Source organism: Lolium rigidum, chromosome 4, assembly GCF_022539505.1.
Source record: "Lolium rigidum isolate FL_2022 chromosome 4, APGP_CSIRO_Lrig_0.1, whole genome shotgun sequence".
Taxonomy (NCBI): domain Eukaryota; kingdom Viridiplantae; phylum Streptophyta; class Magnoliopsida; order Poales; family Poaceae; genus Lolium; species Lolium rigidum.
In genome coordinates this window covers 274,715,851-274,786,912 of record NC_061511.1, presented here as the reverse complement: position 1 = coordinate 274,786,912, position 71,062 = coordinate 274,715,851, and the positions used below count along the sequence as shown (strand labels likewise).

The 71,062-nt window shown below is 45.2% G+C and overlaps 5 protein-coding genes and 1 pseudogene across 6 annotated transcripts in view; 2 read left to right on the top strand and 4 right to left on the bottom strand.

Moving 5' to 3' along the window:
• Positions 1–1,310, bottom strand: part of LOC124707786 (50S ribosomal protein L1, chloroplastic-like) — a 5,172-nt gene extending 3,862 nt beyond the window's left edge. The window contains exons 1-3 of the mRNA XM_047239480.1: positions 957–1,310; positions 690–869; positions 526–580 (exon numbers count right to left, since the gene is read on the bottom strand). Coding sequence (XP_047095436.1) covers positions 526–580; positions 690–869; positions 957–1,295 — 574 coding nt within the window. The 5' untranslated portion in view covers positions 1,296–1,310. The remainder of the gene's footprint in view (positions 1–525; positions 581–689; positions 870–956) is intronic.
• A 4,931-nt stretch (positions 1,311–6,241) lies between these two features.
• Positions 6,242–13,520, bottom strand: LOC124707784 (putative NAD kinase 3). Of its 2 annotated transcripts, none has more exons than XM_047239477.1 (11): positions 13,389–13,520; positions 12,132–12,303; positions 11,876–12,004; positions 11,405–11,592; positions 10,530–10,643; positions 10,304–10,398; positions 10,014–10,120; positions 9,280–9,353; positions 8,378–8,456; positions 7,712–8,019; positions 6,242–6,937 (listed from the first exon to the last, which is right to left on the bottom strand). In XM_047239477.1, the coding sequence occupies exons 1-11, from the start codon at positions 13,413–13,415 to the stop codon at positions 6,635–6,637; spliced, it is 1,596 nt and encodes a 531-aa protein (XP_047095433.1). In that variant the 5' UTR covers positions 13,416–13,520; the 3' UTR covers positions 6,242–6,634. The 2 variants fall into 2 exon arrangements, with proteins under 2 accessions (XP_047095433.1, XP_047095434.1); XM_047239478.1 differs by having other exon boundaries at positions 11,405–11,583.
• Positions 13,521–22,253: 8,733 nt separating this feature from the next.
• On the top strand, positions 22,254–23,362 carry LOC124650646 (late embryogenesis abundant protein 19-like). Its single transcript, XM_047190160.1, has 3 exons — positions 22,254–22,442; positions 22,525–22,845; positions 22,977–23,362. The coding sequence occupies exons 1-3, from the start codon at positions 22,383–22,385 to the stop codon at positions 23,079–23,081; spliced, it is 486 nt and encodes a 161-aa protein (XP_047046116.1). The 5' UTR covers positions 22,254–22,382; the 3' UTR covers positions 23,082–23,362.
• A 376-nt stretch (positions 23,363–23,738) lies between these two features.
• On the bottom strand, positions 23,739–42,023 carry LOC124648811 (annotated as a pseudogene).
• Positions 42,024–43,692: 1,669 nt separating this feature from the next.
• On the bottom strand, positions 43,693–49,325 carry LOC124648810 (putative disease resistance protein RGA4). Its single transcript, XM_047188510.1, has 2 exons — positions 47,365–49,325; positions 43,693–45,711 (listed from the first exon to the last, which is right to left on the bottom strand). The coding sequence occupies exons 1-2, from the start codon at positions 48,490–48,492 to the stop codon at positions 43,693–43,695; spliced, it is 3,147 nt and encodes a 1,048-aa protein (XP_047044466.1). The 5' UTR covers positions 48,493–49,325.
• Positions 49,326–52,798: 3,473 nt separating this feature from the next.
• On the top strand, positions 52,799–64,867 carry LOC124707783 (protein N-terminal glutamine amidohydrolase). The gene is made up of 6 exons (XM_047239476.1): positions 52,799–52,931; positions 57,017–57,122; positions 57,274–57,351; positions 57,963–58,096; positions 64,087–64,211; positions 64,447–64,867. The coding sequence occupies exons 1-6, from the start codon at positions 52,810–52,812 to the stop codon at positions 64,608–64,610; spliced, it is 729 nt and encodes a 242-aa protein (XP_047095432.1). The 5' UTR covers positions 52,799–52,809; the 3' UTR covers positions 64,611–64,867.
• The last annotated feature ends 6,195 nt before the right edge of the window (positions 64,868–71,062 follow it).

Sequence of the window (71,062 nt, the reverse complement as noted above, 5' to 3'; positions counted from 1 at the left end):
CCATGGACAACTTGAACAATAAAACCGAAGTGGTATGCCCAACTGACACCTTATGTATATGAACATAAATAGAAACAGCATGAGCATAATGTACTGATCAAGAGGCTTCTGCTGAGGTTCCAACTAGTAAGACGATTTTCGTCCAACCCATCATGAAGTGCATTACTCTTAATAATATTTGAATCATGAGTTTTGAATTTTCAACTCCAAAAGAAGAGCAAGTTAAACTAATTTTCATCCATTGAATCAGACGTGAACTAGAGATAAACGACTGTTCATGTGTTGTCCTTGAAACTAACACCCAGAGGGACTGGCTCTGGCAGTTAATTTTGACCATATCGACCACATTGTTGAGCAAAACATCCATATCTGCTTTAGGAAGAAGTAACATATTGAACAATCAAGTTGACGCAGTCTGACAGGCATTGCCCTTAACTCCGCAAATGCTAGCTCATAGAGTGTAATTTGAATGAATTCCACAATAATAACTATCTCCAAACACCACGCTGTTCGGTTTGCACTCACCTTGGGTGAGAACAGCAATCTTCACGGTCTGTCCCGTCCCCTTGGGCAAATTGACCTGCGCTCGCCAACACAAAATCCAAATTAAGCAACGGAAGAGAGAACAAACAAACAAACAAACAAACAAAAGGAGACAGATACGATAGGATAGAAGCAACGGTTATTACCGTGGCTCGGAGCTGCTGGTCGTTGTACTTTGGGTCGAGGTTCATCCGGAAATGCGCTTCTGCGGACTCGACGAAGCGGGTGTTTGCGACCTGCTTCATGAGCGAGAGCGCGGCGGGCACGTCGTACTCCTTCTTGCTCTCCCGCAGCTTCTGTATCTCCAGGTACCGCTTGGACCGCGTCTGCGCGCATTCGAGGCGAAGACTATCATCACGCTAGCCAAAGTATACGAAACAGAGAAAACGCGCGGGGGTGTTTGGGTGTCGTACGCGGTCGCGCTTGAGCGGGAGGGCGGCCTTGCCGGTGCGCGGGCGGGTGGGGGCGGTGAAAGCGGGGCCGCGGCCGCCGTAGCCGTCCTCGTAATCGTCGTTGACGTCGTCGAACTGGACGGGCGCCTCGTCGTCCTCGGCGGGCTCGTCGTCGAGCACGGCGGCGCCCTGCGGGTCGGCGACGGCGGCGGCGGCGGGGCGGCGGAAGGCGAGGAGGAGGCGCGGGTAGGCGCGCAGCGAGGGGACGGAGGTGGGGAAGAGCGCGCTGGAGGCGGCGGCCGGCCCCGCGGAGGAGGGCGGCGCGAGGAGGGAGGAGGCGCAGGCCGCGGCTGTGGCCATGGCGGGGGTGGTGGTGCGGTGCGGTGCGGGGGAGGGAGAGGAGATAAGAGGAGGGCGGGATGGATATAGCCGGAGTGCGGGAGCGTGGAGTGATATAACGGACCGGGTCGGGTGAGGTGGACGCGCGCGCACCGGATAGGGGTTTCGCTCGGACCGGATTGGGGGAAGACGGAGGGAAGGAGAACCTGATTTGGGTCGGCCGAGAGGAGTGCCGAGGCCGAGGCCGAGGGGCGCGAAGCACCGGAGACAGGTGTGCGGTGGCCGCGGCGAGGGGTCCGTGTGGGGACGAGACCGTGTGTGGCTGCGCTCCCTCCCCTGATGCCAAGTGGAGCTCGTGGTGGACTTGGACTGAAACAAGCTACGTACCCTCATTATGCACTCCTGGCACAGCGACACGAATGGTTTGTAGGATATTTGGTTTTTTTTTAACAAAAGTAAAAGGTTACTTCTGGTAGACCAAAACCTTTTTGCCTAGGACATGATCACGAACTACAGCATGTAGAACACCAGAGGTGGTGCATTATGGGGCATTGAAGATCCCATCAATGCCTGCGTGAGGCAGGCTTGGTGCAGCGGTGTCGATGATGATCCGGTGGTGGAAGACGATCTGGAGATCCTCCTGATCCCCTCTGGTCGCCACCTGCACTGCCCTGGGATAGCACGGTGAGGTTCCAGTCTTCCTATTGTTCCTGGTCTCTCCTGATCGATCGGTGGAGATGAGGAAATGTGGGGGAACAACTTTTGCAGATCGTGAACTCGTCGATCGATCATTTTCGTGCTCCCCACCCCTTTATATGGCGCAGTACAACGGGGAACCAAACCATCGAGTTGGTTTTCGTACGCCCGATCAGGACGCGTAGGAACAGGTCACGTACTGGAAAATCTCCTAGACGTTGGTCATGTGATGTGGGTCCTCCATTTTATCTTAACGGTATTAGCCTTTGACTATCTCCTGTTAACGTTAACTGAACATTTTAGTCATTTTCTGAACCTGACAGATTACCAACAACTTCGACGAGCTGAGAGCGAGACAACCGCGATGGTTCACCTTTTGAGGGTCTAAAACTTTTTTGTGATCTGTTTTTCTTCGTAGCTGTTGGTTTCCATTCATTTCAAGTGACGCTGATTAAGCATTCTCTTGTTACTTATATAGTACTTATCCCTTCATAAAAAATATTGAAGGTTTGTCTAAATTTGAATACATCTGTATACTAAAAAGTGTCTTGATATACAAGTTTAAATACATTTACGACTTTTTAATAGATACCGATAGTATGCTTGTAAGTTACTAGTATTATTTTAACATATGATCAAGGTTTCCTGGTCATGGACAACAATGTTATTAATAATGGAGTCATGTCATTGGATGAATGATGTGACGGACTCACGTCCATAGAATGTATTGCAATGTGATCCAGTCACAAAGTTTGGCATTACGATACTATAAGAAATGTTGTAAACTAATCCTTAAACGATGATGCCATATCTAATCACTGTCACTGGAAGAATACTTTGATGATATGAATCGCCACACCGTGAAAGGGTGGTCATAAAGGTATTGCTCAGGTATTTCAATGGGATGAGTTGAGGCATATTTGTCACAAACGAGATTTGTCCATCCGCGTGACGAATAGATATTCTAGGCCCACTCGGTGATATCACATTAATGAAGCTTGCAAAATGTGTGACTAGGTCACAAGAATGCCAGATCATGGGAACGAGTTGAATATGTTTGTTAGCTACAAGATTGAACTAGCTATAAAGGATACCAAACATCAAATCTTGGACAAACTAGGTATCATATGACAAAGGAAATAGGACTAGATGTTGAGGTTCAAGCGATAAGTTAATTCATGGAAAGCAAAGGGGTCGGCATGGTTTTCAAGAACCCCATGTTGATCATTGATCATAGAAGTGTCTTAATCATGTCTACGCATTCCCGAACGCCTACGGTGGCACGTTTAAGGGTATACGACGCTTAGGGATTATCCGGGATCGGTGGAGTAATTAATAAGAGAAGAACACGAGAATTGTTTCGGAGAGGTATCGGAATAAGTTCCGGGATTTGTGAATTGTTCAGAAACGCAATATTTGTGTTTTAGTATTTAATTGATGTAATTAAATATTAAAAATATGAAAATGAGAAAAAATAGGGATACCCCCAAATGGGCCACCTGAAAAGGCAGCCCAAGAAGGGGGCTGACCGAACCCCTAGGGAAGGGGTGGGCCGGTGGCCCATCGTGGGCCGGCCGCGCCAACCATCCTCTCCTCTACCCCTATATAAGGAGCACCCTCTCCTCCCTCGCATTCATCCCCTTGCTCTCTCTCCCACCCATCTCCCCCGTGTGTGTGTTTCCAAGTTTGGCACGTGCGTAGGTGAGATCTCTCCGCCATACGCACGTCGTCGTGCTTCTGGAATTCAGTCTAGATTTTCTTCTTCCGCTGCTATGCTGGCCCGTGACCCGAGGGACGTCTATACACCGTACATGTGTAGAGCCGCGGAGGCGATCAAGATTAAGTGCTTCATCGCTTGTACTTCTACTCGACCTTGAGGTCGACTTCGTATACCTTCATAAAAAATGTTCATTCAAAACGTAACGTTTTTTTGGTCTTCAATGGTATGAATATATCCCTCGGTTACCTTACATCTGCATAGAATAGATCTTGGCTATGTTATTGTGTCAGTAGGAAAAAAATTTATTTTCTGCCACGGAACCCAACAACTGTTATGAATAGTGCGAGTCAATAGTGTTACTTTATTATTTTTAAATTTATAATTATTCTTTTTTCTACTTTTTGACAACAAATTTAAAGTTCTCGGTAATAATTATTTGCAATAATTAGTCGGTAGAAACGTCATACACTATTTTACTTACCCGTCAGTAATTTTTTGTGGAGCATAATTCTTCAACGATAAGTTTTACTATTCGCAGTACTTTTTCATGAGGTGATAACTATATATATTTTTTCGAAAGCAATTTATCAGTAGAAATCTTGAGCTCAAAGGGTAATTCATTCGAACATTTCCCCGAAAGCAATTTCTTGGTAGAAATCTTGAGGTCAACAGCGTGCTTGTATGAACAATGCTACTTTTCTTTTGATTTTTTTCTACTTTCTAACTGTAACTTTTTAATTCATCGGTATAAACATTCAACATTAATTTAATTACCCCTCATTGGAGCATAATTCTTCAACGGTAAATCTAATTTGTCGCGTTAACTATTTCGCAGTAGTTTTTTGCGAGGTGGTGGCTACCTATATTTTTTTCCCGATAGCAATTTCTCGATAGAAAATCTTACGTCAACAGTAATTTGTTAGTGTTAATTATGAAATGGGCCGTTAACTATTTAATAGTAATTCTTTCATGGCCCATATTTGTGCAATGGTAAATTTCTAACTGCACCCAAGCGTGGTACTTTTACACAAATCTTGAGCATCAACCACTCTTCCGGACAGTAATTATTCACCGGTACATAATTAAACGGCAATTCAAAACAAAATCCAACATTTACCACCTCTTTTATTTGGCAAAAATAATGTTGTGTTATTCTACGATACCATCAAAGAAAATATACTTACTCCACTTTTTGTCGTTCTCTTCTGTACCAATTCCGGAAACAAAAATATTTCACCATCTGTCGTCTCTTTTAGTCGACAGAACTACTGCTTTCTTCTTTCCAAAAAAACTTTCTCCGTCGTACTTCACATCCTTTAACCGGTACACTTTGTCCTCGCTCTGGGCACTGCAACTACTGTGTAGTGCTACTGGTGTACTACCCGGAGGTGGCGTTTTGGCTCATAGGAGCAAATGCTTCCATTATATAAAATAATTAAAAAACAATTTTAAAATGTCAAAAAATTCTGACATAAATTTTTTGGTGTACATCGTGACATTCTTTGTTAGTGCACAAGTTTTCATGGAGAAATAATATTTTATGTGGCGTGTACAAAAAAGACAAAAAAATGTCCTGTACGTAGTCGTGTTATAGCATCAAAATTTGTCTTTTCTACATGAGCCATAATTTTTTTTAGTTTCTTTTGAAAACTTGTGCACGAACATAAAATGTGTAGATGTACATGAAATTTTTTACTTTAGAATTTTTTGACACTTCGAAATGTAGATTCACATAGTAAATGCTCCTATGAGCCAAAGTGAATATCCCGTACTACCCTCTCTTTTTTCCATCGCCATACTCATGTGGTGTTTTTTGTCCATATTACCATCTTTCTTCATTGCCTCACATGATTATCGCGTCCCTCTTTTCTCATTCCCTCCCATTTAACCACTGAAAATACAACTTCTAATATCAAATGTTATTTTTAAGATGTTTTAAACAAGTAATTTTACACTTTTATCCGTCCTATCTTTTCCCAATAGAGGAGTTTGACCCTTCAAGTTTCGTCTCTTGCCACAGTTGAGATTCCTGTTAAGGAAGAATATCTCGCTTGTGCTTTTTTTTTGTGAGGCAATTGTCCATTTTTTCCAGCGATACCTATGGATGCTGGGAAAAAAAGTATAAACCATGGCACTACATTATCACTTTTCCATTTCCTGATTAGTGCTTCCACACCAGGTACATTATCACTTTTCCATTTTCCGTTTCAAGGAGTAGTACTTTTAAAATACTATAACAAACAGTCTAATAGCTAAGGACACGGCATGCCGCCACGGCAAACTTCCTACTTTTTTTTTTGAAACGGAACGGCAAACTTCCTGCTACTATTCAGGTTTGGACAATGTCAGCACTGCGCGGCTGCGCCACCGCAAATCCCCAATCTCGGCGAGACAAGTAGATCACCAAATATGACAAGGTCTTATGAAAGTCTGGCGCCGAGAATACCGTTCCGATAAATCATAATTAGGTCTCTTCTTGCAAGACAAGCAGCAAAGGAAAAAGTCCACCCATTATTCAGATCAGAGTTTCAAAGTTGCAACTCATGCATAATTACATTGCCTCTACTCCAAGAGCTAATATATTACAAGCAGCAAAGGAAGAAGTCACTCATTATTCAGATCAGAGTTTCAAAGTTGCAACTCATGCATAATTACATTGCCTCTACTCCAGAGAACTAATATATTCACATTGGTTACCAACTGACCATGTTTGAATTTCACACCAGACTACAGGTAAATGTATCGTAAACCTTTTTTATGGGTAGGGTATAGAAAATGTAAGATCCATAAAGAACCAAAAAACTATCACGGGAGCATACATGATACATATATGTACTCCATCTTTGCTGGGCTGTGAGGAGATGCTTTGAAATATTACACATCTGCCATTTCATCAGCCCCTATCGTGTTCCGATGGCACAGACTGCTGCACAAACTTGATCAATCAGGCAGGGCCGTCCAGTGATTGGCTCTTCCTGAGGTTCCAGTGGAGACCCTCATGGATGCTTCGCAGGAAGTCAGTCGTTGAGTCCATCAGGCATGCTGTGGGAACGGGCCACGGAGAGACGCTGCAGATGAGGGCATCGCCTGGTCCAAGCTGAATTCTACCCTTGCCGTCGAAGGATGCCCATGCTTGCCCTCTGCTGTTCAATGGTACTTGCACGCGCAAAGTGACATATTCAGGCAGTATCAAAGGCCGGAATGACAATGAATGAGGGCAGATTGGTGTGAAAAGGATCCCTGGGACCTGCATATACCGGTGAAACATATCATCAAAGTTGCCATATGCACAACTTAAATGAGAAGCCGATAAAAAATAATCATTTCATACTCAAGAATGATGATAAACTGAAGGACATGAAACATGGAATGATAGCTAAGCAGGGAGCAAAAAAAAAAATCAATTGAGCTTAATTGCTGATACATAATTTTAGTAATCAAATTTCTGTGTTAATGTTATGTATGGAAGTACATAGCTCCACTAGCAAATAGATCAGCTCCCAATTATTGGATAAGATCTTCAATCTTTCGGTTAGGTTGTAGCATTTAAATTAGGAAGATATACTTAGTTTGGACCAACATATTGATTGTTACTTAGATTGGACTGTTAGGTATTTATACAAAGAGAACACTATATGGGGAACTAATCAAGCCAGAAATACAAGAAATTTTGTTTATCTTGCCACTGGGGTAAGAGCCCTTTCTCTATCTCTCGCTAAAATCCTAGTTCGTACCACAGGCTGATTCCTCTCAATTACATATTACCAGGTAACATGGCCTTTGTGATGATCTGAAGAGCTGATCAGGCAACAACATTATATGGAATGCATTTAGTCGAAACAGTGATCCCTATAAAAATGGACTTGTATAACTAGGACAGGGTTTTGGCTTCTTGAAACTGGGACCCACCTCTACTGATTTTAACACATAATATGGAACACAGTAACGGCCCAATATAAAAAATCATGCTGTGAGTGAAAACATTAATGCTAAATAAAATCTGGAAACCATATGTAGGAACCTGTGGATGAACCATGGATCCTCCAGCTGCCAGTGAATATGCTGTGCTTCCAGATGTCGTGGATATTATCAGCCCATCTCCTTGTACGCATGTAACAAAAGAGCTATCACAATAGCATTCTAAGTAGGTAAGGTAAGATGACATTCCACGATCAATTGTAACTTCATTTAGCACTATAATCGGTTCCTCAGTCACAATTTCATCCTTGGCCGCATCACGAATTACATGACACTGCAGACGGCTCCTTAGCGTGATGGTAAATGGTCTTTTCAGTACATTGTCCAAGCATTCACGATACTTTTCGCTTGCTTAGCTCAAGTTAAGGAGGAAATATAATTATGGGGCAAGCACAGAGCATAAAGCCCCACTGAGTAAAATATGTGCTGTATTACTAATGAATTAGATGCACTGGTAGTCTGGTACAAATATGTGTGCATCCCTGGTACCGCAGTTGTATGAAACTGTGACACATAGTGAAGTATGAACTAATCCTAATCTCTGAGGCTATGGCCGGTTGCAAACACAACCAAACATACCATGGATCTGCTATGCAAAGTTGACAAGGCAGAAGTGCAATATTCTAATGTTAATAATGTAATGACGTAAAACAGCCATACAATTTAACAACATGGTTAGCAATTGTTCAACACTGATGATTAAGGATACGGAAGGGCGTCATGAAGCCTAATGATCCAAGAGAGAATGCAACAACTGGAGGAACTGGTCCTCTGAACAGTGACGCAGCCTGTTTATAAAGGTTTTCATGTTAAATCATTCCCTGGCTTAAGAAACAAGCCAGAAATACTGAAAGAGAACAACGACAGTAAGTTATTTCAACATAATGTAGGGGCATTTAGGCTATGAATTTATCCAATAGTAGGTCATTTCCCACTTATACTAACAACCGTAATATGTAGACCGGAGAAGGTTATGAGATATACGTAGGATTAAAAGTTATGGAAAGAAAGCTGAGTTTACCTGTCCTAAAAACATATGACTGGAAGTAGGGCCTTAAATCTCAGCAACTATCCTGATGTTTCTACTAAAACTATGTTAGCTATGGTGCTCCATATGATGAAAAACGGCACAAGGGTCTGCTTGACGAAAGATAGGGTGACTGAGCTATATGTATATGTCTACTTTTTCCTAATAGAAGTGTCTGAGTAGTAAAAGAAATATTTAGTGAAGAACTCAACACTATTGTTTACATTAACAGGACATGGAAAAAGATACTATTACACAGTCGCAATTTTAGATCGACTCATCATTGGGATATCCTTACCATCTCTCCGCAGAAAAAAAAAGATATCCTTACCCTCTGAAGAAAAGAACAGGAGACACATCATTTCTTCTAAGTTCTGCAATGCTGTAGGCCAAGCTGCGTACTAACACGTATCTAGTAGGTGTCTACTCACATAGCTAGGCACACCTATGAGGCATTTAGTGGTATAAAAAGGTTAATGTATTTAATGAAAATGTTGAACTAACCAAGTGCTTAAGCTGTAAGCTAACCACACAATATCCATATTTAATAAATTGTCACAATATTTGTGCTGCATAGTGCATACCCATAAAACAGTTCCATCACCGCCGAGAGTTACAATGAGATCAACCTTTGTATGTAATGTCTTCATTTCCTGATCTACCAAATATTTCAGATTGGTCAAGCACTATAAGGGAATATGTCAGATCCGACTAATAATAGTAAATCAAGGATATCTTAAATCATAAGAAATTACAGAAGAACCTTACTGGATGTAATGCATCAATGGAAATGGAAATGCTTAATAGTATATGATCACTCAAGCATTATAGCCAACAATATAATAGATACTGAGACTCTAGAACACCTTGTTCTTGCGTTAAGGAAACAGGTTATCTTGCACAAAAGTAACATCAACAAACTTGTTTACTGATGGGAAAGAATTATTGCTTGAGATAACTAGATCTCATACCACAGTCACATGTTAAAGCAAGAGGCATCGGGTGCTTGAGTATTACAATGAGATGGTACAAGAATACTTCCAAAACAAATCATGCGAAGGAGCAGAAATTCAGATTATTACTTGCAAGTCCAGTTGCATGCTCTGTAACTCTGAGGCGCATAAGTGAAATGGACCAGTTTATAATCCGTTATGTGATTATTATGTCCATAGCAGTTTATTTAGATTTTAAAAATAACAAACATTCAGCCAATTAAAGTAGAGTAACATATCATTCTTATATCCTAATATTGCAAAATGTACAGTCTGAAGAAATGTGGAGAAATGCATATGAATATACACTAAAAAAAAATTCTTACCATTAGCCCATGTCTGAATAAAGTTGAAGTAAGAATCTTCAATCAGTAGTTCCTTGCTAACTCGTGGCTCTACGAAGATGTTCATGTTGTTATGTTCTTTAAGCCATCTGCAAAAAACATACACAACACTTAGCACACGTGAACAAAGATATTTAACAATAAAGTACCACACAGCATAACTAAACAGGAGAAACAAGTTCCAATGAAAATAATAGAGCCATATGCAATACAGGACACCATATAATTGATATTAGTGAAAATCTCTCAGGATAGGCAGCACGTAAACATACCGAACCATTTCGGAGCAGAGAGCATGCACAGCGTTGGAATTAGGTTTAGTCACAAAAAGAACTGTTTGTGGAGGGGATTCCCATTTTAGCAAAATCTGTAAGCCAGTATTTGTGGACATGAAAAAATATGCCGGAGCAATTAGATTATCTTGACAATAATTTCTGACAAGTCAAAACAAATAGGGTATTCTGTTCAAAATGAATCCAACTGAGCAGAAAGTGCTACCTGTTTATTGCTGCGTTCTGCTGTTGTTATATCCCCTTTTTCGAAGGACACAAAATCATGCTTGTGCTGACCGTTCTTATCTTCATTGCATCCCCATGAAAGTCTAAATGGTGCCTGCAAATATAAAGAAAACGATTCTTCATAAAAAACAAAAAGGTTGACTGACTGGACTGTAAGAAAACACATTCTTCCAACTGAACCAAAGCATGAAAGGCATGCCTCTTAATTGTGTATCACAAACAAAATTTCATAGATGACTCGCTTGTCAGGAAGCTTCTACTCCAATAGGTTTAGCAAATTGAAGATAAAGAAATCTAATTTTCAGGTTCAATGATGAAGAGTTAACATGCTTATCAGATTTTTTTTTGCTTAGATTGGATAGACAATAAACTGAGAAATAGAAGTGCAATCCAAGAAAAGATTGAAAATTGATTTAAGTCAAACAGTTTAAAATGGCAAAGTTCTTTCTAATATTAAAGCATCAGCTCACTAGGTCAGAGAAGGTGAATCTTGAAAATTACAATTGCACTACAGGCCCTTGTGTTTGTTTGTGCTAGTTGTGCAATGCTGTTCAATTAAAAAAAACAAGGAAATAAATATAGCAGAGTAGAAAGGCTAGTAAGACATTGTTTTGCAGCAAAAAATATCAGCAAATGGCAGAAACAAAGACCAAGATTTATTTAAGCTTATACATCTTTTTCGAAATTCTTTTTTATTGGCCTTCTTTAACTAATCTGGGTGACATCAACCCAACAAGTATTCAGAGGTAGTCCAGCAGCATTAGATGATGAACAACTGGATATAAGTTGATTTTAGCAGCAAACCACATGACATATGAAAATTTAACATTCTCATAACGTATTGCCCAAGGATACCTTTCTTCCAACAGTCTTATCATCCAATTTTTGGTTGGGTCCAGGTGATTGGTCCTGGAGAATTTGACGTGAACAGATCCCATGGTCTCCACAACAACCTGTCTGATCAGCCGAGGCAGTCTCCAGTGTCAGTTTGCTAGCCAAATGCTCTAGCTTGTCCTTGACACAGTTGCTGCAACCTGCACATGCTACAGTTTTAGAAGTATCATTTTTCCGTTAGAATCACGTGCATGTAAGATAAAATGATCAGTTTGTTAACTTGCTGGCCAACATTCCTAATGCATCTCCATTCTGCAATCATGTTATTTGTGTAATTTGGGTTTGTTTTGGTAAGTTCATTAACATCTACGCAAAATGAGTCAGCAGATGCTGATCAAACAATAATAAGGGAATTATGATAAAGAAGTGATTTATTAGTCTTATTTGATGACTACCATGAACAACTTGCAAAATATAAGCTCCAATTTGTACCTTTAATTACACTGTGATGCTTGTGCGCCTTGACTGCCTTCTCTAATTCATACTTGCGCTTCCACTCAGCTGCCTCTGCTTGAGCAGCAGCTTTTCCTTCCGCGACTTGTCGTAGTGCTTGTGCAATAGCTTCCAATTGCAAAGTATAAATTCATTAAAGACATATATGCAGTAAGTTCCACATATAAGTATTGAGTATTGACAGCAGGGTGAAAGATATCAAATGATGTCGCGTATGACGTATTTGTATTATTACTTCTCATAGCCTCTGCAAACTCAACAAGGTGCGCGTCAGTTGACTCAGTAGGAGTTTGAGGAAGAAATGCATAAGCTGCCTTCGCTGATTCCGCAGGACCAACTGTGGTGATGAAACCATTTTCAGCTTGATACGAGGCAGCCACACTAAGGTTTGTTCTCTCATCACAGGCCTGTAACAGAATAAACTACATTAAGATAACACGGAATCTGACAAGGAGAGCAAAGTTAACAAGCATTCCTTCAAGAAACAGACCACTAGGAGGAAGAGATAGTGCATCACAAATACTGTTCGTAGGCATTTTAAATTCTAGAATACGCCTTTAAGAAAATGCATGTTGTTTGATTGACCTTTAAGTCTTAGTTTGCATCATATCATGATATTTGCCAAAATCCTACTGTAATTACACATCGTAGGAAAAGCAGAAGGCCAAACCTTGAGGGCATATTTAGCTGTACAAGTAGCAATAATCGTGGAAGCTGGCAAGGCACCAAATTGCATTGCCTCTACGCAAGATATAATTTTCACGGTTTTCAATATAGAAACTCGCAATATTTTATTCCCAAAATCCTTTTCGTAGTGCATGAGTCACTATGTCAGTAAGAAGTCAACAGCCAATATGACTCCAGCGCATATTCTTCTCCCAGGCGAGGTGTCAAAGATGAGTATTTAATGTCATTTTTTGTCAACCAGCAGAAAAAAGTATACATAAAGTAATGGATGAATATTTTTGGAAAACAAGTGCAAGTTCATCGAGTGCAAGTGAGGCGCAATATGTGAACTCAAAGAGATGGTCACTAGAAATTAAGATCGTAAGAACATATTGCAAGTGTATAATTTGCATGCTTACTCTGTGATGAGTCAATGTTTTCAGACCTGATACACATGGATGGAATGGAATAGCTACTCCTAGTACTGGCATACTACTTGGAAAACAGGAACTGGTGGGACGAGATGGATTGAGTTGCGAAATTCAGGCATCAGCCTATTCATGGCCACACTGCAATGCCCAAATCGAACAGAAATTCGCACAAAAATCCCCCTCGCTCTGAGCCTCTTCCGCCATAGCCCAGAATGGTAAAACCACCACTGGCATCACGAGTGCATGGATCCCCCACATTATTCATACCGATCCAAAGCAACTGAACCCTCCGCCCAAATTCGGCCCTCGAAAATCCCCTAACTCTCGGGTCATCCAGCAGCCAGAAACCTACACCCAGAAAGTAAATTCAGAGGAAATCTCACGGGGGCATGTACCTTGAGTGCGGCCTCGTCGGCAGACATGGCTGCGCTATCCGACCCTTCCCGCCGTGGATTCCCCTCTCGTCCTTGTGTCGCCGTTGGGCTGGGGAGATGAGCTGTGGAGTTCCGCCTCCGTCTCTGTGTTGGGTTATTTATGGGTCGTGGGCGCTCCACGGCCCGAGCGTAGCGTTGTGAGCTGTGACGGCTGGAAAGGACGACGGCCTGACGGGTGGGGCGCGGTAGACAGTGGAAAGGCACCGACGGCAGGGATTACCTACTACAGAGGACAGCTGGTAGGTGCACACGGTGCCTGCTCCACGGGTCGGATGTACAGTACCTGCAATAGCATGTGCGGTAGACATCATCCTCCGCAAAGAGGGGATTGAACGATTTAAAACCGCCATTTCGAAGTTTCAAAAAATTCGGAGCAAAGATTGTACATGTAGGGGAAAATGTAATCTACCAACATGAAAATATCTCAACTTGATATAACCATAATATATAGCTCTAATATGTCACGTTTCATCGGATTAGACCCAGTACTTTTATTTATTTATTTGGAAATCTGTTTAACAACCTCCTAGATCTAGTTTAAAAATTAAATCACCAAATATTCCTCAGGCATGCTTTTAGCCATATCTAAATTTCCTTGTGCAGTAGATCCGTTTCTCAATCATCCCACAGTGGTTTCACGTCAAAATTCAGAAGAAAATCTGATGGACCTTCAGAGCGGTCACAACAGTTTCAAGCAGGCCCGAGGGAAGCCATTTGACATGGTGGCGTGTGCCAACGCTACCCACCCGGCCATTGTGCATAGAACCCATCACGGAGTTGCCAGCGATTTTATTGGGCTCCAAACTATGTCTGCGGATTATGGGAGGGTGGGGTGGTGACGTGGTGTGAGTCCAAAATCTGGCCGGCACCCAATAGGCTAGGGCCACCCGTGGAGATGCTTTAAAGACATGTTTGTTTCATAGAATTTTATAGGAATTTTAGAGAAATTTATTTCTTGGTAATTTTCCGTAAACTCTTTGTTTGATGTGTAAGATTTGAATTCATAGAGTTTTTCTATGGTCTACTTTGCAAGTAATTTCATCGTATATTTTTTATTATTCTATGATTTTTTTTCTTTCTTTTTATGACATACATAAATCCCTAATGAAAATACTACATTTTCATGTAGGACTCAACATATCATGCCGATTCAATTCCTCGGTATTGCATTTTAGAAATCACGTGAGACAAATGTGTCCTACTTCTAATATAGTTATATGGACGCATATGTTAATCCTATCGTAGACGCTGAATAGATAAATGAATATGCTTTGTTGGCGTATTATTCTGTACTTTTTTGTGTGTGTGTGATGGTGGAGCATTATAGATATTGTTTCTGATGGTGGCGGTTGTTTTGGCTCACAGGAGCATATGCCCTTGGATGAAAATAAAACAAAAAATAAATGTAAATATAAAACCTCAAAATTTTGTTGTACCTATTTTCATTACCATGGATATGCACAATAAAAAATATAATGTCCGGTGCTTAAAAACAACAAATTTGGCACTCAACTTGTGTTTTTAACACAAGTGGAAATATTTGTGTTTTCTCTAAAAAAAAATGCAAGCAACCAAGGGACACAAACATATAGATGTCTATTTTCCATATTTGTTTACATTCATAATATTTTTTTGAATGAAGTAGTATATGCTCTTGAGAGCCGAGATACATTGTTTGTTTATAATTCGTACATGGCATAAGATGGGCTCACATTTGGTTGGAAGTCCTACGTTTGTCTCCCTTTAGACGAGAATTAGATATTGTGGTTACCGTGTCTAATTTTTTTTTTTGAATGAAGTAGCATATGCTCTTGAGAGCTGAGATACATCGTTTGTTTATAATATCGTACATGGCATAAGATGGGCTCACCTTTGGTTGGAAGTCCTACGTTTGTCTCCCTTTAGACGAGAACTAGATATTGTGGTTACCGTGTCTAATATTGTTAGCAAGTTTTTTTTCTCTTCAATAAGAAACAATATGAAACACACAAAAGTATGACTAGGGACATCATACCAAGTCCATAGTTTCAACAGAAACGACAGAAGGGAATAAACAAAAGCTAGATGCATTCTTTCTCGGAGAATAGCTTTTCTCATAAACAAGCATCCAACAACATGAATTTAAGATGTAACATAACCATATCACACCCATGCCACTTTTTAGCATAATTTCAATTTTTAAATAAATGGAATGTTTTTCAAAACCATTTTGAAGATACTAGGGGGGGGGGGGGGGTATGACTTTCTTAGTCATAAATAGTGAAAATAACCTCCGATGGTTTTCATAGTTGGATTTTTAAGTATTATGCTAATTTATTTAACACTATAAAATCATTTTAGAAATTTAATAAAGTTCATAAGCATGTTTATAAAACAAAAATGATTTCAAAGCTGCATATGAGGTGGAAATCAATTTTCCCTAAGCGTACAAATATTTGATTTATTAGAATTTTTAATTATAAGGAAGCTTTGAGGGGATCTACACGTGTATGTGAGCGTTTAGCATTTGTACTATGTTTCTAAAAATAATAGTGAAAAGAAGAAACCACCTAACGAGTTGACCAATTGATGGTTTCCGACTTCGATTCTTGCCAGGATTCCTATCGGAGACGGAGAACTACGGCTTGGCCTCCCTCTTTAAACGAAGGTCACACCACTTGATCAGATCGCCAGCCTGTGGCACTTGGTCCGAGCAGAGTACCTGGATAATGGATTGCAGCTGCGCCGCCAAAAGGGTGCCGGCACTAGTGGAAAAGAGGCCTTTCGTCCCAAGCAAATGTCCCCGTTTTGAACCAAACCGGGACCAATGGGGGGTATTGGTCCCGGTTCATCATGAAAACCCTTTAGTCCCGGTTCGTTTGGACCCTTTAGTCCCGGTTGGTAATACAATCCGGGACTAAAGGGTGGTCTATCGTAATACGAAGGGGGACTAAAGAGTTTTTTGCCTCCCCATGCACCTCCACACACACCCCCCCCAGTGGATCGCCTTTTTTAACACTGTAAAATATAAAAGAAAATGATAGAAAATTCAAAAAAATAAAATCTTTTCAGATTCTTGTATGTTATGCAACCTACTATTAGGGAAAATTAACAAATTTGAGTTTTCATTTTTTTGCAAAAAAGGTTTGAAAAATGGTAAAACCGCATTAACTTTTGCATACGACGTCGAAAAAAAACGTGTAATATATCAAAATCATCGTGGGAAAAAGTTACATCCGAATTCACCGTGGCAAATTTTTAGATTCTCAAAATTCCAAATGAAAATATGAAAGCAGGAAGATTTTAGTTTTTGCCAGAAATTCGGAATTTTATATTTTTAAATTTTTCAAAATAATAATTACATCATGCATAAAGATTACTATTACTTAACCATAAAGTTAGCCAATTTTTAGATTTTCAAATTTTCAAGTTTGGCAAAAAAATATTAAAAAATAATAAATTAAAAAAACTATTATAATACAAATTAAAAACATTAAAATTGTAATACCATTACCACAACATGTTATTACGTCATTAGTTTTGTTTATTAAAATAATTATTTGGAATTCGAATAATAAATAAGTGTGACATCGACCAACATGTTAATAGGATTGATATGATACTAGTATCACAACATGCGCGCGTAGCACTTGGAAGCGAGATAAAGGAACTTGGAAGTTAAGCGTGGCAGTGTTGGAGTAGTGGGAGGATGGGTGACCGAGCGGGAAGTTGGACCACGGGTAAGTAATTTGACTATTGATTAAGCGTAGTTAGAGATTAAGTGTAGTTAGAAACTAAACTAGTTAAATAACTGAAATACTAGAAATTCTGAAAAATAGAAAAAAAAAGAGGAGCGAAAAATAATTGGACATAACCAAATAGATTAAAAAAAATAACGAAATAACCTTTAGTCCCGGTTCGTGTTATAAACCGGGACTAAAGGGTATTTTCCTCGACGCGCGCCAGCAGCCCACGTGGCGCAGCCTTTAGGCCCGGTGCAACTTTGAACCGGGACTAAAGGGGGACCCTTTAGTCCCGCCTTATTGGTCCCGGTTTGGAAACCGTGACTAAAGGCCCAAATGGACCGGGCCTATAGCCCCGTTTTCCACTAGTGCGGAGGAGGGGATCGATTCTGTTTGCAGCTGCCCCACCAAGCTGAAGCTAGCGATCGAGGCTGACCACGGCGTTGAGGCCCCGAAGAAGGAGACGAAGCGGCTGTCGCAAAGGAAGATCGACTGGATCCTTTTCCGGAGGAAGCGGCGGCCTTACTGTAGCCCCGACGAGTTCCCGATCCTGTGCAATCCCGGCCCCGATTATTCGCAGGCGGAGGCGGACGACTTCAGGGCGATGCTCCTCGGCTGGAACGAGTCGAGGGAGGCCGAGTGGAAGATCATGTCCGAAATGCAGCAATGGGTCCGCAGCGAGTACGCCGCCAAAGGCTTCGTCGAGGTGGACGAGGACCACTGTCTTTTCCATGGGCGTGACGATGATACAATGTCTGATGCCCAAGTAAACTATCCCGAAGAGGACGAAGACGCTGAAGAGGAGTATGCTGAACAATGCAATGCTGGAGAAGACTATGCGGAAGAGGACTATCCTGAAGAGGAAAATGCTGGAGAAGACTATGCTGAAGAAGACTATACTGAAGAGGACAATGCTGAAGAAGACTATGCTGAGGAACACGACACTATGATATGATGAGACCACAATTTGATTTTATTTTGTGAGAGTAATTTTGAGAAAACCTAGGCTTCGCTGTGGATGCAGAAAAAAAATTAAAAAAATTCTTTTTCTCTGCTTCACTCTCGTTTTCTGCTCACGAGGTTTCACAAAGCTACAGAAATTTCGCTATAGAAGCTTTTCTGTGAATCCTTATAACAGTAAAACCGGGGTTAGGCTTCTAGTACCCAAGAAACCTTGGATTACAATGTTGAAACGAAAACATAGTTTATTTTAGACATGCAGTTTGTAGTTTTCCATTTTAAATGTTACAAGGTTTGGAATAGTCCGGTGAATAAGATTTATATAAGGAAAGTTGTGTTTAGGGTTTCGGAAAAAGTTCAGATTTTACCGGTATTGTATCGGAAGGATCTAGAAGTTTTAGAGGGCCACCAGTGGAGCCCACTCTTCCGGGAGCCCAACATGGATCAAAGGGGGTGCAGCCAGGCCTAATTAGGCTAGGTGCACAAGCCCCCCCCCTCCCCGGCCCAGTCGGCCACCCAAGAAAACCCTAAAAAGTGAGGTGCAATGGGAGGGGTGGACTATTCCCCCCCCCCTCCCCTAGCAGTAGACCCTAGATTGCTTGGCGATCTACAAGGGTACCTAGATCTCATCTCACCATCTCGCTACTTCCATCTTGTAGATTAGATATTGGCTATTGTAGATTGGATCTCTCATGTCCAAGTTTTGGACCCCCCCCTTGCCACCTATAAAAGGAGGAGGGGTAGGGGCTAGCCGTACCCTTTCCCCAAACCCTAGCCGCCCCTTTCTTCCTCCGCCTCCTACCACCACTGCTCCGGCTTATGCGAAGCCAATTCCACCACCACCGCTGCAGCCGTGTTATGGATCCAATCTCATCTACCTCTCCACCTCCCTTTCTAGATCAAGAAAGAGGAGACATCATCAAGTTGTACATGTGCACATCTTGGAGGCGCCTTACGTTGCAGCGTAGATCGGATTGGATCGCGAAGAAAGTGCGACTACATCAACCGTGTTTTTACGATTCCGCTTAGCGATCTACAAGGGTACCTAGATCTCATCTCACCATCTCGCTACTTCCATCTTGTAGATTAGATATTGGCTCTTGTAGATTGGATCTCTCGTGTTCGTATCCCTATGATTTTTTTTTTGTTTTCTATGGTACGAATCCCATTATATATATATAGCCCACGAGATCCATCTATTTGCTCATGCCCAGTTCTTGCTCGTTAGATAGAGTGGACACTCTTTCTGTGTGGGCTGAATGACTGAAGCAGTAAATCTCCCAAAATTTCTCCTCATCGTGATTTTCCCATTCCTAAAAATCTTCAATGACTGAAGATGATAGGTTCATAGTCGAATCGGACTGTGCTGAAGCTATAACGCTAATCAAGGACAGTGCACCCATACTTCAACGTTTGCGTTTAGAAAAAAATGTTATTAGAGCTTTTCTTAGGGAGAGGTGTTAGGATTGAAAAGATTAGCCGCGAGGCTAATACAGTGAGCCATGAGTTAGCTAGAGTTGGTAGACTTCAAGGCCGCACTGAAATTTGGTTGTGTGCAACACCACAGGAGGTCGCTGAGGCGATTGTCCTCGATTGTAACTCTTGTGAATATATCTCTTTTTCCCGCCAAAAAAAAACTTTAATGTCTAGGTCAAGAAAGCAAGCCTTCCTAACCCAATCCGCGAGTGTATAGGAGACGCTTGAAATCGATTGTAGGGCCCCACAACAATAGACTCCCTTATAGTGCCATCCGCCGCTCCCTATGACCACCAAGCCCTGTCAGACGTCGAAACAAAAACTTCTTGAATCCCAAGCGAAAACCCAACCGCCCTGACTAAATCTTCTCCCTCTCCCATCAAGGACGGTTAAATTAAATTTTGGACCCGAGGCAAGTTAAATAAAACAATTTACTCTTAACTTTTATACCATAAACTTTTATACCCATATGTAACTGATTTTATTATACTACTGTTTTAATAGCTTCCTCATACACAATTAGCATAACTGATAAAAATAAAATATTACTAATATTAATTTATCATTTTTATTACAATGTACATTTAATATTACACTTAGTTATGCTAAGCAAATGTATTTTAAAACAAAAAATTATTTCTACTCTACATTGACAAAATTGTATGCACATTTTTATTTGCATCTACAATATTGTTTAGATATATTTAATAGTTTATTAGATATATCTATTGGATATGCCCAAATAAATATCTTAATAGGGAGATTTCTAGTGTACCATTATGTAAAAATATTTAAAAAAACTTTTGGAGTACAAATTGGACCCCCTTTTTTTACTATCTAATGGTTTTTTCGTGGTCAGATTTTTCTTCCAAGTTAGAGTGTGTTCAATAATAGTCCGACAATTCATGCATTAGATACTGAAAATTAATTATTAATCACTAAGTATCATCGATATATTATGAATACTCCAAATTTCTCGTACACACGGCTTGCTAGGCTTATCAAGATGCCTTTGGTATATACAACTTCATTTTCAGGTCAATTTTTCAAATAAATGTGCATACTATTAAAAATGAAAATTTAGTTTACCATAACTTTCGCTACAACTAGGAAGCTTCCATCAAAGAGCGTCTGAGATATAGCTAAACTTTCCATTGTCGATTATTTTGGTTTGCTCCGTTATGTGTGATGTAAGGTTTTTGGTGCCGACTTACTCCTACAAACAACAGATGTTTAATAGTCTATACGAGATAATAGTATAATAATGATGAGAATGCTTTATTTAGGACTTTGCCTCTTTAATTATTATTTTCTAGATTTAAATTGCTATTTTGGGCCAAAAGATCGAAAATATGCTGTGAATCCATTATCTATGTGCCCTGCTCGTCGAAGAATTGGTTCGCTATAGAGGTTAGTTTCGTTGGGAGATAGTGTCGACTTCGATGATCTTTCGCTCGAGCCTCGATCGATTGGAAAGAACCCTAGCAAGGTCTCGATGGGAATCAGCGGTGAGACCTTCATTTAAAGAGGGAGGCCAGGCCCTAGTTCTCCGTCTCCGCTAGGAACCCGGTAAGAATCGGAGTTTGGAAAACCGTTGTTCATCTATCTTTTTGTTATCGGAGTTTTTTTTTGCAGAAAAGACCCCTCACGACCCCTCGGGCCGCCATAGTCGCCAGAGAACTCCTCCATCGCATCTCCTCAGCCGCTGCTACCGCCGGCGCCGGTGGTGGCGACGGCCGAAGGCGGGGGGCGCCGGAGGCGCGCGGGGGCGGGTCTCCTCAGGGGCGGCGGTGGGAGAAAGATGGTCCGGCTGCGCTGGAGCTTGGCAGGGCAGCGGGGGTGCAGCGGAGCTTGGCGGGGAGTGGAGGAGCGCGATAGTGGAGCTTGGCAGGGTCAGCGGGCCGCGGCGGCAGTGGAGGATCGAGTTGTGGTGTTTGTGCACCGTTTTCTTGTTGGAGGCGTCGCTGGTGGAGAGTCTGGGTTTGAGGTGCTGTCTTGGTGGTGGTTGTTCTGTTGTTGCTAGGATTGGAGTTTCGTAGCGGGACTTTTTTTCTTAGTTTTCTTTTTATTTTTTGGCTGTGTGCATCAGTACTACTATTAGGGTTTTGTGTTGTTGCAGAGACTGAATGTATTTGGTATCTATTCGATATTAATATATTTCCCTTATGAAAAAAAAGATAGAAGCTGCTGCTTTTTATCTGCATTTTTGGCCTCTACCTTGTGCGCATGGGTTCCGAGTCAGCTTCATCTACATGGACATGCTTCGGGAAGGTACGGATGCGTGACAAGGGAGACTCAACCTCAGGTTGGGTGGTTAGGAGGGTGGTTGTACCCCCAGCCCACCAGAGTTCAAACCCCAGGTTTGACATCTGTGTGTCTCATAAAGGCGGAATATTCTTTCAGTGGGAGGCGACGTTCCCGTGGTGACTTCGTCAATTTCAAGATCCAATCCGCCGGCTCGGTCTTCCGGAGGTGCTCATAGGGGTAGGGTGTGCGTGTGTGCGTTCATAGGGGTGAGTGTATGCGCGTGTATGTGAGCGCCTGCGTTTGTACTGTGTTTCTCAAAAAAAATGCGTGACAAGGCGTGTCCATTACACGTATGTATGAGCTCCGGCGCGCGACGTGTCCCGAGGAGGGAACCATAGCATGGTAGCCGCAGCCTATAAATACTCAGCTCTTCCAAGCTCCTTCCAAGTAAGTAAGCAGCTGATCGATCGAAGTTACTAAGCATTAGCCAAATAGAAGTGATCTTCCTTATATTTCCCAAGGGGTTCTCAGCTCAGCACGTGAAATCAAGATGGCCTCCAACACGGACAAGGCAAGCTACCAGGCCGGCGAGGCCAAGGCTCACACCGAGGTGACCATCTCTCTCCATCCATCCTTTCCATGGCGTGCTTCGTACGTCTTATGTCCTGAAATGTTTCCATTGTTGATCGCAGGAGAAGGCTGGACAGGTGACCGGCGCAACCAAGGACAAGGCGTGCGAGGCCAAGGATCAGGCGGCGGACGCGGCGGGGCACGCGACGGGGAAGGGGCAGGACACGACGGAGGCCGCGAAGCAGAAAGCCGGCGAGGCGGGCAGCAAGACGTCCGAGACGGCGCAGGCTGCCAAGGACAAGGTCTCCGAGACCGCCGAGGCCGCCAAGCAGAAGGCGTCCGAGGCGACCGGGGACACCCATGACAAGACCTCCCACGCGGCGCAGGACACTAAGGACTCCGCCGTCGCCGGCACGGACAACACCGGCAGCGTAATCGGTCAGGTCAGCCCGAGTCACACCTATTTTATACCAACACGAGTACACGACACATCTCAAATATCTGCGTGTCCTCGCCTGCCAGATAATAAGTATTTTGAGCTCAACTTCCTTTTGTGCGAAATGTTGATTTTCAGGCCGGTGATCAGGTGAAGAACGCGGTGGCTGGCGCGAAAGACGCGGTGGCGAACACGCTGGGAATGGGAGGAGACACCACCACCAAGGACACTAGCTCCACATAGACGATCGCCAAGGATCATCATTCACTGATACTTTTCAAGGTTGTATCTATACATGTTTGCTTTTCCTGAATTCAGCTGTACTTGGGCTTGGACCTTGAGATTCCTACCCGCGAAATTGATGTTGTAAGTTTACTTTTGCATGTATTGCTTAATTGTGTCCAAGTCTGTATGTCGAGATCGGGTGATGAGAACGTCTGACGAGAGGTGCATCTTTGTGTTCGTCAGACTTCTCATTTGAAGATCCACTATGAACAGTGTAACAGCGATAATAATAAATAAAGTTTGGCTCATAAGCTTATCGATTATGTGGTCATGATTTTATAACATACTGATATATGCTCGTTCCGCCATTCCCCGAAATGCACGATGCGCTCTGCTCTGCTCTGACTCCGTTCAAGAGGCTCTACCTACGAAAATGTAAGTTTTGATGCCTCAACAGATGATCGCCCATTCAGCTTGAAAATCGGAGAAAGGAAAACTGTACACGTGATAAACTGCTTGCCTATGCTGAGGCTAGTTGAGCGAGAGGCAGGCCTGCAAACAAATTATTGATCCAAGTGACAGTAACTCACAAGCTCAAAGGATAACTTGAGGAAGAGAAGTAGTACATATGTTTGCAAAAATAAAATAAAAATAGAAGTATATTGCAGTCTGTTGTTACATTCTTAAATTACAGTCTCGTGTTACACCAGGGCGCACGTCTTCATCGTCAGTCGTCTCTGAGCATGGACCGTTTCTGAGGCCAGAGATGTACCTGATAATAGTAAGATTTTGTGGGAGCTGTCGCGGCGGACCAACTTGATATCCCTTGGGTGTACACCTTGGAGGTGTTCCGACAATCTCCCATGGATCATCATCCAGCAGCATGAGCCCCATGACACCTTCCAGCACCTCCAGCTCCGGGCAATCAGAGATGGTTACCTTCCGCAGCATTGAGAAGCTTGAAGCTTCTGATCTTCTTGAGCTTGGGGCAGTAGAGCACATTGAGCTCCACAACCGAAGGGAAATTCTCTAGAGATGCTAACATGCTGAGCTCGCTCAGGTAGAGAGTTCTCAGGTTATACCTGTCGCTGCTAGCAAGTCCTGAGGGGAGGGCGATTTACACAAAAATAATCTAAAAGTGGAAGAAAAGCACAGACTGACCCTCCGACGAAACTATTTCACCAATCTAACCCTTTTGTGTGGCGCCCCTCCCACGGGCGCCACACATGCCCATGTGGCTCCCCTCCTGCCGGCGCCACACACCCAGCCGACGTGGCGCCATCGACGCTGAGCTGGTGCGCCCATCCGACGTGGCAGCATGTGTGGCGCCCCTCCCAACGGCGCCACACATGCACTTGTAATCTCCCAAAACATACTGTGAGACAATTCCTCTGGGACTTAGCCGTTTTGCAAGGCTCGATGTGTGGCGCCGATGCCACGGGCGCCACACTAGCATGTGTGGCGCCGATGCCACGGGCGCCACACATCCACTTAAGTGTGGCGCCCGCGCCCGCCCCAGCCCGACCCTCTCTTTCTCTTCTTTCTCTCCTCTCTTTCTCTCCTCCAACTGCCGCCGCCGGCCGCCTCTCCGCCGCCCCCCACCAAATCCTCCACGGATTGGACAGATCTGGCCGGCCAAATCCATCCCCATACAATCCTCAAGGTATTCCCCTTCGTTCCCCTTCGATTCATCCAAGATTTGCTCCGGTTTAATTCATTCCCCTTCGATTCATCCTAGATTGGAAATGTTGGTTGTGTTTGAACCATAGATTTGTATGCATGTGTTTGAACCATAGATTTGAACCATAGATTTGTTGGAACCATAGATTGTATGCATGTGTTTGAACCATAGATGTTAAATTTTGTTAGATTGTATGCATTGTATCCAAAGATGTTTGAAATGGCTATGTATGTGTTGAAATGGGTATGTAAGTGTTGAATGTATGTATCCTAGATTTGTGGAGGAACCCTAGGCATCAAATTTCATGAATGTGTATTTGCAGGAATAACTCATATGGTGTTCTATCCCTAGATATGAATGTATGTGTGTATGGAACCTTATGTATGGAATGGTATGTCTTACGAAATTCATATGTGTGATGTATTTGGATATGAACTCTCATGTATTTGGATATTCTCATGTATGTGTTGCTCATTTTTGTTAGTGGAATGACTCATAACATGGTTGTGTAAACATGTAGGATGGTGTGGCTTCCGGATGAAGAGTACGACGGGGAGCACCGGGCTGTTCATATGACGGAGAGGGAAACGGATCTTCACCCTTTGAAGATTCGTTACCATGGCACATCGGATATACCTTATGACGAGAGGTACACAGAGTTCATCCGGCCTACCGGTCTTATGCCGTTCATATCCCTTGTAAGCCGTGGGGGGCCACACATGAACCCCTCGGCACTCACCGCCCTTGTCGACCGGTGGAGGCCGGAGACTCACACCTTCCACTTGAGGGCCGGCGAGATGGCCCCTACTCTCCGAGGATGTTTCCATGATCCTTGCACTACCTATTCAAGGCGAGCCACTTGTGTATGAACACGGCTTCGATGGGTGGCGCCGGCGGATGGAGGGGCTTATTGGCAGGGCTCCTCCGGCGCCAGCAAATCCAAAGCAGAGAGTTCCCGCCGGCGCGTCTTTCGAATGGATCAGGACTAACTTTGGAGAATGCCCGATAGAGGCCGACGAGGACACTCGGAGGACGTACGCCCGCGTGTACTTATGGTACATGATTTCCAGGACTCTCTTTCCCGACGGTGGGGGTAAGCTGGCCCATTGGTGTTGGCTGAAGGCGCTTACGGTGTTGGACGACCGGTGGAGTTGGGGAACGGCGGCACTTGCCTACCTCTACCGGCGGGTGATGATTTGTTCTATGTACTATTTTCCTATAGTAGTGCGCTAGACAAAGTAGTAACCAAATATCTTATGTACGCAGTTGGACGAAGCTTGTCGCGGGACTGGGAGCAAGACTGGGAGCGGCGGTATTGGTGGATGCATGCTCCTACTTTCCGTATGGAGCTGGGACCGCCTATCAGTTGGGCGTCCCAGGGTACTCAACGAGACGCCATGGCCTCATTTCCCTCACTTTCCTGATCGGGAGCCCACTTGGGCATACCTTTGGGACAATGTCTCGGAGATGACGAGCGATCCAATGGTCATGTACGAGGCAGTACACTGCGGAATTGGACACTCTTACCGCTGAGCGGGTAACCGATCAACTGCGGAGTTGCAATCCTAGTTTTGTTTGATTCTCTCGGCATGTTCTAAATAATTGTATGTCTGCAGGTGGAATGGGAGCCATATGGTAGCTACTACCATATTGGCGCGGGGATGGCTGACCCGAACCCCAAGTGCACGGAGGAGGCGCGGTTACGGCGTATGCGCTGCCCACTCATATGCATGTGGCTTGTTGAACACCACCAGCCGCAAAGAGTGATGAGACAGTTTGGGCTGTATCGGAGTGCCCACCAATGTGGCAAGACACGGACAAGGCGCTTCATAGGTAAACTTCGGAATCATGCGATGGAAGATTCTTGATAGAAGAGGTACAAACTAACTTGTTGATTTTTGCAGGCTTGATAGGCAGCGGCGAGAGGAAGATCACAAATTGGCCGGTCCATCATAGCGGCCACATCGCGGCGTTCCAACACTGCTTGGAAGCGGCACGGAATGCGGCCCCGAGCAGGTTGTGCCTCACGACTTTACCGCTTTCAACAACTACCTCGAGTGGTTCCATCGGAACACGCGTATCGAGTTAGTGAAGTGCGCGTATCGTGAAGAGATCTTGGACGACCCCATCCGGTTCGATGAGGTTGGGCAAAGCCGACACGACACTTTTGCTCGCGAGAGGGAGATCGACTTCTATTGCTTCCGAGCTGAACTTCGTGGTAATGGATTCTCTCACTAACTAGTACATCATCTAGATTGCCATGTGCTCGCTTAAATTGTGTATGCTATGTTTGTCACAGCGGGAGGAGATCCAAAAAACAGCTGAGGAGTGCGAGGTTATGTGGGAGCGAGAGCGGGAGAGATGAAAAGCACTGTCGGACCGTTGCGGAATTTCATTAAGGTATGATCACCAACTTTGAATGTACACTATTATTTTCCGGTGGCTTTGTAACCATGAGTTCCATGACGCGAGAACACTGCACGAAAGATGCGGCGGTTAGCGAACTTGCTAGGTTGCCGCGAAGGCGAAATCCCTACATCCTCCTCTTCGAAGAACATGTATGGACTATTTTGTTGTCTGTGAAACATGTTCTTACTAATTTCAACTTTTGTAATCTCATGTGTTCATGTTTGTGAAGATTCCTCCACGAGGACGACCTAATTCCGAGTCAAGGCATACTTCCGAAGCGTACCTCCAAGCAACGGTCAGCTTACCAGTTGAAGCCAAGGGGCAAGGCTCCAAACCGGTACACTCCGGAAGATTATGTCAACCGAGGAAAGAAGGTTGTCACTGAGGAGGATGACGGGCAGCCGCGGAGATCAGCTTTGTCGAAGATGAGGAACAACGAGCCGTTCTCTTCAGATGAGGAGGAGGAGGAGGAGCAGGAGGAGCAGGAGGAGGAGCAGGAGCAGCAGCAGGAGCAGCCAAGGCAGCGGACGAAGAGGATGGCCGTCCGGAAGCAGCCCACGAGGACGGCACGTCGAGGACGCTACTAGGATGTGCTACGTGTTGTTCTGAACTCTATATTCATAAGTATCGATTTGTGAACCCTATGTCATTTCGAACCATGGTGCTGTAATGCTACTTGTTGTTTGAATCTACGTGCTACAATGTGACCTATGAAGTGTTATATGTGTATGTCATGAAATTGCTACTTGTTGTGTCCAATGTTGTACTCGTAACTGTTGGAGTTTGGTAGGATTTTTCATGTTTTCAACACAAGTCCATGTGTGGCGCCCTTCACACTGGCGCCACAAGTGCTACTGTGGCGCCCCTGGCATCGGCGCCGCACATGCCAACTTATATGAACTATTGGGTCCAAAACATCCAGGGGCTCCAGACGATAAGTCCTTAGCCGTTTTCGCGAGCCTCTATGTGTGACGCCCGTGGCATCGGCGTCACACATGCTAGTGTGGCGCCCGTGGCATCGGCGCCACACATCGAGCCTCGCAAAACGGCTAAGTCCCAGAGGAATTGTCTCACAGTATGTTTTGGGGGATTACAAGTGCATGTGTGGCGCCGTTGGGAGGGGCGCCACACATGCTGCCACGTCGGATGGGCGCACCAGCTCAGCGTCGATGGCGCCACGTCGGCTGGGTGTGTGGCGCCGGCACGAGGGGAGCCACATGGGCATGTGTGGCGCCCGTGGGAGGGACGCCACACAAAAGGGTTAGATTGGTGAAATAGTTTCGCCGGAGGGTTAGTCTGTGCTTTTCTTCCACTTTTGGGTTATTTTTGTGTAAATCACCTGAGGAGAGAAGTGTGAGCATGCAACCCGTGATACTGAGATTATCTAGGGCAGGCATGGCCATGGCTTTGCCCTGCTCCTTCTCCCACTCCCACTTCTTCCATCCAGACATACCACGTAGCTCCAGGATCTTCAGTTTAGGGAATGGTCTTGTAACAATGACACCACCGTCATCACCACTTGCAAGTGTTTGGAACTCAGGCCCGACAAGCTCGATGGATGGAGCATAGTCGATCACCAGTTGTTCCAAACTGAGGATTCTGCACAAACCATTGGGTAGTACGGTGCAGTGCTGCATACGCGTGAGCGTAATACCAATCAAGCTCTTGAAGGTTGTCGCTGTGGGCGCCCACAACCAGTTAGGTAGCCGACGACCAAAGTATCCTGACATCAATAGATTCCCCAAGTATAGTGGAGGGCAAAGCGGAAAAATCCGGTTTGAACATGGGTGCATGTGAACCCTAGTTGGAAATGCATTTTCCAAATGTTAAAAAATTCTGAAATAAAAATATCCGGGTACGTACGCATGTTTCATGTGTGCGTAGAAAATTTTCGGAGAAACCACTTTTTTATTTCAGAATCTAAAAAAGACAAAATACGTCAAATATATACTGCTATATAGCCCTGCAAAATTTCACTTTTTTACCGAGACAAAATAAAAGGTTTTTTCGTCACGAAACTCATGTCCAGGGCACATATTTGAGGTCATCTGGGAAATCATTTTGTGTTTCGATTTTTAAAACATATTTTGACATCACAAACGGAACTTTTCAAAAAGTGGGTTCACATGCCCCCATGTTCCATCAAATACAGCCTCAATTTGCTCCTGGCCCTGTACCGCAATATGTTCTTCTTCTTCCTCCTCCACCTCATCATTCTTGTGGCATATCAAGGTCAAAAAGATAAGATTCTTCTTCTTGCTAATCATAGCCCTTGCAGCAACTGAACCATCAGGGACATTTTCTAGACCCTGTATTCTAAGAGTCCTAAGATTGGAAAGAGGCTCTAATTCTTCTAAAGTGCACCAGTCCCCAACCATCTTTGCTGGGAACTCATAAACTGAACACAAATTTGATAACCCACCAAACCCCTTTGGCACAACATCAGCATGGGTCCCATCTAAGTGAAGATACCTCAAACGCCCCAGTTTTGTAATGCTATCAGGAAGCTTGTTTAGCTTCGCACAGCTGAATACTCCAATGTGCTCAAGAAACTTCATCTTATGGATGTCATGTGGCAGCCTACATATATCTGTGTCAGTGAATGACAAGTATCTTAGGTGCCTCAGCTCACACAAATAGTCAACTAACCAGTCACAGTCTGCAAAGCTTATATCCAGTGCCCGTAAACTAGCAAAGCTAGCAACTGAAGAACCACCACCAGACTTAAGGTTGCAGGATACAACTAATGTCCTTAGTGACTCCAGCTTTTCTAGGATATTCCACTCCAATACTGAATCAGAAAGTATAGAGACGGCGGATTTTCTGGTTATGTGAAAGAAGAATTGCAATGTCAGTTTGCTCCTTTAGAACCACAAGAGCTTCTTCCCTAGACACAAATTGAGCAAACGAATGGACAACATCATGCATGACATAGGCCGGCCGCTCTCACATGACTCAATGGGCTCTAAAAGGTTCCTAGAGACTAAATCCCGGTGGTACTCAGCTCCTATTTCTTTTAGATTTAGTTGGGCTGGCTCCGACCTCTCATAAGGTTGAACAAAACCTTCACTAATCCACATGCTAATAGCTCTATCCTCTATGAAATCTGAACCCTTAGGGAAAAGTGAGTAGTATAGAAAGCATTGCTTCAGCTCTGGAGATAGATCATCGTAGCTCAAATGTACTGAATAGTTCAGTTCCTCCTGTGACCCATATTCTTCCCATTCAAGATTCTTGTTCAGAACAATTTCCCATTAACGTTCACTTGGTCGTCTTGTGCTTAAAAGTCCTCCCATCACTTTAATAGCAAGTGGTAAACCATCACAATGTTCAATATAGTCTTCATTCCAACATCTTTTAGATGATCAAAATCACTCTCGCTGCCATCCTGCAGCAGTATAAGACTACTTAGCAACAGTTTGTTGTTTACATCCTCATATACATGTGTATGCATTTGCTTATTGTTAAATATGATTTATCCTTAGATTAAGTAGTGCTTCTAAAATTCCCAGTCATTTTTTTTTTTTATAGAAAAGTTCCATTTCCTTATCGATGTTGGAATTAAGCACGTCGATGCCAATACGGCATCGTGCGCATTGTCGTATACGAGTGGTATATGTCTGTGTATACGAGTAGGTCTTGTGTTGTCCGGTTTGTGTAGGATTAGAAGTCCTAATTCTACTAGGTTAGCTACACAAAGACTACTATATATACACCTGTAACCCCTGTAATCTGTACCAAGAAAAGAGAAAGAAAGAGGTGTTACGAGGGGCTCGACACGGGCCTCTAGCAATCCAAATCGTGTTGTTTCCGTGTGTTCCGGCGAGACATAAATCGTCAGAAGTTTTATGTACGGTTAGCTGCTAGGAAGCAATCTAGCCAAGCTAGCTATACGTGTGTGTCCAGCGATCAACTGATCGGTACGTGAGCTGTTAGCTGCTAGTAAAGTAATCTAGTACCTTTGCTCTACGTCTTGTGCGTCTCGCAGGTATCATCCTTTATCGTCGCTCACGCCGGAAAGTACACGGCGTGTCGGGCCAGTTCTAACAATTGGTATCAGAGCCGAAGGTTATTCGTCCGTGATTTTCTAAAAGTACTAGAAGATCATGGCGATGGTGAAGGCGGGCGAGAACTCGGTGGTGGAGACGGTGGGGCCGGCTTTGTATCCGCGCCTCGATCGCAAGGACTACGGGCTTTGGGCCCTCAACATGGAGGTGGCTATGGAAGCTGCGGAGATCTGGGAGGCCGTCGATCCCGGCGGCGATGACTACGTCAAGGGAGGCGCGAAGTACACGAAGGATCGCAAAGCACTAACGGCGATCTATTCCGTCGTGCCGAAGGACGTGGTGCAGCACCTCGTCGGAAAGAAGTCGGCGAAGGATGCATGGGAGACGATCAAGACCATACACCAAGGTCATGCCCGCGTGAGAGAAGCGCATCTTCAAAGTTTGACGAAAAGCTATGAAGATCTGAAGATGGAGGAAAGCGAGACGGTTGATCAGTTTGCCGCCCGTTTCGTCACCCTCATCAACGCAATCAGGGGATATGGCGAGAGGTTGGATGAGGTCAAGAACGTCAGAAGGTTCTTGCGTGCCGCACCGGCACGCCATATGCAGATTGTTACATCGATCGAACGAGTGTATCGACCTGAATACACTGACGGTTGATGATCTCGTCGGAAGATTCAAGGCCCACGACGAGAGAATCCGGCTTAGCTTCGATGACCCGGACCAGAGTGAGCACTTGATGCTCACGAAGCAGCAGTGGATGACTCTTTCGAAAGAAAAGCAAGGAGGGTCCACGAGCCGCAGCAACGGGAAGGAGAAGCAGCGCCCGGCGAAAAAGTACATCGCCGAGCAGGAGGAAGATGACGAAGCTCCGCCGCGGAGAAAGTTTGACATAAAGAAAGTAAGGTGTCATAACTGCGGGAAGCTCGGTCACTTCAAGGCTGATTGCCACAAAGTATCGAAGGATAGGGCTCTCCTGGCCCAGGAAGGAGATGATGGACCAATGATGTTGATGCTCGAAGTATGCGAGCAGAAGGATACGGAGGAGTTAGCTCCTCCAGTGCAGGCTCCGGAGATGGTGGACCACATGGATCTGCAGCGGAGTGCCCCGTTCCCATGTGAAGAAGCTTCGGAACTTGTTCATGGTGATCTATGCGTTGAAATTTCACCCGCAACCCCGTCCGGCAATAAGTACTTCGTGCTTGTGGTAGATGATTACAGTCAATACATGTGGATTGTGTTGCTGAAAAGTAAGGATCAAGCTCTACAAGAATTCGTGAAGATCAAAGAAGCCGGAGAATTCAAGGTGCAGGTGAAGATAAAAGCTTTACACATAGATCAGGAGGGTGAGCTGCATCAAACCGTGGTGGCCATGGCACGGAGCATGATGAAGAGTAAAGGCTTGCCAGGAAAATTTTGGGGTGAGGCAGTCAATACGGCTGTCTACTTGCTGAATAGGGCGCCAACTAGGAGTGTAGCTGGTATAACGCCATACGAAGCATGGTACGGATGGAAGCCCTCGGTTGATCATCTTCGCACTTTTGGGTGCGTGGGGCATGTCAAGACGGTGCCCGGCCATAATAGCAAATTGGTGAACCGGAGTACTCCAATGATCATGACCGGTTATGACGGCTCGAAGACATACCGTTTGTGCAATCCCTATACCAATAAGGTGGTTGTGACGAGCGACGTAGTCTTCGAGGAAGACAAATCATGGAATTGGAGCTCCAACGAAACGGTATATCTGACTTTTCACGTTACTTACGGTAATTGTGAGCATGCAGAAAATATTGATCAACCAGGCGCAAGAGTAAATCCTGTAGCAAAGGCCACGTCGTGGCCAGAAGATATAGGAAGCGGAGCGTTAGACCGCGAGCTTCCAGCAGCTAGAGCTCGGTCAGGGGAATCAGCAGCGATCATCATTTGTTCTGGTAATCCAGACGCGAGCGAACCTGGTGGGCTACGCACGTACGGCGCGTCGTGTCCAAGAAGGGTCTGCAGCCTAGAAACCACGCTACAAGGAAGCAACCCTTGTGCTGTTACCAGATGGCTAAAAGAGAAAATCAAGCCATCAGGAAGTGCTTCACGTGAAGAAACAAATACAAGAGATGATGTTGGTGGTTTATTAACACCACCAAGCATCACACCACGTGAAGAAGGCATGGAATTGCCAGGAAGTGAAAAAGGGGGGCGTAGCCCAGGTTCTGCGCCAGGAAGATATCAACGAGAAGGTCATGCAGTGGAAAAAATGGCAACTCCAGCAGCTAACATGGCTTCATCAGACGTCGCACGGGCGACAAAAGAATTAACTCGTACGTCTCCTCCGACAGTACAGGAAAGAAGACGACGATCAACTGCGAAACTTTTTCGTAGTGTCTTGGATTTATATCCAATGAAGTTCCTTCATACAAATGAACATGTAGTAGGGAAAGCTCAAGCTCGGTGTTCACGAACCAAGGAAGAGGTGAAGACCGAAGACGCGGACAAGGAGAACGGTCGGCGACAAGCCACGGAGAAGCCGACAAAGGTAAAATCGGTGACATGGAAGACACAAAGAGCGACGAAAGCAATGTCGACAATGATAGCCGAAACGGTGAAAGAAATACCGAGGGTAACACCTACGCAAAGTAAGTGGCGTATTTGGGACCCTGGTCGAGGTGAAGCGCACATCGTGCTTAGGGGGGGTGATTGTTGGAATTAAGCACGTCGATGCCAATACGGCATCGTGCGCATTGTCGTATACGAGTGGTATATGTCTGTGTATACGTGTAGGTCTTGTGTTGTCCGGTTTGTGTAGGATTATAAGTCCTAATTCTACTAGGTTAGCTACACAAAGACTACTATATATACACCTGTAACCCCCTGTAATCTGTACCAAGAAAAGAGAAAGAAAGAGGTGTTACGAGGGGCTCGACACGGGCCTCTAGCAATCCAAATCGTGTTGTTTCCGTGTGTTCCGGCGAGACATAAATCGTCAGAAGTTTTACGTACGGTTAGCTGCTAGGAAGCAATCTAGCCAAGCTAGCTATACGTGTGTGTCCAGCGATCAACTGATTGGTACGTGAGCTGTTAGCTGCTAGTAAAGTAATCTAGTACCTTTGCTCTACGTCTTGCGTCTCGCAGGTATCATCCTTTATCGTCGCTCACACCGGAAAGTACACGGCGTGTCGGGCCAGTTCTAACAATTGGTATCAGAGCCGAAGGTTATTCGTCCGTGATTTTCTAAAAGTACTAGAAGATCATGGCGATGGTGAAGGTGGGCGAGAACTCGGTGGTGGAGACGGTGGGGCCGGCTTTGTATCCGCGCCTCGATCGCAAGGACTACGGGCTTTGGGCCCTCAACATGGAGGTGGCTATGGAAGCTGCGGAGATCTGGGAGGCCGTCGATCCCGGCGGCGATGACTACGTCAAGGGAGGCGCGAAGTACACGAAGGATCGCAAAGCACTAACGGCGATCTATTCCGTCGTGCCGAAGGACGTGATGCAGCACCTCGTCGGAAAGAAGTCGGCGAAGGATGCATGGGAGACGATCAAGACCATACACCAAGGTCATGCCCGCGTGAGAGAAGCGCATCTTCAAAGTTTGACGAAAAGCTATGAAGATGCTGAAGATGGAGGAAAGCGAGACGGTTGATCAGTTTGCCGCCCGTTTCGTCACCCTCATCAACGCAATCAGGGGATATGGCGAGAGGTTGGATGAGGTCAAGAACGTCAGAAGGTTCTTGCGTGCCGCACCGGCACGCTATATGCAGATTGTTACATCGATCGAACAGTGTATCGACCTGAATACACTGACGGTTGATGATCTCGTCGGAAGATTCAAGGCCCACGACGAGAGAATCCGGCTTAGCTTCGATGACCCGGACCAGAGTGAGCACTTGATGCTCACGAAGCAGCAGTGGATGACTCTTTCGAAAGAAAAGCAAGGAGGGTCCACGAGCCGCAGCAACGGGAAGGAGAAGCAGCGCCCGGCGAAAAAGTACATCACCGAGCAGGAGGAAGATGACGAAGCTCCGCCGCGGAGAAAGTTTGACATAAAGAAAGTAAGGTGTCATAACTGCGGGAAGCTCGGTCACTTCAAGGCTGATTGCCAGAAAGTATCGAAGGATAGGGCTCTCCTGGCCCGGGAAGGAGATGATGGACCAATGATGTTGATGCTCGAAGTATGCGAGCAGAAGGATACGGAGGAGTTAGCTCCTCCAGTGCAGGCTCCGGAGATGGTGGACCACATGGATCTGCAGCGGAGTGCCCCGTTCCCATGTGAAGAAGCTTCTGAACTTGTTCATGGTGATCTATGCGTTGAAATTTCACCCGCAACCCCGTCCGGCAATAAGTACTTCGTGCTTGTGGTAGATGATTACAGTCAATACATGTGGATTGTGTTGCTGAAAAGTAAGGATCAGGCTCTACAAGAATTCGTGAAGATCAAAGAAGCCGGAGAATTCAAGGTGCAGGTGAAGATAAAAGCTTTACACATAGATCAGGAGGGTGAGCTGCATCAAACCGTGGTGGCCATGGCACGGAGCATGATGAAGAGTAAAGGCTTGCCAGGAAAATTTTGGGGTGAGGCAGTCAATACGGCTGTCTACTTGCTGAACAGGGCGCCAACTAGGAGTGTAGCTGGTATAACGCCGTACGAAGCATGGTACGGATGGAAGCCCTCGGTTGATCATCTTCGCACTTTTGGGTGCGTGGGGCATGTCAAGACGGTGTCCGGCCATAATAGCAAATTGGTGAACCGGAGTACTCCAATGATCATGACCGGTTATGACGGCTCGAAGACATACCGTTTGTGCAATCCCTATACCAATAAGGTGGTTGTGACGAGCGACGTAGTCTTCGAGGAAGACAAATCATGGAATTGGAGCTCCAACGAAACGGTATATCTGACTTTTCACGTTACTTACGGTAATTGTGAGCATGCAGAAAATATTGATCAACCAGGCGCAAGAGTAAATCCTGTAGCAAAGGCCACGTCGTGGCCAGAAGATATAGGAAGCGGAGCGTTAGACCGCGAGCTTCCAGCAGCTAGAGCTCGGTCAGGGGAATCAGCAGCGATCATCATTTGTTCTGGTAATCCAGACGCGAGCGAACCTGGTGGGCTACGCACGTACGGCGCGTCGTGTCTAAGAAGGGTCTGCAGCCTAGAAACCACGCTACAAGGAAGCAACCCTTGTGCTGTTACCAGATGGCTAAAAGAGAAAATCAAGCCATCAGGAAGTGCTTCACGTGAAGAAACAAATACAAGAGATGATGTTGGTGGTTTATTAACACCACCAAGCATCACACCACGTGAAGAAGGCATGGAATTGCCAGGAAGTGAAAAAGGGGGGCGTAGCCCAGGTTCTGCGCCAGGAAGATATCAACGAGAAGGTCATGCAGTGGAAAAAATGGCAACTCCAGCAGCTAACATGGCTTCATCAGACGTCGCACGGGCGACAAAAGAATTAACTCGTACGTCTCCTCCGACAGTACAGGAAAGAAGACGACGATCAACTGCGAAACTTTTTCGTAGTGTCTTGGATTTATATCCAATGAAGTTCCTTCATACAAATGAACATATAGTAGGGAAAGCTCAAGCTCGGTGTTCACGAACCAAGGAAGAGGTGAAGACCGAAGACGCGGACAAGGAGAACGGTCGGCGACAAGCCACGGAGAAGCCGACAAAGGTAAAATCGGTGACATGGAAGACACAAAGAGCGACGAAAGCAATGTCGACAATGATGGCCGAAACGGTGAAAGAAATACCGAGGTAACACCTACGCAAAGTAAGTGGCGTATTTGGGACCCTGGTCGAGGTGAAGCGCACATCGTGCTTAGGGGGTGATTGTTGGAATTAAGCACGTCGATGCCAATACGGCATCGTGCGCATTGTCGTATACGAGTGGTATATGTCTGTGTATACGTGTAGGTCTTGTGTTGTCCGGTTTGTGTAGGATTATAAGTCCTAATTCTACTAGGTTAGCTACACAAAGACTACTATATATACACCTGTAACCCCCTGTAATCTGTACCAAGAAAAGAGAAAGAAAGAGGTGTTACGAGGGGCTCGACACGGGCCTCTAGCAATCCAAATCGTGTTGTTTCCGTGTGTTCCGGCGAGACATAAATCGTCAGAAGTTTTACGTACGGTTAGCTGCTAGGAAGCAATCTAGCCAAGCTAGCTATACGTGTGTGTCCAGCGATCAACTGATCGGTACGTGAGCTGTTAGCTGCTAGTAAAGTAATCTAGTACCTTTGCTCTACGTCTTGTGCGTCTCGCAGGTATCATCCTTTATCGTCGCTCACGCCGGAAAGTACACGGCGTGTCGGGCCAGTTCTAACAATTGGTATCGAGCCGAAGGTTATTCGTCCGTGATTTTCTAAAAGTACTAGAAGATCATGGCGATGGTGAAGGTGGGCGAGAACTCGGTGGTGGAGACGGTGGGGCCGGCTTTGTATCCGCGCCTCGATCGCAAGGACTACGGGCTTTGGGCCCTCAACATGGAGGTGGCTATGGAAGCTGCGGAGATCTGGGAGGCCGTCGATCCCGGCGGCGATGACTACGTCAAGGGAGGCGCGAAGTACACGAAGGATCGCAAAGCACTAACGGCGATCTATTCCGTCGTGCCGAAGGACGTGATGCAGCACCTCGTCGGAAAGAAGTCGGCGAAGGATGCATGGGAGACGATCAAGACCATACACCAAGGTCATGCCCGCGTGAGAGAAGCGCATCTTCAAAGTTTGACGAAAAGCTATGAAGATCTGAAGATGGAGGAAAGCGAGACGGTTGATCAGTTTGCCGCCCGTTTCGTCACCCTCATCAACGCAATCGGGGGATATGGCGAGAGGTTGGATGAGGTCAAGAACGTCGGAAGGTTCTTGCGTGCCGCACCGGCACGCTATATGCAGATTGTTACATCGATCGAACGGTGTATCGACCTGAATACACGCGACGGTTGATGATCTCGTCGGAAGATTCAAGGCCCACGACGAGAGAATCCGGCTTAGCTTCGATGACCCGGACCGAGTGAGCACTTGATGCTCACGAAGCAGCAGTGGATGACTCTTTCGAAAGAAAAGCAAGGAGGGTCCACGAGCCGCAGCAACGGGAAGGAGAAGCAGCGCCCGGCGAAAAAGTACATCACCGAGTAGGAGGAAGATGACGAAGCTCCGCCGCGGAGAAAGTTTGACATAAAGAAAGTAAGGTGTCATAACTGCGGGAAGCTCGGTCACTTCAAGGCTGATTGCCAGAAAGTATCGAAGGATAGGGCTCTCCTGGCCCAGGAAGGAGATGATGGACCAATGATGTTGATGCTCGAAGTATGCGAGCAGAAGGATACGGAGGAGTTAGCTCCTCCAGTGCAGGCTCCGGAGATGGTGGACCACATGGATCTGCAGCGGAGTGCCCCGTTCCCATGTGAAGAAGCTTCGAACTTGTTCATGGTGATCTATGCGTTGAAATTTCACCCGCAACCCCGTCCGGCAATAAGTACTTCGTGCTTGTGGTAGATGATTACAGTCAATACATGTGGATTGTGTTGCTGAAAAGTAAGGATCAGGCTCTACAAGAATTCGTGAAGATCAAAGAAGCCGGAGAATTCAAGGTGCAGGTGAAGATAAAAGCTTTACACATAGATCAGGAGGGTGAGCTGCATCAAACCGTGGTGGCCATGGCACGGAGCATGATGAAGAGTAAAGGCTTGCCGAGGAAAATTTTGGGGTGAGGCGAGTCAATACGGCTGTCTACTTGCTGAACAGGGCGCCAACTAGGAGTGTAGGCTGGTATAACGCCGTACGAAGCATGGTACGGATGGAAGCCCTCGGTTGATCATCTTCGCACTTTTGGGTGCGTGGGGCATGTCAAGACGGTGTCCGGCCATAATAGCAAATTGGTGAACCGGAGTACTCCAATGATCATGACCGGTTATGACGGCTCGAAGACATACCGTTTGTGCAATCCCTATACCAATAAGGTGGTTGTGACGAGCGACGTAGTCTTCGAGGAAGACAAATCATGGAATTGGAGCTCCAACGAAACGGTATATCTGACTTTTCACGTTACTTACGGTAATTGTGAGCATGCAGAAAATATTGATCAACCAGGCGCAAGAGTAAATCCTGTAGCAAAGGCCACGTCGTGGCCAGAAGATATAGGAAGCGGAGCGTTAGACCGCGAGCTTCCAGCAGCTAGAGCTCGGTCAGGGGAATCAGCAGCGATCATCATTTGTTCTGGTAATCCAGACGCGAGCGAACCTGGTGGGCTACGCACGTACGGCGCGTCGTGTCCAAGAAGGGTCTGCAGCCTAGAAACCACGCTACAAGGAAGCAACCCTTGTGCTGTTACCAGATGGCTAAAAGAGAAAATCAAGCCATCAGGAAGTGCTTCACGTGAAGAAACAAATACAAGAGATGATGTTGGTGGTTTATTAACACCACCAAGCATCACACCACGTGAAGAAGGCATGGAATTGCCAGGAAGTGAAAAAGGGGGGCGTAGCCCAGGTTCTGCGCCAGGAAGATATCAACGAGAAGGTCATGCAGTGGAAAAAATGGCAACTCCAGCAGCTAACATGGCTTCATCAGACGTCGCACGGGCGACAAAAGAATTAACTCGTACGTCTCCTCCGACAGTACAGGAAAGAAGACGACGATCAACTGCGAAACTTTTTCGTAGTGTCTTGGATTTATATCCAATGAAGTTCCTTCATACAAATGAACATGTAGTAGGGAAAGCTCAAGCTCGGTGTTCACGAACCAAGGAAGAGGTGAAGACCGAAGACGCGGACAAGGAGAACGGTCGGCGACAAGCCACGGAGAAGCCAACAAAGCTAAAATCGGTGACATGGAAGACACAAAGAGCGACGAAAGCAATGTCGACAATGATGGCCGAAACGGTGAAAGAAATACCGAGGGTAACACCTACGCAAAGTAAGTGGCGTATTTGGGACCCTGGTCGAGGTGAAGCGCACATCGTGCTTAGGGGGGTGATTGTTGGAATTAAACACGTCGATGCCAATACGGCATCGTGCGCATTGTCGTATACGAGTGGTATATGTCTGTGTATACGAGTAGGTCTTGTGTTGTCCGGTTTGTATAGGATTAGAAGTCCTAATTCTACTAGGTTAGCTACACAAAGACTACTATATATACACCTGTAACCCCTGTAATCTGTACCAAGAAAAGAGAAAGAAAGAGGTGTTACGAGGGGCTCGACACGGGCCTCTAGCAATCCAAATCGTGTTGTTTCCGTGTGTTCCGGCGAGACATAAATCGTCAGAAGTTTTACGTACGGTTAGCTGCTAGGAAGCAATCTAGCCAAGCTAGCTATACGTGTGTGTCCAGCAATCAACTGATCGGTACGTGAGCTGTTAGCTGCTAGTAAAGTAATCTAGTACCTTTGCTCTACGTCTTGTGCGTCTCGCAGGTATCATCCTTTATCGTCGCTCACGCCGGAAAGTACGCGGCGTGTCGGGCCAGTTCTAACAATCGAGTCAGGACTTGTGATTAGAATATCATGATGGCTGGTCTACAACATTGCAGGATCTAATTGCCAAGATTGCATTTGGGGAGCAAAACACAAGAAAAGAAGCAGCTAGTAAATAATTAAAGACTATTGCAGAAGTTAGAAATCAGCTTGCAGAGCAGCCTAGACTTTAATAATTTTATGTAGGGGACTGGGGGTGCGCACACACACTGATTATTAAGCAGTAGCAATATGGAATTAACAGCCAGTAGAGTACTAGAGTTACTCACCTGCGGTTGCGGCAGCTGTTTTTTGAGCAAGCTCTAGGCATCTTCGTGGTCCAGTTTGCTCACATGGAGTTGGTCGCAGCTGGAGGCTCCCATCCTGAGAACGACATCTTCATTTCTTGTGGTTACCAGGACACAGCTTCCTGGTTGTCTACAACCTGCGTTAACGACGGGTACTTGGAACACCTCCTTCCAAGCTCTGTCGCTCCACACGTCATCCAAAACGAGCAGGAATTTGTTCGCTGACAGGGTGTGGGTGAGGCTCTTCTCAAGCATGGACTCGTCTTTCTCCTCACCATGCTTGCCCCCGGCGTGCGTGATTGCTGCTCTCAGAAGCTCCGCCTTGTCGAAGTGTTGAGTGACACCCAGCCATATCCTGGTCATGAACTCCTCTTTGATGGCCTCCTGTGCAAAAATCTTCTGGGCAAGGGTGCTCTTGCCCATACCGCCCGGACCAACAATAGACACCACCTTCACCTTGGCAATGCCTCTATTGTGGCCGTGGCTGATTAGCTTCTGCACCAACTCCTCCGTATCTTTCTCGATCTTATCCCCCACGATGGCTGATTCATCAAACCCTGGGGTTGTCTTCCTGATCCTGCCGCAATTTGCCGAATCTGTTAGCCTCCTTTGTTCCTCATAGGAACCCAGGTTGACGAAGTTGAACGCCACAGCATCCTTGCGGATGCTGTCCAGGTCCCCGTTCAGCTTTTGATACGGCCGCCAATCTCGTGTGCAAAAGCGGGGTTCTGCAGGCAGAAGAGAAACGGTTCGAGGAAACCCTGCAGCTTCTTTTTCAACTGTCCCACGAGAGAACGGAAACGGCTGGAGTTGGAGGCATCCCTGCTGCGCTCCTCCGGTCGCTGATCCATGGCCTCGAGCTGACAGAGCTCAAGGATGTCCGTGGCCTCATACATTGCGTCCTTGAGCCTGCCCACCCACACCTTCACGCTCTTGTCGGTGATGCGCCTTCTCTCTGTATCAGCCAGGTTAGCCCTGCAGGTATACCAGGTTGGCTTCCAGCTTCTTGATCTCGCCAGAGACGCCCAGCAGCATGCGCACCTCTTCTTCTGCCATGCCCGTGATCATGTTCTTCACATACGGCACCAAAGCATCTAGGATAACAGCCATGGCTCCTCCTGCGTCCAAGTAGTTTATCCAACCAATTAATTGACATAAAAGTTCATACATATTAACTGAAGCTTGCCCTTAAACAGCTAAGTAACGTCTACTTAATCTGTTCACAAACATCAGGAAGATGTAGAAAATACTAAATGAGGGACAAAATAAACAGCTGAATATATACAAAACATGTTCTGTGGTTATACCTCAGTTTGTGGTGAGAGAGAAGATCTCGGTTCTTTGAAAAAATATTACTCCATGCTGATGGGTGAAATGAGCAGGCCACCAGAGATGGCGGTATATATAGTAGAAAAAATGAGTTTGTTATTGAATGTTGATGATTTGTGCTGAAGAATATAGCTTTACTTGAGCATCAAGCAAGGTATTCCCCACAAAAAAGTACAAAGGAGAAGAAGAGTATCAAGCAATGTCCCGCAAAGAAGTAAAAGCACACATATATCAGTTGTGCTATTTTTTTTTTATTATATCAGTGTTTTTAAGAGAAAACATGTGACAAAGTGACACATTCACATTATATCAAATAAAATGATACACAAATTACATTACAATGTGCTAGTTAATATGGTATGAAACTGATAAAACAAAGTTTGTATCATGTCGAGAACACTCTTTTCTATGACTCGCCCGTGATCTTAGAAAGAAACAGCAACTGACTTAGAAACCTCGAAACTATCCCAGCAACCTAAGCAGCAAAGGAGGTACAACCATACAAACGACATCTGCCAGGCTAAACAACGAGGTCTACCTGAAGAACATCCAACCGAAACCAGCTTAAGCCCTGCTACAAGAAACTACAAAAAGGATCAAGCAGAAACTCTTAGAATCCAGCACCCAAAAACCTCTTCTCGGTCTCCATCAATCATTCGCTATCCTGGGGACCATAGGACCCCAGCCTTGCCTGAAACAATTGTGTGGCTAATGAGTAGCTTTGCCCCTATGAACTGTAATTTTCTCTGAATTTTATCTCTGTAAACCAGACCAGAGGTCTAAAAAGCAATCGAGTAAACTATACCGGTGGGATCCCGAGGATAAACCCCTTGAAGCAAGATTCATTTCTAGCTTTTCATAAAACCCATGATAACACTGAAATCCGTACCGAAATAATCAATAACTTCTACAGGAAACCTCTTTACCCAGATCAGAAGATCACTCAAATCATTCGGCACAAGTTCAAACTGAAGGCACATTTCACCACATTCCATATATATATCTAGCAGCTGAACGATGAAAAAAATGCTCCACATATTCATTCTTGCTGCAGAACATACACTTGACACTACCAATCCACCCTCTCTGTAATATAAGACATCCTTAGTAGATTTTGACGTCTCGACAGATTCAGTCATCCATTCATCTTTGAAATGGTAGACAAGAAAAACTGTCGGTGCAGATCGAAAAATTCAGCCATCCATTCATATTAAGACAAGGCAAACTGCCTATGAGAGGCTGGCTGTGCGAGAGCCAAACCTGGAAAAGAGTTATTGAATCCAGATGAGCAGCAATTCTAATACTCAAAGGAGAACTTCAGGGAGAAATATATTACAATCTCTTGTTGCATTCTTATATTACGGTCTCTTGTTACATTCTTAAGCATGGGGATGGATGCCCAATGATGCCTGGTATCACTGTCAGTTGTCTCTGAGGTCTGAGATCAGAGCTACCTGATAATAGTAAGATGTTGTGGGAACTGACCCTGCGATCCAGCTTGATATCCCTTGGGTGTACACCTTGCAGGTGTACCGAAAATCTCCCATGGCTCATCATCCAGCAGCATGCTACGGAGCACCATGACACCTTCCAGCACCTCCAGCTCCGGGCAACCAATGATGGTTACCTTCCGCAGCATGGAGAGGCCGGTGATCTTCTTGAGCTTGGGGCAGTAGAGCACATCGAGCTCCACAACCGAAGGGAAATTCTCCAGAGATGCTAACATGCTGAGCTCGCTCAGGTAGAGTGTTCTGAGGTTATACCTGTCGCTGGTAGCAAGTCCTGAGGGAAGATGGGTGAGCATGCAACCCGTGATACTAAGATTATCTAGGGCAGGCATGGCCATGACTTTGCCCTCCTCCTCCCAGTCCCACTTCATCCATCTAAACATACCATGGAGCTCCAGGATCCTCAGTTTAGGGAATGGTCTTGTAACAATGGCACCACTGCCAACTCCACTTGCAAGTGTTTGAAATTCAGGCCCAACAAGCTCAATGGATGGAGCATAGTCGATCACCAGTTTTTCCAAACTGAGGATCCCACGCAAACCATTGGGTAGTTGGGTGCAGTATTTCATACGCGTTAGAGTAATACCAAGCAAGCTCTTGAAGGCCGTTGCACTGGGCGTCCACATCCAGTTTGGTAGCCGACGACCAAAGAATCCTGACAAGAATAGATCCTCCAAGTAAGGTGGAGGGCAGAGCTCATCGAATACCGCCTCGATTTGCTCCAGGTCTTTTTCCTTAAGCTGGCCTCCTCCTTCCTCCTCTTTCTCTTCCTCTTCCTCCTCATTCTTGTGGCAAACCAAGTCTAAAAAGGTTAGATGTTTCTTGTTGCTAATCATGGCCCTTGCGGCAACTGAACCATCAGGCACATTTTCTAGACCTTGTATTTTAAGAGTCCTAAGATGAGAAAGAGGCTCTAATTCTTCTAAACTGCACCAGTCTCCAATCATGTTTGCTGGAAACCCATAAACTGACCTCAAATTTGTTAACCCACCGAACCCCTTCGGTACAACATCAACATTGGACCCATCTAAGGAAATATACCTTAGACGCCCCAGTTTTGTAATGCTGTCAGGAAGCTTGTTCAGCTTTGTACAATTGAATAGTCCAATGTGCTCGAGGAACTTCATCTCATGGATGTCATGTGGCAGCCTAGAAATATCTGTGGCAGTGAATGACAAGTATCTTAGGTGCCTCAGCTGACACAAATAGCCAACCAACCAGTCACAATCTGCAAAGCTTATATCCAGTGCCCGTAAACTAGCAAAACTGGCAAGTGAATAACCACCACCAGGCTTAAAGTTGCAGGCTATAACTAATGTCCTTAGTGACTCCAGCTTTTCTAGTATATTCCACTCTAGTACTGAATCAGTCAGTTTGATTGATAAACGACGGATTTTCTCGTTATGTGACAGAAGACCTCTAATGTCAGTTTGCTCTTTCAGAACCACAAGTGCTTCTTCCCTAGCCACAAATTGAGCAAAGGAACGGACAACATCGTGCATGACATAGACCCATCCGCTCTCACTTGACTCATCGGGCTCTAACAGGTTCCTAGCGACTAACTCACGATGGTACTCAACTCCTATTTCTTCTAGATCTAGTTGGCTTGACTCTGACCTCTCATCAGGTTGAACAAACCCCTCACTAATCCACATGCTAATAGCTATATCCTCTATAAAATCTGAACCCTTAGGGAAAAGTGAGTAGTATAGAAAGCATTGCTTAAGCTCTGGAGACAGATCGTCGTAGCTCAAATGTACTGAGTAGTTCAGTTCCTTTTGTGACCCATATTCTTGCCATTCAAGATTCTTGTTCAGAACAATTTCCCATTCACGTTCACTTGGGCGTCTTGTGCTTAAAAGTCCTCCCATCACTTTAATAGCAAGTGGTAAACCATCACATTGTTTAATAATCTTCATCCCAACATCTTTTAGCTGATCAAAATCACTCTCGCTCCCGTCCTGCATCAGTATTAGATTACTTAGCAACGAATATTTGTATAGCTGCTCGTTTATATCTTGATATATATTTGTTCGCATATGTTTATAGTCAAATATATGGTATCCTTACATAAAATAGTGCTTCCAAAAATGTTTATAGTCAAATATAAGATACAAATTATGAATGCATGGTACCTATCCATTATACAAAATTTGAAGAAAAAATGTATCACCCAAATATACATAAATTGGACAACTTGTATAGCATGATTTCTGCCTCAAAATACACAAAAAGCTTGTAGTTAATAACTAATAGTTTGCTAAAACTACAGACATTTTACAACCAATATCTATGTTTTGAGATCGCGCCAGTATTTTGGAAAAAACTCCAACTGCTTGTATGCAGAAGAAAAATTAAAGATTTTATTATATCCAGATTCAGAAATAAAACTTATTATTCAAATATAAAATTTCAGGAGTAAGATTAAACAATTAAAGTATCACGTGGCTTCTTACTATCAAAGAAAAATATGTTTCCAAACATCAACTATTGGTAGAGTTTAAATTACATCCTTCAAGTAAAAAATAAGGAAAAATTTAACCCTCGACTACAAAACAAATAGAGCAAACACATGTGACGAGTCAACCAAGTATTGACTTGACATGGCACCAAATACATGCCAAGTCACCAATTTATGAAAAAATATATTATAAAATCCGGCAAAAGGAAAGATGTCCTTACAAAAGTAAACATAAACTAGAGAGCCGAAAGGGCACAATTCAAAGCATATTATTTGCAGTTCTTATCTCAAAACTGAAATTTGGATTTTTACAAAAGCAATGATTTCACCAGAGTAATTGTCTAGGTATATTTTTGTACAAATTAATTTGAAAAATAAATTCAAAAGTATTGTTGTTTAAATTGCAAAATATGTTTAACCCCGAAAAACATAAATTTGAAAACCATGAACTACAAGAAAATAAAAAAGTTATCTTTTGAAGAGTTTCTGACTACTCCTTCAAAATATTTTTAATAATTAGTTTCATTGTCCTTTATGGACTTCTAAAAGGGGGTGTGATGTGAGAGACACATATGTTGCACATTATACATAACCTGATCAAAAGGGTCAAAACCACTTTACTTTGGTCCAAGATCTGCAATTTGTTTGGTTTTGATGGTTGAGGATTTCCCCAGTTACTCTGACGGCTGTTATGTCCTAAGGAACATATATTTTTTCCCTTTCAAAAAACTGCAAAAATTAAACTCTAGTTTATGCTAACTAAATATACTTCATGACTAAATTATAAATTAAAATTGGTAACTAAATATTTGTGCATAATTGTCCAACCTTTCCTATTGTGGATTTGATATTCAACCAATTATTGGTTCATAAAGTCATATCTCAAAGTTTCATTTCCTTATCAAGTCAGGACTTGTGGTTAGAATAGCGTGATGTGATTAGTCTAGAACCTTGCAGAATCTAATTGGCATGATTGCATTCTGACGGCAAAAACAAGAAGAGAAGCAGCTAGTAAATAAATTGAAGATTACCACAGAAGTAGGAAAATACTGTGCAGATTAACCTAGACTTTAATTATTCTAAGTGGGTTGCGCACAAACACTGATGATTCAGTAGTAATAGTACCAAATTGCCAGCCAGTAGAGTTACTCACCTCTGGTTGTGGCAGCTGTTTTTTCAGCAAGCGCCAGGCATCTCCATCATCTAGTTTGCTGACATGGAGTTGCTCACTGCTGGGGGCTCCCATCTTCAGAACGACGTCTTCATTTCTTGTGGTGACCAGGACGCGGCTCCCTGGTTGTCTACGACCCGCATTAACGACGGGGACTTGGAACACCTCCTTCCATGCTCCGTCACTCCACAAGTCATCCAAGATAAGCAGGAATTTGTTTGCCGACAGGGCGTCAGTGAGGTTCTTCTCAAGTATGGACTCGTCCTTCTCATCACCATGCTTGCCACCAGCATGCGTGATGGCGGCTCTCAGCAGCTCTGCCTTGTCGAAGTGTTGAGTGACACTCAGCCATATCCTGGTTATGAACTCCTCTTTGATTGCCTCCTGTGCAAAGATCTTCTTGGCGAGGGTGCTCTTGCCCATGCCGCCTGGGCCAACGATAGATACCACCTTCACCTTGGTGGTGCTGCTATCATGGCCGGGGCTGATTAGCTTCTGCACCAACTCCTCCGTATCCTTCTCTATCTTGTCTCCCACGATGGCCGATTCGTCGAACCCTGGGGTCGTCTTGCTGATCCTGCTGCGACTGGCCGAATCTGTCGGCCTCCTCTGCTCCCCATAGAAGCCGAGGTTGACGAAGTTGAACGCAGCGGCATCCTTGCGGATGCTGTCCAGGTCCCCATTCAGCTTCTTGATACGGCCGCCAATCTCGTGGGCGAACGCAGGATTCTGCAGGCAGAACAGAAACGGTTCGAGGAAACCCTGCAGCTTCTTCTTCAACTGTCCTACGAGAGAACAGAAACGGCTGGAGTTGGAGGCGTCCCTGCTTCGCTCCCCCGTTCGCTGATCCATGGCCTCAAGCTGACAGAGCTCAAGGATGTCGGTGGCCTCGTACATGGCATCTTTGAGCCTTCCCACCCACAGCTTCACGCTCTTGTCGGTGATGCGCCTTCTCTCTGCATCGGCAAGGTAGCCCTGCAGGTATACTAGGTTGACCTCCAGCTTCTTGATCTCGCCAGATACGCCCAGCAGCATACGGACCTCTTCTTCTGCCATGTTCGTGATCATCTTCTTCACATACGGCACCAAAGCATCTAGGACAGAAGCCATGGCTCCTGCGTCGTAGCTCGTTTATCCTACAAATTAATTGACATATAAATTCATGCCTATGCATCCATATACAGATGTGCATACTACTTAAACAGCCAAGTAATGTCTATTTAGTCAGTTCACAAACATCAGACAGATGTAGAAAAAGATAAAGAGGAACAAAGTAAACAGCTGAATAGAAATATACAAAACATGTTTTGTCGGTTATACCTCAGTTCGTGAAGAGGGAGAAGTATTATTCAGCGCTGATGGATGAAATGAGCACAGGAGACAGCGGTATATATAGTAACAAAATTGAGTGTTTTAGCATTTGTGCTGAAGATTACAATTTCACTTGAGCATCAAGCCTATTAGGGAATGTTCATGATTTGTTCTGAAGATAACAATTTTACTTGAGCATCAAGCAAGGTGTCTGCTGGGCACAAGTATCAAGCAAGATGTTCCCCACAAAAAAAAGAATAAAGGAAAAGATGAGTGTTAAGCAACGTCCCACAGAAAAGGAAAGCACACATATATCAGTGTTTTTCGTTATTCTATCAGTGTTTTCTTAGAGCATACATGTGAAAAAGTAACACAATCACGTTAAATCAAATAAAATGATACACACACAAATAATAGAACATGGAAACATGTTTTGAAAAGTTGAAACTAAAATTAAACTAAGATGTGTAGTTAATACGTGATCCGGAACAAATCAGTTCGACATGTAACTCCCTCAGATAACCGAGCCATCTAGGTTCAGTTCGGCTATGATGAGACCCGCATCTGGTTGAAAGCAGATCCTACGGCATTGCAGTTATATTGTGCAGTTATCTAATCCGAAGGGTATGCAACAATTTAGATAGTATCTTTCATCTATTTATATTGATGTAGTCACAAACAAAATTTTGTTTGTTCATCTACAGAGTGTCTGTTAAGTGCTCATAATTCTTTATTGCAAAAGAATAGAAAGCATGCATGGAATGGACATAAACCTGTCTATAAGGTGTCTATTCACAAATTGTCTAGAAAATTATTGACAACAACCTCACACTCTCTTCATTATATTTCTCCACATTACAAAATATCCTAAGTGGCACATCTTACAAACAGTTGATTTCAAATCGTTGTAAATAATTTCTGGTACAAATATAGTATTACCTCTGTCCATAAATGGATGCCACAAGTTCGTCTAAATTTTGATGTATCTAGACACTTTTTAGTATATAGATACATCCGAATTTAGACAAATCTTCGACAACAATTTATGAATTTATGGACGGAGGAAGTAATTTCCATTGTACTGATTTAACATGCTTCCTTCACTGGTTTTTTGTTGTTGTTCACAGTACGATTCCTTTAACATCATAATGGTACTAAAGTTAGCCAATATATTTCGACTTCTAATTCCTGAGTTACTGTCAGGTGGTTTTTGGATCAGGGTTAGTAATAGATGGTGAAATAACTAAGTTTTCAGCAAATTTCCTTTTGTAACAGAAAATAGAAACAAATGTAAGTTAAGGAAATGTGGCAACTAGATGGATCAGGCATATGCTCCCGCCTTCTCAGCGGTTTTCTCTAATATATAATGATGCACGCCTAGGCGTGTGTTCGAGAAAAAAAAAGATGGATCAGGCGTGCAGTGCTGTAAATTCAGAAGGAGAAACATTGTTGCTAATTTCAAACTATTGTTTGCGGTAACTTTGGGGTGTGTGATGGCAGCCCACAGCCCTATTACAGGAACCCCAGTGACGCATAACATCAATCATGATGATAATTGACTTGGATGAAATCCTATTTGAAGTTAAATTAGTCACTTACAAGGAACGGAATCATATAAAACGTGTAATTCGACTAGTTACTTGTACGTACAACATGCCAAGTTTCAGCAGCTTATCATTAACTTATAATTTCCTAACAAGTTCTCAAATTAGCTAAACAGGCTTGCTAATTTCATGTTATACTTAGCTTTTCTTTAGCATATATTGAAAGTTATTATGCAGACAATTTGATTTTAGATTTTTTTATAGGGACACATTCTTAGAAGAATCCATCACAAAAGTTCATTGGACCCGTGAAGAAAGTACGTCTAGTGGTTGCACTCTAAATAGTACAGATTCATCCCAATGGAGTGTAAGTAGTTTTTGTTAAGAACAGAAAGTAAATTAATAGTAGCAATTTAATACAGAAAAGAAACAGTGAGGTTCAATTGCCTTGCAACATCAAATTAGGCTTCAATTAGCACCCCATCTGCCCTAGCGCCTGCCAAAACAGTGACAGAAAAGCAAGCCATAGACAAGGTAGGGCACTTACCAGCAATCCAGCATCAGTGCATGGTGGCCGTCTAATTTTAGCACCTTAGCTAATGAAGTCCATAAACTAGAATTTTAGGGATATACGCAAACAGTGACACTCCAAATGACATGAATCAAGCCCCAAAGCACCATAACCTGTATACAGTACACAAACTGAATTCAACCTAGCACCAGTTCAATTTGGGCTGTTGAACAGGAGATCCCATCCAGGACTGCAAGTTTTTCCTCGTTGCTCCACGTGCTTTGCTGTGTTAACAATTCCTAGCCACAGGGTCCCTTGTCATTGACATGGCCAGGCAGCACATGCTTGAAAAGAGCGACATGTTGCAGCGCCGTGGATAATTCCATGGTGTACCTTACAAAGCGAAGATGTCTCTCTGTTCTCCGAAAACCAACAGCCACCAGCTCCTTCAGATGGCAGTGGCGTGAATTTAGGGCAGCTTCCATGGTATCTCCTGGCCTGAGTCATCTTCGCATTGCGGGGCATGAAAACATGGATTCTCTCTAGCAATGGCGCTGCCTCATTGAGGAGGTGAGGCCCTGAGACATCACAGGAAGAAGGCACATCCACAACCAGTAGCCTCCTGAGATTGTGCATTGGACAAGGTCCGTCATGCAATGGGCACTTCGAATGAACCGCATTAGCATGTAATAGATGTTGTCTAGCATCCAGCGATTTGGGACAGTTAAACTCTGTTCTTCATACGGGACAACGTCGAATACAAATTTCACATTCTCAAGGCATGCGGCTGCGTCGGAGCCCAACTGCACAGAAGTGTGCCATGTAGCAAGGCTCTCAAGTATCGGGAGAGAGTGGAGCTCAACCGTCCTCAACAAGTGGCCGCAGTCAATGGCAAAGCTCCCTGAATCCTGACATGGGGGCGTCAAATACCAGCTTCATGGGAGGATTTTCGAACAGGCAGGACACGAGGTGCAGAACTTGAAGCTGCGGCCACTTGTTGCTGGTGGAATCTGTAGACCGGAGGCAGAAATTCGATTGGCTCCGTTGGGTGTGGCGACGACCTCGAGATCCTTGACACCCCAGGAATCAATGGCGTCCACCAAGCCGTCGATCCAGGGAGAGGTGCTGCAGGCGAAGATCTCGAGCGATAGCTTGTTCACACGCCGGCGCCGGTGAGCTGCTCTGCTAGTGCTAGCCAAGATTAGTCGCTTGACGGAGGCATCCATGTTGCGCATGGCGCAACGCTCGTACCGCCCGGTCATGGCGGTCAGCCCCCTGGAAGATTCGGGGAGAAGCAGCAGCGATGAGGCTTCGCTGCGACGGAGGAGGCATCGGCGGTAGCGCTGTGATAGTGTCGGTGACTCTGAGATCTAGAATGGGCAGCTCGCGGTAGCGCCTGGAGAGCACCGCGGCGCCGAGCGCCGTGCGGACGCCGAGACAGCGCAGGATATGCAGAAGAAGATCATCAGGCAGCGTACTGAGGCGGTCCTCGTCGCCGGCCGAGCGAAGCCGCCGCAGACGGAAGCGACCCTTCCTAGCCATCGGAGAATAATTTCGAGCTCCACTCGCCGGCAATTCTACTTGAAGCCCGTAGCGTGGCTCCGCGCAACCCCTAGCGCGCATGGCCCCGGACCATTTAGCGGCGGAGACGGCGGCGGAGGACGATGCGGTGACGAACCGAGCCTGAGTCGGCGATGAAGCGGCCTGCCGCGGCGGCGCAGGTGCAGGCGAGGAAGAGACCTAGCCGGAGCGGCAACGACGCGGCTCGCCGCGATGGTGCAGGCGCAGGCGAGGAAAAACTTAGAGGGGTGGGGGAGGATGCGGTGGGGCTCGCCGTCGCCGGAGAAGTGGGGTTTTGATGGATGGCTGGGGCGGCGGCAGACCGGCGGAGACGGCGGCTCCGACGAGGAACGGCAAGGCGGCGTGGCTTTTTTTTTTTCTGAGTGGGCGAGGAGGCCCAGTCTAGAAGCTCAAAAGCCCATTGTTGCCTTAACATCCTACAGCCCACAAGCGACAAGCCCTTACGCCTGCTTGCTTGCCTCGCCGACCACTCGCTTCTCCATGGCCGACGACGGAGCAGCCGCCGGCGCAGATCACTCCCCTCCTTCTCCGCCTCTCCATCCCGCGGCGCCGAGCAATCCGCCCCTCGATGCAGCCGCCTTCACCCACACCCCGTACTACTGGTAACCGATCCCTCCGCCTTGATCCGTAGTTGCTCGAATTGGTACAACCACCATGGCTCCACCGCGTATTCTTAATTCTTCCCATCGTGCTCGAACACAGGAAACTAACTATGGGTACGAGCTAAAAAAAATTCCTAATGATCAGGATAGATCTTCGCTATCTAGTGATTTAGCTATTAAGATTTACTGATTTGTGTTGAAGATACTTGAGAGTGTGTTAGTGATGTGCTAAGGGGAATGGGGACTAGAGACATAGAATGCGATTATCCCCCTTTCGGGTCTGAAACCCCGTATCAGAATGCAATCTCTATAATCCGTTCTGGCATAAAACCCCAAACTGTGTACAGTCAGTTCCCTCAAAAAAAAAAAAAAAAAAAACTGTGTACAGTCTAGTAGTATTGTTTATGTACAGATGCATCCGAACTCTTTTATTTCCATGTGTTTTAATGGGCTAAGTAGTCAGGGCCTTTTGCGATGATAAACTGTGTACACCACTATACCTAGAGTTCAAAACTTACAGCAAGTCATGAAATAACTCATTTAGTTCCCCTTGAGAGTGGATAAGATTCTCTATTCTTACTAGTTGGAGATGGAGATGTGGAAGCGTTACAGCCTTGTCATCTGTAACAGTTTCTTGTTCAGCTATGATCGTTCCTGCGAGTATGGTACCAATCTCACATGTGAACATATAGCAGTGGCAGGTGAAGAATTAGTTCCTGGTGTCATAATGATACTAAAGTTAGCCAACATATCTCTGCTTGTAATTGCTAGCTACTGTCAGATGGTTTTTGAATGACAATAGTAATAGACGGTGAAATAACCATGGTTTTAAAGGCGCCAAGGCGTCCCAAGGCGATGGGGGGGCGCCTGGACGCATAGGCGCCTAAGGCGCGTTGCAAGGCGACGCCTCTGTTGAAGTTGAAGCTGGACGTGCACACGAGCACGTCGTCCTCTTTCAGCCCAAAAGCCCCTTTCAGCCCAAAAAGCCCAACTAACTATCTAAAGCCTAACCCTAGCGATCCCAGGAACAGCGCACACGAGCACGTCGTCCTCCACTCGTTAGCGCCGCCGGCTCTCCTGGCTCTCCTGTCGCTGACCGCCGGCTCTCCCGTTAGCTCGCTCCTCTCTCTCTTCTCTCCCAATCGATTCCCCTGGTATGTTCCCCTCTCTCTCTTCCCTCTCTTTCCCCATCCCTGGCCCCCAATTTCCCTCCCAGGACCGCCAATTTCAGTTTTCCCTCCCGCCATCGCACAGTTTCCCGCGCGACCGAGGCGTCCAGAAGCGAGGAAGACGGAGATTTTCACGCCTAGGCGACGACTTGGGACGCCTCGGCGACGCTTTTGGACGCCTTAGGCTCAAGTCAAAGGCGACGACGACGCCTTCCAGTCTCGGACCGCTCGGACGCTTAAGCGTCGCCTAAAGCGACGCCTTTAAAACCATGGAAATAACTAATGTTGTTTCAGAAAACAGAAAAAAAAAGTTCATCAAATTTGGCAATGTATCAAACAAGCAGTGTTGTAACTTGTATAAGTTATGAATGCAACACTGGTGCATATTTTCAAACTTCTTTTTTTTCGGTATGAAATGTTGTTTCACCATGCACATCTGGTAGGTCCATGTTTGCAGCCCACAGGCCTACTATGAAAAACTCCAATGGCATGTAAGAGCATCTCCAGTCACGTCCCCCAAACCGTCGGATTGAGCGCTTGGGGGACGTGTTTTGTTCGTGCCGCGTTTGGGGGATGTCGCTCCCCAGCCGCGTCCCCCAAACGCCGCCCCGAAACTTTTTTTAAGGGTTTTTGGAAACACAACCATTTATTAAATATAGCATACAAATAAATATGTTTGCGGAGATTGTGTTCAAATTAAAATACAACAAACAATAAAACAACTAAACAAATGTAATAAATAGGGCTAAATCAATGTGTCGCGGCATTTGCTGATAATCCTTTGATCCTCCACAAATGCTCAACGGGATCAGCTTGAAGTTGATCATGAACATTGTTTTCACGGATCTCTGCATGCATAGCGAGGAAATCAGGCAACTCATGATCAACCTCCGCAAGAGGGCCCTGACACTCATAGGGACCAACATGTGTCCTGGCATGATTCTTGCGATCATCATCGATGATCATGTTGTGCATGATCATACAAGCCTGCATCACCTCCCACATTTGGTCGTGAGACCAGCTTAGAGCAGGGTACCGGACAATTGCAAATTGAGCTTGAAGCACACCAAATGCCCACTCGACATCCTTCCTGCAAGCCTCCTGTCGCGCAGCAAAGTGGGAATTCTTCTGACCTGATGGAGCCGAGATTGTTTAGACAAAAATGGCCCATTTTGGATATATACCATCGGCTAGATAATAGTCTTTGGTATATTGGTGGCCATTGATCTCATAGTTGCATGGTGGAGCATGCCCTTACACTAGTCTGCTGAACACCGGAGACTGCTGCAACACGTTGATGTCATTGTGTGATCCCGCCATACCAAAGAAAGAATGCCAAATCCACATGTCATAATCTGCCACAACTTCAAGCACCACACTATCCATGGCGGCGGTGCACTTCTGAATCGACGAGAACTCGACAACACCTACAGCGTCGTGCTTGAGCTTGAAGTAGGGATCGAACTCTCGAACACCGTGAGGGATATTCATGAACAGACCCTTTCTCATCCTATACCGGCGCCGAAAATTGTCGGCATGTGTTACGTCATCTGCGAAGTAGTCGTTGTGCAGCATGGTATGCCCCTCCATCCTCTGTTGGGGCTTCGACTTCTTTCTGCCCGGCCTTGATCCTCCGCGGCGCGGCCTCTTCCTCTTCTCCGCCTCGGCATCAAGCATGTCCTGGAGGGACGCGATGATCAGCAAATGCTCCCGGATGTCGTCGTCGAAGGCTTGCTCGTCCTCCAGCACTAGGGCAAGCATCTCGTCGTCCCTATCCATGTCTGAAGCAAAATCAATGGTTAAAATTGCGCCGCGGCAGACGAGGCAACGAACAGCAGCCAATCGCGCCTACCTAGCAAGTCGTCGAGCACCTTGTGTGCGCGGAGGTGGGGCGGATTTGACGCCGCGTTCTGGGCGGCGACGGCGGAACGTCCGGCGAGAGTGCCAGCCGGGACGACGGTGCCGACTCTCAGAAGAGATCAGCTGTCGAAACGGCCAGCAAATCTAGCGGCGGCGGAGGGGTGGGAGGCGCGGGAGGGAAGGAGCGACGAGAAAAAGGCGCGAACCAACGGTTTATGGAAATAGTCGCCGACATGTGGGAGCCCGCCTCGTTTTTCGTTGTGTCCGGCGTGCCCGGAGCGTCCCCTGTGGGGCGGGGATGGGCTCGGGGCGCCGGACACCGTATCGGGCCGCGCCGGACAAAAAGAGGCTTTGGGGGACGCGGCTGGGAATGTTTTTTTGTCCGGCGCGCCCCAAATCCCTTTGGGGGACGGTTTGGGGGACGCGACTGGAGATGCTCTAACATCAACCATGATGATTAATTGACTCTTTTGAAGGAAATCATATTTGAGGTTGACCTGGGCACTTGCCAGGAATGAAATTATGTTTAAACTTGTAGTTTCAAACTAGGTGCTAGTCTGCTAGTACATACAATGTGCCAAACTTCGGTAGAGTATCTTCAAGTTAGAATGTCCTACTTGTTTTTAATTTTATTGAATGGGCTTGCTAATTTCTTGTCATACGTTGGCCTTTTTTTTAGCAAATCTGGAAGTTTCGGTGGAAATTTCTTGTAATTGACTTTGTAGATTGATTTAATTATATTAATTGTGACATACTGATGCAAAATTTCTTCGGATGTTATGATTTGTACGAAGCATGCACATATTGAGGATAATTTTTCAACTACAGTTATTATCTTATTGTTCATATGTGCATGACACTTCTAAACCATTGTGTAATGTGTAATGTACAGATTGATACCCCTATTTCATTCACGTGTGTTGAGTTGATGTTCATCCTCCCGTTTCACTCTCTTTAGAGTATTTCTTTCAAGTTTATAAATAAGTAGTCAAAATTCAAAGTAGTTTGCTCTTTTTATTCATTGAATAAGAGCTGGGTTTGCTTTCCACTGTGTAGTGAAGAAAATGTGTACTTGCTATGTAAGGAACTGATTAGATCTGGATTTGCTGATCCTGCGGGCACTGACCTTTACGCTGTTTTCATATCAAATGCGGAAAAGAAGGTAATTTTGTTTTTTCTTATGTACAGTATTATTTTTCTAGTGTTTTAGTGTGCGTCTGACCTCCTTTTGTTTCAAATTTTTTTTAGATAGCAGCTGCCACTTTTCTGCGTTATTTTTTATGGCTTGTGATGTATTTTCCTTGGAATTCCAGGTTCCTCTCTGGTACCAGAAAGCAAGTCCCAGTGATGATGGATTTGTCATGTGGGATTATCATGTAATCTGTATCCAGGTAAAAGCTAAATCAGTTTAGTTTTGCATTTATCTTTATCTTTCTACTATGATTGAGCTATACGATATTTTTCTTAATGAACGTGAAAAACGCGAAATAAGAAACCTTAATGATGAAAATAAATTAGGAGTAAGGCCGTATTTCAATTTTCACTACACCTTAGCCCCAGAAAATATATGCTAGTTTGGCTTGTGGAACAACAATTTAGTTTACCATCAAATGTTTGGCATGCCAAACTTTCGTATCACCTTTGTCTACTTGTCATAGACACAAGTACTAGCCAAGAGTCGCCTAATTTATGTGTGGTGGCCAACCGAACATCCCAATCCTCATGTTTTATTTGGTTTGATAAATGAATTTTGTCCTTATGGTAGGTTTTAGAATCTATTTTTTATATGTGGGCCCTTTTCTAGTTGTTCCATTATGCTGTATTATTGTCTATAGGATGTAAACGCATACTAAAGGGAGGTTATGATCAGTGATGTGGCATTCTGATACGTCATTGTTAATACTCAGCTTATAATATAGATAAATTGATATTAAGATGTATTGTCAACGTAAAAGCATTGCATTTTGTTCATGGCACCTTCTTATTGTTATGCATATGAAAGTCTAGGCGAAACAAAGGAGAAGTTCTTGATCTTGTTTGGGATTTGGACTCCACTCTTCCTTTCCCTTGTCCATTCCTCCAATATGTTTCTGAGACAATTCAGGCACTATCATTTGCTGACTCCATCTATCGAAGGTAAGGTTCTGTTACTTTTGGTGATACTCTTGCAGATATCAGTTACAATCCATTTATACAAAGAAAATACATGGAAGCTGTCTGTAGTGTATCTAAAACATACCATGTGGCCATGTATGTGTTACCACTTACACAGTTGACATGATGCTGCTATTATAGATGAAATATGTCGTAGTGAGCGTAAAAATTGTTTGAAATTTTGGAATTTAGGAATTAGCAATTTAGCATACATCCTTTTCGCGTATTAAATGGCCCTCAATGATCCATAGATGGATCAGATTGGAACATTGATGAGAGCAAATTTGTCACACATGCTACCACTCCTAACTTAGCAGTGTGACATAAGAGCAGAAGGCCGTGGGCCGTGTTAACTGGTGTCGTGTGTGGCCCAATGTGTGTTGGGTTAAATACTCTGAACCTTGGCTGTATCCGTATCGAATGAATGAATGTGTGAAACGATCTCATCTTCTAGCTCTGTTCCTCACCTTCTGCTGTTCTCCTCTCATCCTCTCAGATTCTGCAATTCCTCTGCTGCGACCTGATCCGATCTAGGGCGGGTCGTTACAAATTGGTATCCAGAGCCAGAAATTCCAGGGAATTTTTCTCCGCCCGTACGCGCTCGGTAATTTCTCGGCATCGATCCGTAATTCCTCGCGAAAGGTGGGAATCCGCTTCGGTGGAATCCCGCAGAATCCCTAGCTTGGTTGGATCTGCTTGGAGGAGTCGCAACGGCGCCGGCGAAAGCTTCCGCGCAGACGCAGCAGGTCCTCATGGCGGTGGAGACGACGGGTGAGCAGACGAAGACCTTGCTGGCCCAAATCCTCAAGCGCTTGGATGATGGCGTGATTCTCAGCAATCAGCGCCATGAGGAGCAGGCGGCCTTCAACGCGCAAGTCGCTCAGGATCTCCAGGCAGTGCGCAAACAAGTCGATCTCACGCAAGCAGAGGTGGATAATACACGCCAAGCAGTGTCTGCCGTCACGTCAACAACGACGGCGCGTGCACAGTTGGCGGAGAATCGTGCGGCAACTGCGACGTTCGTCGCCTCGGGGCTCGGGATGCCGGGGTATCCTCGTCTCGCCAACAACGGGATGCCACTGATACCTGAAGCGCCTGAAAACCAATTGTAGCGCCCTCCACCTGTTCGACACAATCACGCATCGAGTGCAGCAGAGGAGAGGGAGCCATTCGTCAAGCCACCGAAACACGATTTTCCCCGTTTCGATGGTCAGTTGCCAAGTCTCTGGTTGGATCGCTGTTTGTCCTATTTCGAGCTCTACCACACTTCGCCAGCCACATGGGTTACGACGGCGTCCTTGTATCTGGAGGGCCGGGCTGCGCTGTGGTGGCAAGCGGCTCGTCAAGCTCGTCGCACCATGACCTGGGAGGTGTTCTCGCACGCGCTGCAAGAAGAATTTGGGCCGGACGAGTTTGAGGTTCAAATGCACACATTATTGCAGCTGCGTCAGACGGGGACAGTAGCCGAATATCGTCTCCAGTTTGAGCAGTACATGTATCAGTTACTAGCTCTTGATCCTGGTCTGAGCACCAAGTTTTTTGTGACACAGTTCATTCTTGGATTGAAGGATGAGTTGCGTGCAGCGGTACGAATCCAAGCTCCTACCAGCATCACTAGAGCCACGGTCTTTGCACGCATTCAGGAAGAAGAGATAGAGGCAAGTAGACTGCGAGTTCGGCCAGCGCCGGCAGGGCGTCCTCCTCCGGCTGCGGTTGCTGCAGCTCCTGTCCATCACCGTCCTCCAGCAGCCCCACGAGTGCCGCCAGATGATTTTGCGCGAGAGCGGCAACTGCGTGACTTCCGACGCGCAAACAACCTTTGTTTCAAGTGCGGCGAAAAATATTCGCATGACCATCAGTGCAAGAAACAGGGTGCTCAATTGTTGACCATTCAGATTGGTGAATTTGGAGAGTTGTTGAATGATGAGGCTGTCAGAGCTTTGGAATTGTTGGATGATCCAGTTTACCCCACAGCTCAATGTTGTCTGCTTTCTTCTCAAGCAACTTCAGGCACTGAATCCTCATCTTGCATCAGAATTCAGGCTACTGTTGGTAACCAGGCAATGCTTCTGTTATTGGATTCTGGCAGCACACATAGTTTTGTTGACTCTGCTTTTGCAGCTCGCCTCAATTGCCCTACTGTCTCTATTTCCCCTGTGCCAGTTAAAATAGAAAATGGCCAATATATACAGTGTGACAAATTGGTACCACAAATGGAATGGTGCAGCCACGGACAAGTGTTTAACACTGATTTGAGGGTTCTGGAGTTGGGCACATATGATGGAGTGTTAGGCATGGACTGGTTGGGAGCCATCAATACTATGAATTGTCGATGGAAAGACAAAGCGATTTCCTTCACTCACAAGGGCAAATGGATAACTTTGCAAGGTATCCTTCCTTCGGTTACTGCAGCAGTGGAACAGATTGACTTACACACATTGCACCAATTGGAAGCTCATAATGATATTTGGGCCCTAGCCATGCTTGAGCAGCCCTCTGACTCCACTCTATCAGTAGATGGAGATATTCCGGAATCAGTGCAAGTGGTGTTGCACGATTTTGCAGACGTGTTTGCTGAACCATCTGGTTTGCCTCCTGCCCGTTTGTATGATCATGCTATTACCTTAGAAGAGGGCGCCAAACCACCCAATTCAAAACCCTACCGGTACTCACCACTGCAAAAGGATGAAATTGAGAGGCAAGTCCGGGAAATGCTACAAGCTGGCACAATTGTGCATAGCATGAGTCCTTATGCAGCACCTGTGCTTTTAGTCAAGAAAAAAGACGGCAGCTTGGAGGTTTTGCATCGATTACCGGCGTTTAAATCTTGCCACGGTGAAGAACAAGTTCCCTCTTCCAATTGTTGATGAGCTACTGGATGAACTGGCAGGCGCAACGCTATTCTCGAAGCTGGATTTACGAGCCGGATATCACCAAATTAGAATGCGCCCAGAGGACGAAGAGAAGACGGCCTTTAAGACACATCATGGCCATTTCCATTTCCGTGTGATGCCCTTTGGCCTCACGAACGCGCCGGCAACATTTCAGTGCCTCATGAACTCGATCTTCGCGGAATATACACGTAAGTTCGTGATCGTTTTTCTGGACGATATCCTTGTGTACAGTGCAAATCTGCAGGAACACCAGGAACACTTGCGAATTGTCTTGTCTCTGCTCCGCCAACATCAATTGTTTGCCAAGGCATCAAAGTGTTCTTTTGCTCAGACCAAAATTGAGTATCTGGGGCATGTCATTTCGGAGGCAGGAGTGGCAACTGACATGGACAAGACTCGGGCGATGAATGCGTGGCCAGTGCCCACTACGGCGACTGAACTGCGAGGTTTTCTCGGCCTCACCGGCTATTATCGCAAGTTTGTTGCCCGTTATGGTATTATTGCAAAGCCACTGACCCAACTGTTGACGAAGAAGGGGTTTCAGTGGAATGAACAAGCTCAGCTGGTGTTTGACCAACTCAAGGCTGCCATGATCAGCACACCGGTTCTTGCTCTACCCAATTTTGATCGGCCTTTTGCCATCGAGACTGATGCTTGTGATACGGGTGTTGGCGCAGTTCTGACACAAGACGGACACCCTCTCGCTTATTTCAGTAAAGCATTGGGAGTCAAGAATCAGAAGCTTTCCACTTACGAGAAGGAATTTCTTGCCGTGATGATGGCCGTGGACAGGTGGCGCGCGTATCTGCAGCGGGGTCCCTTCACCATTCTCACTGATCATCAGAGTTTGTGTAACCTGGGTGATCAACAATTGGACACAGAATTACAACGCAAGGCCATGGCCAAGCTTGTTGGGCTGCAATTCAAGTTTCAATATAAAAAGGGGGCCGATAATGGAGCAGCTGACGCTCTCTCAAGAGTGGGTCATTTGATGACAGTAAACGCTCTATCACTTTGTCAACCAAGCTGGGTGCTTGAAGTGGTTAACTCTTATGAAACTGACATGGAAGCCCAGGATCTCCTTCGCAGGTTAGCCATTCATAGTCCAGACGAGCAAGGCTATTCCCTTAATCAAGGACTGATTCGCTGCAAAGGCAAGTTATGGATAGGGAATAATTCTGCCCTACGGACCAAGCTCATCAGTGCCTTGCACAACAGTGCCGTGGGCGGCCACTCTGGCTCCACATCAACTTACCACCGTCTGAAGAAACTGTTCTGCTGGACTGGGTTGAAAACAGCGGTTGAAGATTATGTGCGACAGTGTCAAGTCTGTCAGCAAGCCAAGCATGAACACAATAAAATTGCAGGGAAACTTCAGCCTTTACCCATTCCTGATGCTCCATGGCAAGATGTCACTATGGATTTTGTCACAGGGTTGCCTATGTCGGAAGGTTTTGACACAATTTTGGTGGTGGTTGATCGATTGACGAAGTTTGCCCATTTTATTCCTCTTCGTCACCCCTTCACCGCATCACAAGTGGCTAAGGCTCTCTGGGATAACGTCATTAAGTTGCATGGCGTGCCACTTTCAATTGTGTCTGACCGTGACTGCATTTTCACCAGTGCTGTGTGGCGGGGTATCTTTACCACGGTTGGAACCAAACTTCTGTACTCAACGGCTTATCATCCTCAAACGGACGGCCAGACAGAGCGAGTAAATCAGTGCATGGAGATGTATTTGTGGAGTGCAATACAGGACAATCCAAAACATTGGCGTCGTTGGTTGTCTACAGCTGAATTCTGGTATAATTCTTCCCACCATGCTTCATTGAACTGCTCTCCGTTCAAAGCTTTATATGGCCGCGAACCAAATTTGGGAGGTATGTTACAGTGGTCAGAAAATAGCACTGACGCTGAACAGATGGACTGGCTTGCTCACACAGAAACTCTACGTGCTCAACTTACTCGAGCACAGCATCGCTTTAAGAAGAAAGCTGACAGAAATCGTTCCGAGAGGGAATTTGCTGTGGGTGACCAAGTGCTGTTGAAACTGCAACCCTACGCGCAGTCCACAGTCGCTAATCGACCGTGTACTAAGTTGGCATACAAGTTTTTTGGTCCTTTTGGTGTGCTTGAAAAATTTGGGAAGCTGGCCTACAAACTGCAGTTGCCTCCTGCTAGTCGGATTCATCCAGTTTTTCACGTTTCACAGCTAAAGCCATTCACCCCAGATTATACACCTGTCTTTGCAGAGTTGCCCAAGCCACCGGATCTTTCAACAATTGACACCATGCCTGTGAAAATCCTTGAGCGTCGCATGGTGAAGAAGGGAGATGCAGCATTGGTGCAAGTCAAGGTTCTTTGGCAGGATCTATCTGAAGCTTCAGCGACGTGGGAAGACTACGATGTGCTGCGTCGTCGCTACCCTGCCGCTCAAATCTGGGAAGGCGCTCCATTTGAAGAGGAGGGCAATGTCACACATGCTACCACTCCTAACTTAGCAGTGTGACATAAGAGCAGAAGGCCGTGGGCCGTGTTAACTGGTGTCGTGTGTGGCCCAATGTGTGTTGGGTTAAATACTCTGAACCTTGGCTGTATCCGTATCGAATGAATGAATGTGTGAAACGATCTCATCTTCTAGCTCTGTTCCTCACCTTCTGCTGTTCTCCTCTCATCCTCTCAGATTCTGCAATTCCTCTGCTGCGACCTGATCCGATCTAGGGCGGGTCGTTACAAAATTGTGATGGTGCCCATGCAAGATTACTTCTAAACTGTGTCAGCCTCCCCATAATAGGTGGAATGGGCGAGAATACTAATTCGAAGTTACTCTTTTTTGTGCAAATATTGCATTTTATTGACTGATGGAGGACAGAATAGCCTTCGTTGGTTACACTGACAAGATAATGAAGATGTTGCTATTATGTTCCCATTCTAGGTTAGATCAAACCTGCTCCGCTGCATCTCTGTGTATATCCAAATAGCTGCACATGTCTATGTCAAAGTATTGGAGGGCATGAATGATAGTTTGTTTTTGGGGTTTGAAATCAGTACTAACTATCTCCCATCTACTGTTTACAGACTTTTCCGTGTAATCCATGGTTCAGTATTTCTTCGATCATTTGCATCAGATAGAAGCCACATGAAGGACCCCACGGGGAACTGGATTGCCTTACCCCCGAAATATGAACCAATTGTCGCTCAAGGTATCAGATTATATGCTTGAACCATCTTATGACAATTCATTACAGTCTCTTATTCTCGTCAAGTAGTTGTTGGAAAGATCAGTCATGCATAGAAAACGTTTACACATCTGGAGATACGATGGCAAGCAGTAGGAAACTTTTTGAACATTATCGTCCATGGTTAATTTTAACTTGGATATAACTAGTGTGTTGTATTTGTAACTCGTTTACTTATCTTTGTTTCTACCTGTTTCAGACGGAAACACCAATAACCTGAGTGAGTACATCGCCATGTCTACCAACGATGTCGGTGACCTGGAAAGTATGGTTAATGATGTCCACTCCAACAAACACGGTGTGGTGACAAACGAAACCTTGCTGCCTAAGTTCTTCTCCCGGTTGCCCGGACGACATCCTTAACAGAAGCTCTTTGAGTTATCGTGATCAAGCAGTGTCAGAATTTTTATTTTGCGATGGCCCATTGACTTCCTTTGAGCGGTTGAGGTCTTACAGTTGGTGAGATCTTATGAACCAAATTTTGTATGATGCTGTGACGGGCCATATATAAAACATTTTGTGTGTGCAGTATATTGCTGTTGTTGAGGTACTCAAGCCTGAAATGCTGAAACAATTGTGATAGCATTTCAATTATTGAAAGCAACTTAAAATGTTCCCCCCTTGTGCTTTGGATCTTACTATTTATACGAACAGTAGGCTTTTCGAAGGCACCACATAACTCTCTCTACTCCACATGGTAACATGGAACCAATTTTTCTTATATATATTTACTAATTGGAGGCACCATAGGAGCCACCACATTAATCCACATCATTAGAATAATTAAGACAATTAGATCTAAAATTTACGGCTAGGATTAATCAAAAAGGCATGATTTGTAATGTAACGTAAAAGGTCATGTTGGCACGTTAGATTTGTTGTATGGTGTTTATACGCCAGATATGGGGTTCACCACGTACAAACGAGCCCAATCCTTATATCTTATATACTTTTTAAACGGTTGAATAGAGCCAACATCATGTATAGCACGGACTCTCCTTCCTCTACGACGTGACTAACAGGCTAGCATCGCACATGAAAAAAAAGAACAAGAGAAACAAAACAGATTGTTATGATCTCGCGCCTGAATTGAGACAATATTTGGCCCGACTCTGTGCACAGATTAGTTTCATCTAGCTAGACAAATTAAATATCTTTTATCCTGTTTGTTTAACCATTGCATGTAGATGCAGATTTAGCGGCGCGGTGACGCGCATGCAGATCACAAGCCTGGTGGCGTGCCATGTGCATTACAGAACTCATGTTATCATCCAAGTTTAGCTTGGCCAACAGGTTGCATCTAGACATCAGGTTTTTGCTCGGCAAGGAAATCATGGGTGATGTTCTCATCACGTCGTCGGCAACAGTGGCCGACGAGAGCCGGAATCCCATCGCCGGAAACAATTTCACTGCTTGACTGTGATTGCCTGAACTCGGCAGCAGCGTGTGGCAGATATCCAGTCATCTCTGGCAACACATCATCAGAAACAACGGATGTCAATGGATTGTCTCAGAAATTATATCGTGAGCAAGTCGCCGTCAACACCTTCACTCCTTGAATGATCTCCTGAACTTGGCAACAGCCGGTGGCAGACATCAAGTCATCTTATACAGCACATCATCGGTAACATCGGATGCCGACGAATTGTCTCAGTCAACACATCGTCGGCAACAGCGGGTGCCAACGGCCGGAATCCCATCGTTTAGGGTTTCCCTCACGTACGTGACGACATGATCTTCCCTACAATGTGATGATATGTTACGGTAATTAGTCATGGCGACAATGGTTAACTAGCAAAACAACGTAAGTTCACTAATTTTATTTACCTGGGTTTTAGTATGTAGAAACATATCAGATTGCATTGAATTTTTGAAAGTAAATACATTGGTCACATATGACTTTTTTGCATACACTTTCAGACTTGGAGTCCACATGAAATACGTAGTAGTTAGTTGATGCATAGATCCACCGGTTGCAGTAATCTGTAGCAAGATAGTTGCATGAAAAAAACCAAAATTTGAATGTGGGTGAAGGCGTACGTGAGAGCTAAGCTACAATATGGCACATTTAGTAATAGGTATTTGGAATGTCGTATCATGTATTTTATTGGACCTATAGCTCTTCGTTGTGCACGAAAAGTTATCCTACTTAAAAACATAACACCAGGGATAAGTATTTGTTGTGTAAACTGCAAGTTCAGTCCTGGCTCATGCTAAATTGAGCATCGCTTTCGATGGTTATTAGGACGCATGGCTGACGAGTGCAAGTCAGAATTCATATGTGCAGAGTATTTTATTTTGCATCCGAGAAATTGCATGTCCATGAAATTTCTTTTGAATACCTATTACTGAATGTAACTTGCTGAAATTGAGCTTTTTGTATTTGAGTGGCAGATACAAAGTCCAAGTATTGCTGGATTTTAGGAACAGTCATCATATGACCTAAAAATGAATTTATGTAAGATTACATTTGACTTTGTATTTGAATTTTCTTCGGGTACTAATTCTTATGCTGATTTTCTTTTTTTCTTTAGTCCAGAACGGACAAGCTTGATTATGAAATCTTGGAGTATATACAACCAATCCTGCCTGTTCAGAACTTATATGCAAACTCGCTCAAGGAAGGTAAACTAATTCGATTTCAAATTTATTTCACGGATCAGTTAGTTTTGATGAATGGGTTCAGCTTTCTTAACAACGAACGGAGAGCATTTTTGGTACTCTTTTGTATGTGAGCTTAATTTCACCACCACCCGAGAAGGAAAATACACATGTAGATGAACATGATTGAATACTAAGTAAGAACATACGTGAAATATTATAATTTTTTTGACTGTTAAGTAGAAAATATGACACTACGAAAATTGTGGAAAATGCGTAGTCTACATTTTAAATTTTAAGCCCCGTGCAGCGCACGGGTTGATGACTAGTATGTATAATTCATTTTTATATTTAAGAGAGTAAAATATAGGAGTTGACATTTGGCTGTTCTTCATACAGGTAGGGCGTGTGTTTTAGGAACTTGCCTAAATTGCCACAAGGTGCTTCTGCATATTGGAGCAGGAAGCAGGTATAGGATGATTCTTGCGTCATGAAGGGATGAAGCAACACGAATGGCCCGAGCTCATGAGATGGTAAGCCGGCAAGAACATGTCTTTAGGGTTAGACAGTATGCCCCTATGCATCATCTACAGTTTATTACTGGTGTTCCTACTTTTGGAGATTTGGCGCCAATTTTTGCTACTGAAGCATACACCATTTGAGTTGTACAAACCACTCGTAGAACGGACACGCTCACATACCAATTCCCAGTGTCATCCATGCCTAAAATCACTAAAGACTGAAACCGTGGATGCAGTACAATAAAAGAAGATTTCCTAGCAGGCTGAGCTGAAGCCATTTTCTATACTTCACACAGGAGGAGAGACACATGTCGTGTATATATAGCAATCAATAGTACTGTCTTAAATTTTACTATGACAAATATAGGACTTCGGATATATTTGAGATAAAATTATAATACTATAGTGTACTATAGTCTGGTATGAATACCTACTAAAGTACTACTACTACTACGTAACATGTACTCGTGTCACCGTCCTTGGTGGCACAAGTATGGAGTCGTAAGTTCTCCGGTGTATGTATTTCCCCACCCTTTCATCTAAGAAATGTATTTTCCCACCTAACACTCCGGTTGTAAAAAGTGGCCACCGGCCATCCACATCGCGGTCATTTCGAACTAGTATAGTGTATAGCTTCCAGAAACATGCAGCTCAACCACGCCAGATGCTCCTCTAACCACCACGCTAATAATAGCTGAAATGAAGAACAACGGCCATTGATCTTGCCTTATTCCAACAGGAAAATATGTTAGCATCACGCCAGGCAAGCCTTGTCCGCAGGTACTCCCTGAGATGAGATTTCTATCTGACAAAAGTAAGATTTCTACCTGTAACATATGGATCACGGTTCTATCTTTCAATTAAATCGAACTGAAGAACAATCAAGGTGGCAACCCAATCACGGAGCTTCGGCGGAAAGCCGTGTCTCTTTAGGAGCTCAAGGATGTATACCCGCCTTATGGAGTCAAGTGCATAGGAGCGTTATGATTTTGCTCTTATGCAGTCTTCTAGCAAGGTTGCGCACATACATGAAATTGTTATGAATACTCATCTTTTTAATGAAGGCACTTTGGGCCTCGGAGACAAGGTCATTCATAAGTGGAGCAAGCTGGAGGGCAATCATCTTGGCAATGATTTTTGGAATGGCTTGTATTAAGATAATGGCCCTATACTGGGTGATCTCCTAGCTCCCTTGTTTCTTTGGCAAAAGCATAATTTTAGCGGAGTTGACCCATGGAAGGTGAGGACATGAGGTTTGTTGAAGGTGGGGAATATGTATTGTCGACGTCATATTAGCACTTTATGTTTGTTATAGGTACTAGCCAGCATCCGCGTAACATGAATCGGCCGAACCGATGAGATGGGATGCTGGCGAGAACATGTCTTTCGGTCTAGAGAGTATGCCAATATGTATGACCTACTGCATGCTGTTCATTTTCTTCGCCACGGATTTCGGCTAGCCAAGCACGCGCCATTTGAGTTGTACAAACTACTCGTAGCACGAACACGCTCACATACCAATTCCCAGTGCCATCCATGCCTAAAACTATAGACTGAAACCATGGATGCAACACAATAAAAAAGGACTGCCTAGCAGGGTTGAGCTGAAGCCATTTCGTATAGTAATTCTCACAGGAGGAGAGAAATACATGTCGAATATATATAGCAATGAATTTTCCTGTCTTAACTTTTACTCTGACATGCACATGACTTGCCCGATGTATTTAAGATAAAATTATAATACTTAACTTTTACTCTGACGGATCAGCACATTTTTTTTGATAAAGGGAATATATTAGTATCAGAAGATACCAGTTACACCCAGCCTCTGCAACAACACAATATCCTAATAACATTATGGATGCACACAGCCAAAAAAGAGAAAAAGAAAACTAAGAAATAAAAGTCCCGCTACAGTATCTCAACCCTAGCAACATTAATACATCCACCTCCAAGATAACACCTGAAATTCAGAATCTTCAAAAGCAACGCCTCCAAGAAGGGGACAGTGTACCAGCGCTTTCGTCGCCCGATCAAAGATCTTAGGTTTTCACCCTGAAGATGGTCTCCGCTCTCAAAACAATGCCTTCAACAAGGACATTGCCAAGCGCAACCAGTTAAGGCCAGACCTTTGGTTTTCACCCTGAAAGGTAAGACTCCAAACTTCACAAGTGCTGCCGCCCCCACTTTCATACCACTGTTGCAAAGCCCGGAACACCAAGCAAGCCCCTCAACAACGCAAAGACTTAAACCTCCATTAGCTAGTCCTCCAAATCCGGTCTTCATGATATTCTCTTCTTCTGACTTCACCATGGATCAGCTGTCACTTGGTGTCAACACAGAAAAGAGCTTCGTGCAGCACCCTCCAAAACCAAACGGTCGGAATAAAAGCATGGGCGCGCACGACCGAATACCACCGATCCAGCAAACTCCAGGCAATAGAAGCACTGTTACATTCGCCGGCGGCGCCTTCCGAAACTCAACACCAGCCAAATCATGAAGGGTAGGCCTCCGGCAGTTCTTCATCTTCGCCCAAGAGAGACCCTAGGACCGCCGCCTTTATTCAGGTCGGGCCCCCCACGTCGGAGACCATCCTAGGCTGGCCAAGGTTGTTGCCCGGAGACACGAAGTCCGGAGACGCCGCACCCGCCGGGGCAACGCCGCAGCCCCATAGCTAGCCCTCCACCGCCGGCCGCCGACACCACGGAGAAGGCAAGGAGGAGAAGGCCTAGGGTTTGACCCCATCCAGCCCGCCCCAACCCGTCCCTCTGTCGCCGGCCAGCCACGCCGCCGGAGGAGCCCACCACCACTCGCCGGGCCGCGACGCCATATGCCCGGAGAACCGCGCGCAAGGCAGCGCCTCACCAGGCCCCGCCCCGATCCGCTGCCTAGGACACGAGGGAGCCGCGAGAATCGCCCGGCCACCACCGTCGGCCGCCCGGGCTTTGCCCGGCAGCTTCCTCCGGCGGTGCGGGGGAGGAGAGGTCCCGACGGCGCTAGGGTTAGGGGAGGAGGGTCGCCCCAGGTCGCCCTTGGCGAGAGCGACAGGGGCGTTTTTTCTCGTACCCGAGAGCGACGGACCAGCACATGACTTAGTAGCACATTAGTATTGTCTGGTCCGAATACCTAGTAACATGTATCTACCGCCGTCTCGGTGTAAATGTATACACAGTCATTGCCGGCAGAAGTATATATGGACTCGTCATTTCTCTGGAGGCCATGGCCATCCGTGCCGCTGTCATTTCAAACAAGTATAGTGTATTAGCTACGACTACGAGAAACATGCATCTCAGCCGCGTAAGCTGCTCTTCTAACTACTAGAATAATGCCAGCTTATTCGTAAACCACCACTCTAATAATAGCCAAAATTATGAAGAAGAACGGACATTGATCCTAGCCTTATTCCAGCAGGATAACTTATCTTCATCAAGCCAGGCAGGCCTTACCGGCACCTACTTCCTGACATGAGATTTTCGGTCTGACAAAGTAAGATGCAACGCATGGATCAAGCGGGCTAATGATTCACACTGCTTAGTCACTGGCACAATTCAGAGCACGGCCTGGTCCATGGTTTCCAAGGTGCTGCTTTGTAACGTCCCAGGTTTAGAGACGATCGAGGGGTAGATTTTAGAAAGGGATATGCATTGCATAGTAAATTCTGGGGAAATTTCGCGCTTTTAAACAAAACCTGCA

Coding starts and splice junctions, on each gene's coding strand:
- LOC124707784 (XM_047239477.1), bottom strand. CDS start 13,415: ATGTCTGCCGACGAGGCCGCACTCAAG. Junction 10,399..10,529: donor CAGAACGCAGCAATAAACAG/GTAGCACTTTCT, acceptor ACTGGCTTACAG/ATTTTGCTAAAATGGGAATC. Junction 8,020..8,377: donor AGGCTTCATGACGCCCTTCC/GTATCCTTAATC, acceptor ACTTGAGCTAAG/CAAGCGAAAAGTATCGTGAA.
- LOC124650646 (XM_047190160.1), top strand. CDS start 22,383: ATGGCCTCCAACACGGACAAGGCAAGCTACCAGGCCGGCGAGGCCAAG. Junction 22,443..22,524: donor AGGCCAAGGCTCACACCGAG/GTGACCATCTCT, acceptor TGTTGATCGCAG/GAGAAGGCTGGACAGGTGAC. Junction 22,846..22,976: donor CCGGCAGCGTAATCGGTCAG/GTCAGCCCGAGT, acceptor GTTGATTTTCAG/GCCGGTGATCAGGTGAAGAA.
- LOC124648810 (XM_047188510.1), bottom strand. CDS start 48,492: ATGGCTTCTGTCCTAGATGCTTTGGTGCCGTATGTGAAGAAGATGATC. Junction 45,712..47,364: donor AACAGCTGCCACAACCAGAG/GTGAGTAACTCT, acceptor ATACTGATGCAG/GACGGGAGCGAGAGTGATTT.
- LOC124707783 (XM_047239476.1), top strand. CDS start 52,810: ATGGCCGACGACGGAGCAGCCGCCGGCGCAGATCACTCCCCTCCTTCT. Junction 58,097..64,086: donor GCTGACTCCATCTATCGAAG/GTAAGGTTCTGT, acceptor TACTGTTTACAG/ACTTTTCCGTGTAATCCATG. Junction 64,212..64,446: donor TGAACCAATTGTCGCTCAAG/GTATCAGATTAT, acceptor TACCTGTTTCAG/ACGGAAACACCAATAACCTG.